This window comes from Zalophus californianus, chromosome 17 (assembly GCF_009762305.2).
Source record: "Zalophus californianus isolate mZalCal1 chromosome 17, mZalCal1.pri.v2, whole genome shotgun sequence".
NCBI classification, from domain to species: domain Eukaryota; kingdom Metazoa; phylum Chordata; class Mammalia; order Carnivora; family Otariidae; genus Zalophus; species Zalophus californianus.
In genome coordinates this window covers 9,937,790-10,009,878 of record NC_045611.1, presented here as the reverse complement: position 1 = coordinate 10,009,878, position 72,089 = coordinate 9,937,790, and the positions used below count along the sequence as shown (strand labels likewise).

The 72,089-nt window shown below is 44.8% G+C and overlaps 1 long non-coding RNA gene across 1 annotated transcript; it reads right to left on the bottom strand.

Annotated features, from left to right (window-relative positions):
• Window positions 1–15,379: 15,379 nt before the first annotated feature.
• Window positions 15,380–67,037, bottom strand: LOC113936136. Its single transcript, XR_003524205.1, has 4 exons — window positions 66,976–67,037; window positions 66,258–66,365; window positions 65,311–65,398; window positions 15,380–15,606 (listed from the first exon to the last, which is right to left on the bottom strand). It is a non-coding gene; the product is annotated as an uncharacterized LOC113936136 (long non-coding RNA).
• Between the last annotated feature and the right edge of the window lie 5,052 nt (window positions 67,038–72,089).

Sequence of the window (72,089 nt, the reverse complement as noted above, 5' to 3'; positions counted from 1 at the left end):
TCAGCCATCAGACCTTCCTCAGCTTTTCTCAACTGTATTTATTTTAAGGAATGTCTAGTCAACAGTCTCCTCCACTGGGGTTTTAGTGTTCCTTCAAATTGATTTCCACATGAAATGTAGGACATTGGGCTCTCACTATGCAACATATCCTTTCAACCTCTAATTTGCATGAAAATTGCTAGATCAAATAATGTTGTCCTGCATAAAAGCAGGGTTTACTTGCTTGTGAAATCAAGTAAATCCTGCAAAAGTGGCCAAACCAGAGGATTTGCCAAATGCCACCACTACCAATTAGAAGCCCTGGTGATTTGGGGCAGCATCTTTCAGAAAGAATAAGTCTTTCTTCCAAAGAGCCCCACAAAGAGTCCCCTTTTACGGAGAGAGCGCAGGGTAGGTAACAATGGTTCCCATTACTCTTCCCCAACATCTGACACAATGGGGTGCTGAGTGCTCACAGGGCAGGGAAGTGCTACCTTCTATGGCTTTGTGATCTTCTTCAAGGCCTCTATATTCCTTGACTCTTCTCCAACATAATGTAGGAAACTCCCTCTTTCACTTCCTTACCAAGTCTAAAATTCAGAGCCATCAAGTTCATCACGGCAAGGAGACTTCTTGGTCGAGACAGCTAGCTAGACTGTCCAGCTCTGACGCTGTCTCTACAATTTACATTTCTTATAGGATTCCTGGTGCCACCACCCCACTGGCCTTGCATAGTGGTGGAGCGGTAGAAATCACTCTCGCTTCAGCCTCAACGACCCTTCTCTTTATACCCCATAACTTAACTGAGACAATGTTAGAATGGTCATGTCCATCTCTGCTAATGTATTCCCATTTCCCTAATGGGAAATGAACACCAGAGTGAAGAGTGTTATGAATGGAGATAATCTAGTTAACCGGGAATGACCTACTCATTGTCAGCTTGCCCTACACGCTGCTAAAGGCAATTCCAAATTTTTCATCTGCCTTTAGCTCTCAACAGCTGGGGTTCTCTCCTGATCTCAGATCTTATGCGCCCTACGACTCTGAATCCAGCAGAGAGAGACCCACAGCCCCTTTGTGGCTTACGTAGACTCATTTCTTCCTTGGTACTAATAGTGGGAATAAAATTCACACCAAACCTCACCTCCTCTTCCTCCATAAGCCGAGGCTGTGTTTTAATGGCCCCAACCACCCACTGTCTCTCAAGACAAATGGAGAAATGCAAGATCCACACATAAACAGCAGAGGGTCATTTCCTTACAAATATCTCATTCTCCAAACTCCAGCTTTCTCAAAACCTAAAAAAAAGTTCATGCCACAGAAGATGACATTTATAAGTCTAACATCCACTAACCATGTTGTGTTACATTCCTTAAAACACAAGTATTGTTCCCATACAATTATAACTACGTTATCTCGTAATTATGTAATAACCGTCAAGCTGACACATCTCTCTCTGTCCTAACTTCCAAATACCTGTATTTACTGAATTATACAAGAATAGCCGTAAGGTAAGGCAGAGAGTGCTGTGACCCATCTCCTCTAATGGACTAGATGCTCTGAGAGGGCCAGCCTGTGTCCCAATCAACTCTCAATCAGCTGGTGATTTTGTACATGCTGGTTACTCGGCCTTGAATTGCGTGTAGGAGACACCTTTCAACTTCCATGATTTCCCAACATCAACATGTTCTCTATTTGGTGAATTCCATCTACATTCCACTACAGAAGCTGAAAATCATGTCAGATACTTGTTTTCCCAGACTCCCTTGCAGCTAGGGCATGAGTGAACACATGACCTCAGCTCTGCCAATCAGAGGCACCCACGATGGTCTTTGAAACTAGACCCAGTGGTGTCCAAATGTGGGACTGCCTGTGGCAGCAAAGGAGGGTGCAGCAAGCTAGAGCTCCCAAGGCACAACTATAGGGCTCTAAGTTCTAAAACAATCAGGGCTTGTTTTTTTGAGATTTTTTTTTTTTTTACCAAAGCAGTTCTAGGGTATGATTTTGATCTTCATCTCTGGCTTTGTAAATCTGAGCCTGATTTTCAGCCCCTAATAATACCCTTTTAATAAAATTCCTTTTCTGTTTAAGTCAGCTAGAATCAGTACCCAAAACTTCCAGCAAGGATTTCTCACTACACTTTTCCTACATGGAGAACCAGCTCAAAGTTCCTACCAACTGCCTGATGAGTGAAAATAGGAGGTAATCACTTAGTTATTGTTGATGGAATTCCTGCAGATAAACAGAAAAAATGGATTTTTTTAAAGATAGCCCAATCTCCTGTTTTGGAGCCTATGGATGCAGAATGTTCTTCTCCTTTCTCTGGGAGTAAAGATCATCTTCCCAAATAACTGCCCATCCATCTGATAACAATAGTGTATATTTGTAGTGACCCACAAAAAATTATTATCAGGGATGGTAAAGGTGAAAATGTTTTTTTAAAATGCTTTCCACTTTTTATATACATACAATGGAATATTATGCAGCCATTAAAAAATGAAATCTTGCCATTTGCAATGACGTGGATGGAACTAGAGGGTGTTATGCTGAGTGAAATAAGTCAATCAGAGAAAGACAAGTATCATATGATCTCACTGATATGAGGAATTTGAGAAACAAGACAGGATCATAGGGGAAGGGAGGCAAAAATGAAACAAGATGAAACCAGAGAGGGAGACAAACCATAAGAGACTCTTAATCTCAGGAAACAAACTGCGGGTTGCTGGAGGGGAGGGGGTGGGAGGGATGGGGTGGCTGGGTGATGGACATTGGGGAGGGTATGTGCTATGGTGAGCGCTGTGAATTGTGTAAGACTGATGAATCATAGACCTGTACCCCTGAAACAAATAATACATAATATATCAATCTAAAAAGTTAAAAAAAAGAAATGCTTTCCACTTTTAAAAGTTGGAAATCTTCACAGTTTTATTTTTTTCAGGTGAATAGTTTGGACCATAGGTTTCTGCACACTTGTACTGAAAACTTTTTAAAGTAAATGACACTCCATGGTTTCAGAGCAGAAATAGACATTTCCAAATACATCTGCATAATCCAATCCTTCATTTTGCCATGGACTCAGGACCAAGTGAGTCGTGTTTAATGATGGCAGAAGTCCCCTCTCAAGTACTGAGGAGGAATAACTTTCCTGAACAGGGAATAAGACCCTGTCACCTTCCGGGGTTGCTCTCCCCTTACAACCCCCATTCTTGACCACAGAGCTTCTGTCTGAGGAACCCTGTCTTCAGCATGCTGAGGATGGAAACACATGAGGTATCCTCCGGGTAAACCTGGGAACACACCTCATCATATTGTCACCAAGACTGTAGGACAGAGCAGTGAGCAATGATGTGCAAACAGATTCACAAGTGGGCCATTGTTTCAGGCTGTGGTTACTCATATGTCAGGGTGCTTTCAAGTGCTTGCTTCTTACCAGCAGGGTCAACAACAGACCCTTAAATTACATAGTTGCGGGTGTAGACAGAGCTTTCCCAACCTTGGCTCTCAATCACAACAAAATTTGTGCTGAGACATAAAGAAAGCTCTGTGCTGCTGGGAATGTTCATCCAGAGAAATCTAAAAATAGTGAGCTGCTTTACTGTGAATGCCCAATGGGACCTTAAGATAATACTTTGCTATAAGTGAATTTCAGGCAAAGTTTATTTGCTGAACTACCAATAGAGAAATCCTACCTAGAACCTAATAGGATAAATTGGATTCAAACCTGCTTGTCAATTTTAAACGGTAGGTAACTGGGTCCTGATCACTGGCTTAGTGGGAAAGAGTACAAGATTGATTAGCTATGTCTGCCCTGGGATTGGCAGTGGGTAGTAGCAGCATGAGTTTCATAAATTTAAAAACTCTGTCATCTGACATCATAGCATCAACTAAGCATTGCCTGATTTCCTCAACTCAGTGTTGAATTCTCCATCTTTGGAAACTCCAAAACTGTCTCCTTCTGCTTTTCTTGTAACACTTACTATATTCTATTCCATTATTTACACGTTTCTGTTTCCCGCTACCAAATCTTTAATGCTCCAAGTCAAGAAATTTTATTTTCTTTACTAGTGGATTCCCCTGGGATCCCAGTGACCTATTCCTTAATTCAGCAACAGGTATTCAATGTTGGAACTGGCTAGGATCTGGGATAGAAGCATAAATAAGACCCATACCTTCAATAAGCTCATGGCCTCGTGACTACGGAATTAATGAGGCAAAAATTGTATTCTCATTCCCCCACTAGTGTGATCTGTGCTAATGATCATCTCTTAGAGGGGTTTGGTATTTTATGACTTATGAAGTAGATTTCCATATCCACTGTGCTCTGGCATCATCCCAGTGCCATGGACAAAAGAGCGAACTGAAGTCCTATCAGAAAAGTTTAAAGACTTGCCCACAGTTTCAACACAATGCGTTTTGACAAATAAACCAAGAAGTGTTTTTGAAAGTAACCAGGAAGCAAATGGGGAAACCCTCTTCCGTAGTGTGTGACCTGAGCTCTGACGATCACCCCAGCTTCAAACACAGTGCATGAGCCTCAGTGCCTGGGGTTGGCTGAAGAACGGCCCCACTATGATGTCCACACGCCAATGCCTGGAACCTGAGCAATATGAAAGGCTTCATGGCCAAAGGGATTGCACGTGAAATTTAGGTTGCCAGTCAGCTAGCCTTAAGATAGGGAGATTGTCTTGGATCTTCTAGGTCGGCCCAATATAATCACAAGAGTCCTTAAATGGGAATGAGGGACAGAAGAGAACAGAGAGATGACAGCATGAGAGGACTCAGCTGGACATGGCTGGCTTTGACGAGACAGGACATGGCCACAGCCGAAGAATGCACGCAGCTCCTGTAGGGGCTGGAAGAGGCAAGGAGAGAGGTTCTCCTAGAGCGCCCAGAAGGAATACCCCTCCCAATACCTCGATGTTAGCCTATATAACTGAATTTGGACTTCTGACCTTCAGAACTATAAAGTAGTAAATGTGTGCTGTTTTAAGCCATTAAGTTTGTAGTAATTTGTTACAGCAGTAACGGGAATCTAACTCAGAGTCCTTGTGAGTAAATCAGTTCCAAAATATCTTTCTTTACAAGAGTATGTGAATGTGTGTGCGTATGTGTGTGTGTGTTAAATAAGAGAATAGTACACAAGGTTTTCTGCATGAATGCTAACTCCCTTCTGCCCTTCTTTGGAAATACCATAACCTGGAGTCTTTCTTTTTTTCTTTTTTTTTTTTTTTTAATCACAACTGAAACAATTTCTGGCCTAGAAACACTAAGGAAAAAACAAACAAAACTCTTTTGCAAGGAAAATAGGTCTCCATTCTCACTACCCATGGGAATATCTGGGGAGCTTTTTAAAAATACAGATGCCTGGGTGGTATCTTAGAACCACTGAATCAGTCCCTCTGGGAGGGAGTCTCAAGCATAGGTCTATTTTTTTCTTTAGATTTATTTATTTTAGAAAAAGAGAGAGTGTGAGCGGGAGGAGGGGCAAGGAAAGGGAGAGAATATCAAGCAGACTCCCTGCTGAGTGCGGGGGAGGGTTGGGGGGGCTTGATCCCACGACCCCAAGATCATGACTTGAGCTGAAATCATGAGTCAGACGCCTAAGTGACTGAGCCACCCAGGTGCCCCAAACATCAGCCTATTTTAAAAGCTCTCCAGGTAATTCTGAGATGCGCTGAGAGTTGAGAACACCCGCACCAAAACCACACAGGGGCTCTGCATGGCACAAGTGAGAGCCTCTGGGTGACTGTGACCAGCGTCCAGCCCCCCGTCCCTCTGCCCCTACAGTGGTCTCTACCATGCCCACAGTATACATGATTTTCCTAAATACACTGATTTTCTTAATTTGTTTTTTGTTCCAGAAAGCTATTACCAAAAGAAAACTGACTCCAAACTCCAACAGATAAAAGAGATGAAAACGGTAATATGGGGAACCTAGAACCCTCCGCATTCCAGCCTTCCCCATCTCCTCTGAAGGAGTTGGAATTACTGTTTGCTCAGTTGGCCACAGAGCTGAGCTGGACTACAGCAACCATCTAGCACAGCACATCCCAAACCGGATACCACAGACCACCAGAGCTTCAAGACATTAACAGATATCACCTGAAAAAATAATAATAATGGAGGGGAGGTGTCTGTGATCAAATACCTTAGGAAAACAGCACCCGTGCTCTCCCACTCTTAGGTATTAAAGGCTCTGGGATGCCCTGTAGTTAAACAAAATACATATTGTTTAACCTAATACTTACATTTATTTGCCTAAGGAACTGTTTTTGTAAGGAACATCCGTCATCCAGGGGACCCAATTTGGAAATCCCAATTCCCTCCTGTGAAAGATGAGAAAGTAGGCATTCGGGAGATGATGTCAAGGTCATGAAGTACCTACCATCTGCCAATGCTTCCCCGACTCCCCTTGACACACCTGGGCTCCCTTGACGGGGGCTATTTCCAGCATGCTGACACCTTCTCACCCCCAGGGTGTCATGTTCCCATAACTGTCGAAGAACTTCCTCTGGTCCTCTGGTCCCATGGACGCTTGCTCTGGGTGCAGCCCCGGGTACAGGAGAATGGTAAGACTCAGTGCGTAAATGCCCACGTTTCCCATCCCCCCATGTGGGTGGGTTCCACGAGGATCCTCAGAGGGTCACCCGTGGGACCGAGCCCTGGTTGCCCACCCCAAAGACCTGCTATGGGTGCCCCTCTTACTGGTTTCCTCCCTTCCCTGCCCCTAACCCTACTTCCAGTCACCGGTGCTTCCCAAGATCGCCTTCCTGATGAGTTCTTATCTCAAGGCCTGCTTTCGGCAAATGCAAGCGAAGAGTTACTCACGGAGCAAGGTAGGGATAATGATCTAGATTAAAGTCGAGAGCAAACTAAATAGATGACTTTTTTTAAGACTTCATTTTTTAGGGCGCCTGGGTGGCTCAGTTGGTTAAGCGACTGCCTTCGGCTCAGGTCATGATCCTGGAGTCCCGGGATCGAGTCCTGCATCAGGCTCCCCGCTCAGCGGGGAGTCTGCTTCTCCCTCTGACCCTCCTCCTTCTAGTGCTCTGTATCTCTCATTCTCTCTCTCTCTCAAATAAATAAATAAAATCTTTAAAAAAAATAAAAAATAAAAAAAAGACTTCATTTTTTAGAGCAGTTTTAGGTTCTAGAAAAATTGAGGGGAAGGTACAAAGGTTTCCATATATCCCCTGCCCCGCACATGCACGGCATCCCCCTTTAGGAATATCCCCTCTCCAACAAGGGTTCATTTGTTCAAATCAGTGAACCTCTACTGATATGTCATTATCACCCAAAGTCCATGGTTTATGCTAGGGTTCAATCTTGGTGTGGCTCCTTCTATTGTATTTGGACAAATGTACAGTGACATGTACCCATCGTCATATCACACAGACTATTTTCAACTGCCTTAAAAAGTCCTCTGTGCTAATGATTTGGTTTTGATAAACGAAATCAGATTCAAGCTCAAGATGCCAAATTTTAAGCAGACATAAACATTTCCTCCTGAGACAAGCGGCTAAATTCTACTGTCAAAATCAAAAAAGCTTGAGCTTTTTCTTCCTTCTGATCTTAAAAATAATTTTTTTTTTTGAGAAATAAGGCTGTGTTTGAGATAAAACATTTTGCCTTATCTTCAGAAAGTAAGCAGGGCTTCTCCATCTTGGTACCCTCTGGTGAAAGGTCACAGACAAATAATATGTCACGTTGCTAGAATGTTCTTTGAGAGCTAAGAAGGAAACAGAAATGCCTAAGAAAGTTGAACTCAGGAATTTCTGAACAGGCTGCACATCTGAGGTGGCTCCAGGCTGCCAATTTTTTTTTTTTTTTTTCAAAAACAGTGAATAACTTTGCTCAAGAAATTAGCTGTCGATAGCAGGGGTATGAAAACTGAGCTAGAGTTCTCACTTTGGCCAAGGATCTCAAACTGTTTTGCAGATATTTGGGGCTCAGTAAAATCTAACACATTTTCCTCAGCAACTTCTTTTCCCCTTTAATTTCCAAACCCTGAAATTATAAGGAAATTTTAATATGTGTTTTTTAAATGCAAGTTGATACAAAGCAGGCAGAAATGCATTTTCTGATGATTCTTTTAAAGGCAGGATTTTCAAGAAACTGCACATGATTTTGGTTGATGCAGTTTTCCTTTTATTTGAATTTTGCATACTTCTGCATGTGGGGCGGGGGGCGGAGGGGGAGAACAATGAAGTTTGAAATCTCAAGGGAGAAGCTTCCACTTTCACCGAAGGAGGGAATCTGTGGGAATTTCGGGCAACCTGGCCTTACAAAGCTAGGAAGGGGACAAATACCTACAAAGGTAGAGAAAGTGCTCTTCCCTTTTACCTTAAAGGACACTGAGGATGTTGAAGGCCAGTTGGACATCCGTCAGGAAAGACATCACAAATAGACTAATAAGTTGTTAAGAATCCATCTGCTCAACTCTGAGTGTTTTAAGAACTGGCTGGACCCAGGGTTGCGTGCTGCAAAACACAAATGCATCTGACTGCTCCTTATCAAAAGTCACGTTTGTCCGAAAATCCGTTCCCGGAAGTATTACTCTCGTGCCCTATGAGGGCATGACTGGTCACTCCTCCTTAATTGCCTCCTTAATCCTCAGCCCTTGTCATGCCCATTGCCAGAAACTTCCCACTGTCCTGTGGTCTGACCTCAATCCTAGACAAATGACCACACCATCTGACTCTCCCCTTGCTTAGCTCTGAAACCAGATTCAGCTCTGAAGGGTGAAGAGTCTGTCTGAAGATGTTGTTCTCCATCTTCCTTGACCTTATACTGTGGAATTCCTACTAGTGGAAGACATCAGCTCTTCTGGACATTTCCAGCTCTGATGCCTTCGACCAAGTTCCTTCTCCATAAACCTCCTGCTTTCTCCATACAGTGCTCTCCTATCCCTTCAGAGGCAAAGCACTCCCTGGAGATTACAGAGGAGGTCTCCTACAAAGAATGCTTTAAGAGAGTGATAGAAAGGTCCCCTTTGACCCACCATGACTCCCTCCAAAGCCTGTCACAGGACCAAAAAAAAACCCAAAAATCATTTGACTCTTTCTTCTGCATTAAAACATGGAAAACAACGGTCTAGAGAGATGGGGAACACGGGATGTTGTTATCGACCACATGCACACTGGCTAAAATGAACTTCTCCAATTTGTTCTGGTCACCAACAAGGCTGATAAAAGGGATCATGGACACAAGATACTCGTTTAGAGATCTCATGAAGAAAGATGCCTGGAGCCCAAGGAGTTGAGCAATCAAAATATTGTTCCTTTGTTACAGGAATAATGGGGATGGGGGGAAGCAGACATTAGGAAACAAGACAAGGGTACTATATGCCCAGAAGTAGAACAAAACCCCAAGGAGAAGACTCAGGTAGGAAAAGATGATGAACATGATGGTGAAGACAAGGGTGGAAATTATCACTCGGTGAGAAGACACTGTGTTGAGCGTTTGGCACACACGACCTTATTTGATTTTCCTAGGCCCTATATCAGGTAGATATTTTCATTTCTGCTTTACAGATGAGGATCTTGAGGCTTTTCCCTGACCTTACTCACACAACTAGTAAGTGGCAGACTGTGGCTTTAAGCCCAGAGTCCCCTCCAAAGGTCATAACCATTCCACTTGGTCAATCATCTTCCTAATAATGCATTAGTTGTTTTACAGTTAGGGAACACATGTGTGGTTTTGTAGGCAAAAAGAAAAGAGAGAGAGGAAAAAAAATCCCACTAGATTTCCCAGATTAGAGGTTGACCTGAGCACCAGAAATGTCTGTGAACTAAATCGATGATTGCTCCTTGGCCTCACACACCACCATTCACGTAACATCTGTGGCTCCTGATTGCAGACTCAGAGGTATTGCAAGGGATCTATGTATCCATATGCACATCCAACCTCGTCAGCAGTCACAATACATCGTGCTCATACCAAGATATTTTTGTGATTGATGCTATACCAATTGATTCACAAGTGTTACTGAATTCACAGTAGATATTTATCATTATGTATTTCCCAACCTAGGAATATTAAAAGCATAATTAGAATCATATGAGATAAATATTTTTGTTATTAAAAGGGGATTTTCAGTCCTGCAATCCACAGATTCTGTTCCTAGATATATACTCAACAGAAATGCATCAATGTGTTCATCAATAGACATTATACAAGAACGGTCACAGAAGCATGTTCATAATTTCCCAAAAGCGGAAACAAACCTAAATCCCAACAAGAACGCAGTGGATAAACACATTGTGGTACAGTCACTGAATACCATATAGCAGTAAACGTAAACAGATGCATGCAACAACAGGATGAATTGCACAAATGTGAAACAGAGCAAGGAAGCCAGAAACATAAAAAGCTCCCTCTAAGCAATTCCACTTCTGTAACATTCAAAACCAGCACGACTAACCTATGCTGTGAGAAGTCAAGAGAAAGGTCACCTTGAGGAGAGTGAGTGGAAGTTGAGTGAGAGCGAGGCTTCTGGAGAGGCTTAGAATGTTGGGTTTCTTGATCTAGATGTTGGTTACACGGGTGCATTTAGTTTATGATAATCCCTTGAGCTGTGCATGTGATTTGTACGTGTTTTTAGATTTATGTTATATTTTAATAAAACGTTCAAAAATCATGGGACAGGGGTCCATACCCAGAACACAAATGACCAACTACTCTAAGTAAAGGTTCATCCTAGCCACCAGGCCAGATGCTTATCCTTTGCCAAACAAGAATTTTTCTGCCTCCCCATTCTTACTCAGGCCATCTCCCCAACTTCAAATCACCCACCCCATCCCTGTCTGTAAAAACCTTTTCCATCCTTTGAGACCCAGCCCAATAGCACCACCTCCAAGGAACCTTCTCCACTTCCCTGGCCAGAAGTGAATTCTTACTCACCCAAGCCCCAGAGTGCTCCAATACCATCTCTCTGCTCACAACTCTGAGGTTCTCAGAACTGAGAAGAGCACAGTAATTGCCAATGACGAGTCATCAATAAAGGTTTTCTGTCGTTATAATAATGCCCACATCTCAACCTCATAATGCAGTGATTTATGTTTGTCTTACTCCCTGCCCTCAAGAAGCTCACAGTCTTGGGAGAAAGAATGTCTACTCATCTTTGCATGGCCCACCATGCCCGACCCATGACCAGGTAGACAGCAGCTGCTCAGGTAATGCTTCTGAATGAAAACAAACGTCATCTCTAAAAAGAGCTCGCATTGACAGGGCAACCTTGAAGCTGTCAGCAGGTCTGTGTCACAAAACTATTCCTCCCCAGCTGCCAGTATTTTAATGGGTTTATACTAGACTAAAAGCCCCCTTGGGGGCCCAATGTATCTACATAGGCAAGAGTGTAAGCTTTACAATAAGAAAACTGAAGGCAGCTGAGATGTCTGGATCATAGTGATGAAAAGCTCAGCCTAATTCCAAGTCCCTTGGATCAACCTTGGCACAGGCTCCTACATACCAGGAAAAGGATCCAACAATCAAATCAACATGGCGACATGCAATGAAAAACGACAGAAGTGGCAGCAACAGGTCGGCCTTCAAGCCCACCTCAGCCTCATTCCCCAGGAAGAACGATGGCATTTCTGAATCATCCCTACCATGTCCTCAATCTGTCATTCTGCTTCCTTCCTTCCGTTTTCCTTCCCTGTTCTCAATAACCTGCATGCTGTCCGGGACAAATTCACAGTGAAATGATTTTTTTTTTTTTAATCATTAGTGCAAGATGAACGGTGCTGGAGTGCTGAGATTCCTGAATTAATAATATTGCTGCCATCCATGATTTTAACTTTCTCTTTTCTGTTGGCAGAAGCCAAAACATTAGGAGATATTTTCCAGCATCACAGTCAAACTGTGCATTTTTAGATTTGTGGGCAGGCTGAGTGATCTCCAGCCAGAGTCTGAGCCCTCGGTTCTACATTCCAATGTGATTCTCTTGCCACAGCATCATTTCTGGCCTTCCCCAAGTCATCGCTATGGAGAAAATGAAGCACATATTCAGGATTTAATTTAAGAATAACCCAGACAACCTAAGACCGGCAAGGCAGTTGGTGAAGTCAGCAGAAGGAAGAGCCGAGACTGGCAAGATGAACGCAGTCAACACCTCCCATCAGTAAGACATTTACACCTGCATCAAGAATTCCAGTGAAAATTGGAGTTTACAGGTCCCAGCAGCCTGAAGTGTCCATGTCTTTTCCTGCTTTTATTGCAATTACAAGGAAACAGAGCATTCAGATTACAATCGGCACGCTGGGACTAACCTACTTACCGTTCAGGTAAGTACCTGCATTCCATTTCCCGCAGAGGCCCGGCCCAAGGCTAGTTCGGGTTAGCATTCTTCCTTCAAAGCGCTGGCCATGATTGCAAATTTATCAATCACATGTGCGATCATACGTAGGATGTCTGTCTCTCCACGGAAACCGAAGTCCCACGAGGGAAAGGACTGAACCAATCTGGTTCCCGCCTGCACGCTAGGGTCACAGACCCCACAGGCTGCACTCGATAAACCCCTGTCGTAGCGAACTCTAGCTAGCTGACTACACCAATTGCTAGAACCAAACAACCCAGCAACTCCCACCCACTATGGCAAAGAAAGGCAAGTGTTTTTCCTGAGTCCATAGAGAGGGTGAATCCATGATCAAATTCTCATTCCTTTCTCTTTCTGGGCCCCAAACTCCAGGACCCCAAACTGTCTCCTGTCCCTCATTTATGGCACCACCATCCTCCAGGTTATTCAGTTTCAAAGTCTAAGCAACATCACTGGGTCTGTCCTCTTTGTCAAGTCCCCTACTTCTGATTAATTGATTCTACCTCTAAAAATGTTCTCCCAGCTACCTGCCCCTCTCCTTCCACTGCTGCCCCCCAGCCCAGGATCTTGCTACCCGTCTCCCGGACATCTCACTGGCCTCTGACCTTGCGCTCTTTGTTTTAACCACATCCCTTCCCTTCTAGCTTGGTACTTTCAGATTGCCTCCTACTAGGAAAAGCTGTAGTGAATTCCTCATATTCAGCTATAACCCATAAATGTGACAGATTTCTTCCCACATGTTCTTCAGTGCTCGGCTGAAACCCCGCTTCATACAGGAAGCCTTTCCTAAATCTACTTCCACCTAGCAAAAGCAACCAAAAGCTTCCACCACATTTGGGGGGAGCTTTGTACATGTTCAACTTTATAAATTAGAAAGCATCTGCTTAGCTTGTTCCTATTAGTCTGGAAAGATCTTCCGGACATAATCTAGATCATATTGGTCTTTGTTTACCCAAAAATGCCAAACACTACGCCTGGCACATAGTAGCTTTTTGAAAACATTTCTTGAACTTAATCAGATTCATTCCTTCATTCATTCTTTCAAATGTGCTGTCTCTGTTTACCAACCCCCGCCTCAGCCCGGGGATCATGAAGCAGAACAATTGGGTGAATTTTGGCACAAGACTTTAACCCTTCCTTGACTTCACTTCCTCGCCTCAAGAAAACAAAAAAACAAAAAAAAAACAAAAAAACAAAAAAAAAAAACATGCTGTGTCCCAAAGAAGATAATGCATATAAAGCACTTAGCCCAGCGTCAGGCACTGAGTATATGCTCAGTAAACGTGAACAGCATAGGATTAGTAGTATTGTCTCATTGTACCATTGTTGGGCAGGAATGATTACTAAGCCATTCTTCCCAATTCTGAGTTCAACTCCGTCTCCTAACTCCTACCACTGACCATAGCTTCTCTGCCTGTGGGCAACAGGAATGAGATGACTCTGAAGCAGGCTCAGATACACTTTTAAAAGCCTGGTGCTCAGTCCCAGGCCTGAAATTAAAAAAAAAAAAAAAAAAAAAAAAAAAAGGAAAACGGGTCAACTGGGGAGAGGGAGCTGGATTTCATTAATTCCATGGGTTTCTGAAAAGGGCTAAGGCTCTGTAAGTTGGTGTTCATTTTCTACCTTAGGAGTTTCACTCTGGGGGTCCAATATTCTGCTTAAATTTCACTTATTTCCTTTAGCTGGAGGATTTGGGTAAGCAAGGAAAATTCTGCACAATGACTTCACCACTGGCAGTAATTTGCCCTTGGCCAAACTGACTTGCAATTACTCTGAGAGTATCAGAAGTTTCCAAATTAGCATAGGCCCTGTCTGACGCTGAGTAGGCTCCTTGGGGTGGGTCACGACCATGACTTGAGTCTAGCGCAAGAAGAATCCAGCTGCCGGGCAGAAGCGTGTGCGGGGCTGTCCTCATTTCCACCCCCCACCCCACGCCTGGCCCAATGCCTGCTGGGAACTGTGGCACCAAAGGACTGGAGTTCATTTCTCCACGTTCCCACACCCCCTTCGACTCTACTCTTCTACCTCCGGGTTCATTATTTTTTAATAAATGGCTTCCACCGGCAGAAGGTGCCTTTCTTTCAGACACAGGCTCTCATTTTCCTCAGGGTGCTCTCTAACCACCCCATTGCCCTCTAAGGTTGCAAAGGCCAACCTCTGCGGACAGCCTTCCACAGCCACACGGAGGGATCAGGGCCACCGACACTGTAAGCTTATCTTTAGAATTCTGCAACGGTTTCCAGAAATGCCAATAAGAGACTTTAACTCTCCAGTGGTTGCAGCGACTTATTTTCAACTAGTGAATTTGGAACAATCCAGAATTTTCTTCAAGTCGAGCACCCATGGGGAAATGAATTATGTGGACTTTGTCAAAAATTCATCCCACGCAGTGGGATGGCAGCAGTAGTCTCCTAACTGATCCTGCGTCTCAACTCTTGTCCTCCATCACCTCTTCTCTACCAGATCCCAGAGGGAGGTTTTTTTTTTTTTTAATGTAAGTCATAATGTCTTGCAACCCTGCTTTAAAATGTTCCATAGCTTCAACTGTACTCAGAATGAAATCACGGACTTCAAAGCCTTATCTGCTTCGGCTTCTAATATTTTTCCACTCCCTCACACCATCCTGCTCTTTGCTCACCACACACAAGCAAACAGGACCCCTTCCAGTCCCTCAAATGTGTGGAGTTTGTCCTGGCTAAGGGCTCAAAGGTTTTGTCTTCACTCTTCCTTCCACCTAGACTATTCTTTCCCAAGTTCTAAAGAGATGGCTCAGTCTCATCTTTTTCACTCAGCTTACATTCAGTTTTCTTTGAGAATCCTAAAGAAGAACCCCCTTCCTCTGCAAATCCACTCTTTAAATAATTCAGCTTGTGTTGTTGTTGTTGTTGTTTTTATGTCAGCCTTCCTAGGATTGCCATCATTCATATAGTCGATGGCCCCAATTCTAAATAAACGAAAAGGCTAATGAGAAGAGAGTCTATGCATGTAGACTTGCGCAGCACTGCCCAGTATGGGGCCAGGTGGGAGGTACATCGATCCTATAGTAACTGAACTAGTGTGGATTGTGTATAAAATTACCTTCATAACAGCCATGGAGCCATCGCCAGGGAGAAGTATGAAGAAGAGGAAATACTCCCCTCTCTTTAGCAACATTTTGTTCACCTTATAACAAGGAAATCCTACCCATGATGGAGCTTCTCGCTGCCATTGGAAGAGCCGAGGTTGATGTGATTGCAACAACAGATTGCTTCTCTAATATTCCAGTGTTCTTCTAGGATTGAATTACCAGCCTCCTTCGTACTCCTTAGATGCTGCAAAGCAAAAAAATTAATCAGAAGAGGAATTTCTCCGTGATCACTGTCCACTGTGGTTTCCCTCATAAGACAGACACTTGATACAGGAACTTCTCTCTCAGAGGTAAACGAATAAGCCTGTGGCTCATAAAGTTAGCAAGAGGCACGTCTGAGCGTCGCAAGGCCTAGGACTGGAAATAAAACAAAAATAAAAGTAAAAATAAAGTAACAAACATAGTAGCAATATTAGCGAATCCTAACACTTAGTGAGTGTGTAGTACATCCATTTTCCATTTAAATCCCAGGTCAGTTGTTTGAAGATGTTGATGTTATCTGTCCATTTTACAGGTGAGAAAACTGGGGCACAAAGTGATTAAATAAACTAGCCCAAGGGCATTCGGGCAGGGAGTGGTGCATCAGGATTTGAATTCAGGAAATCTGACTTCTGCATCTTCGTTCTTAACCACTTACGGCCCCTCTGTGGGCCAGAGAGACTTGGGCGTCAGCACCTCACAAACAGCGGTGACAACACCCAAGTACCCAGAATCCCAAAGGGAGAGGGTTTGCAGGAGTGGCTATGTAAGGCCTCGGGCACCTTGAGGAAATCACGAGAGACAGAGCGGTGTGGTCGGTCCCCGGGCACCTGTGCAACACAATCTCACAAAAGTTCCAGAAATGCCTGCTTCATCTCCCCTCTCTTGCACTGGGCAGATGTGTACCTAACGCTTATCTGCGCTGCTTCAGGAGGCTCCCCACCACCGGCTTCTTCTCTTTCATCATGCAGCCAACCCTCACTCCAAATCTGGTCCTCATCACACTGACTCCCCTTCTCCCCATTACCTACTGAACCACCTGGATTTGAGCCCCAGCTTTGCCACTCACCCTGCAGGGGAAACTTGGTCACGTCACTAGCACTCATCTTTGGTCAGGTGCCTTCTTCTTATAAATGGGACTAACATAACTTTCCCATAATGCTCTTCTGACGACCTAGTTCACAGTGACGGCTCCAAATATGGTAGCTATGGGGAAAACTGAAGCCCTCAGCATTTAAGACTTTCCACGTGCATGGCTCCTACCAACATTTCCAAGTTTACCCCATATTGATGCCCTTCAACAAATGAATACCCCTACCTCTGAGGTCATCTTCTCTCCTCTAGATCAGCATCCCCCTAGGGGTGGTCCTGGACCCTCTGTATCAGATTCATCTGACCTGCCCTCCAAATCCAGATTCCCAGGCCCCACCTTTGGCCTTGTTCATCAGAATCTCTCGAGATGGACCTTGACTGGCTTCATTTTTAACAGGCTCCCCAGGCAACACTTGCAAACACTGGGGTTGAGACCCACTGCCCTGCCTATGACAATGTTCCCCCTGCCTGAGACGACTTTCGGCTCGCATGCTTGTCTCCCAAACCTCACCGATAATTTAAAGCCTGACTTAAACGTCTCCTCCTTCATAAAACCACTCCAGGTCCCTCCGTCCAGAAATAATCTGTCCCTGCTTTGAGTTATCATGGCACTTACTTATATACTGGCAACTCGCCCTAACAATTCCAGGCTCCTTGAGGTGAGAGTCAGTACGTAATTCATATTAATATCCACCACATCACAGACATCTGTCACAGGGCTTTGCACAGAATAGGTGCTCAGTGAAAATGAATCTAGCGGGTAGGATGAAGTCCCACCACAATATTTTTAAACTATCTTGATAAACCACCTGTATTAAGGGAATAACCAATTCATTTGAAGAAGAGGAGGAGAAAATTTGACCCGGCCGACTTTGTGCTCCCTCTCTGTGCTCCTCTCTGGTTCCTGCTGCTGTCAGGATCACACCTTTAATCCTTGGCCCACATCTTGTGAGGGGGGTACGTGGAAACCCTTCAGTACTTCCCTTTAGCTCAGGGAGGACTGGCTGACAACGTTAGGTAATTTCTCTATTTAAAAGTAAGCAAAAAAAGGAAATCAATGTAACTATAATAAACCTGGGTGGCTCAGTCGTTAGGCGTCTTGCCTTCGGCTCAGGTCGTCATCCCGGGGTCCTGGGATCGAGCCCCGCATCGGGCTCCCTGCTCGGCGGGCAGCCTGCTTCTCCCTCTCCCACTCCCCCTGCCTGTGTTCCCTCTCTCGCTGTGTCTCTCTCGGTCAAATGAATACATAAAACCTTTCAAAAAAAAACAACTATAATAAACCATGTAAAATCGTCACGTTTCCCGGATACGGGTTCCTGTTTAGCCCAGAGGGCTGGGCTAGTTTCTCCGGTGTCCCAGCCAGCTCCTGGCTCTGTGAGTTCTGCAGGTTGGCGGCCGGTCTCCTTAAGGCTGAGCAGACTCCCTTCCTAAAGCGCTACAGTACCTTTTAATCCTATGCCTTAGCGCAGGCTGCTACCACAGAACCCCGTAGACGGGGGGCTTACACAACAGCCATTTATCTCGCATGGTTCTGAAGGCTAAAGTCTGAGATCAGGGTGCTGGCGTGCTCGAGTTCTGGGTGAGGACACTTTTCCTGGATTATACAGCGCTCAGCAGCTTGCCGTACGTACCTTCCTATGACTGAGAGGGAGAGGAAGAGGGAGAGATCGTCTCTCTCCTGGTTCTCCTTATAAGGGCATTAATTCCATTCATGGGGCTCTACTCCCATGACTTAATTACCCCCCAAAAGGCCTCGCCTCCAAATACTATCATATTGCAGATTTGGGCTTCAATGTATGAATTTGGGGGAGACAATTAATCTGTCACACCCCACCCATCCATGATCTCTGTACAAGTCCCTCCTAGATTTTGTTGAAAGGGCTACGCCTTATCTCCAGGTAGTGGCAAGCAAGATGGCAGCGACTATGCCAATGTAACTCCAGAGCCAACAATGGAAGCTCATTTCAGTAAGGCAAGAGCAGCAATAATCATTTCCACCCACACTCTCCTCACTCGCCGTGTTCCGGCCTTGTCACTCACCCCGCAGTTCTCGAAATGCACCAGGCTCTTTCCCATCTCCACCTTTGCTTGGGCAATTCCCCCTGCCTGTTACGCTCTTCCCCTATTCGTGTGAAGGTATGAACTTGCTTTAAAAATCATCTTTCCTTTAAACTTCAGCTTAAATATTTCCACAGAGGGACCTTCCACACCTGTATTTTTTAATTTTTTTTAAAAGATTTATTTATTTATTTTGAGAGAGTGAGAATGAGAGAGAGAGAGAGAGTACATGAGATGGGGGAGGGTTAGAAGGAGAAGCAGGCTCCTCGCTGAGCAGGGAGCCCGATGCGGGACTCGATCCCGGGACTCCAGAATCATGACCTGAGCCGAAGGCAGTCACTTAACCGACTGAGCCACCCAGGCGCCCTGTATTTTTTAATTAAAGTAACCTCCTTCCCCAGTTCCTTTCTATTCTAGCCCCTTATTTATTTCCTTCCCAACATGTACCACAATCTATAATTCTTCTATTCATTTCTCTCTGTGCTTGTTCACTACTCCTGACACAGAGTAGCAGCTCAGTAAATATTTGTTGAATGATTGGATAAAATAAGTATGCAATATATAATCACAGGAAAAAGAAAGAAAGGCATACAAGTACATCAAAATCTTTCGTTCATATACAATGTCATGATGAGGAAATGATCACTTACGATTTAATTTTGCAACAATATAAGATTTCAACATTAGCTCTGTGATTTAAGTTATTATTTTGCTGCTAAAAGGAATAAGTCCTCCTTATCCTGGTTTATGATTTACCATAATACTAATTCTATAGACTCTGAATAATAAATCTCATTTCTCCTGATGGAACTCAACTCCTACAGACTAAAAGTTGACATCCTTATGAGACATCAACAAAGAAAAGACAATTTGAAGAAGCAGATGTGGCTATTTTAGAAGAAAAAAAGTCTACATTCTGTTTTAACTTTGCAAGTCTCAAAGAATTCTTTCATGACAATACACTGAGAACTACTTCATGAAAATAAATAGCCACAGAGGAATATGGATTTAATTGCCTGAATTGCTGCATTAGCTAAAATAAAACAGCTGTGATCACATTCTGGGGCAAAAACCATTGTTCAACAAAGAGTTCTATTAAAGATCACCCCAGTGATGAGTCTGGCTTTCTAAAATCAGGCATTCCACTTCCTGGACCACCCATTGTTCTTAGGGTAACAGCGATTCCAATTTGGGGGGCATCTGGGTGGGAGAAATGTTGTCTGTGCCATAGGGCACAGAACTGCTTGATAGGTTTTTCTCTTTCCCTCAAATACACAGCTCAAGTTACTCAAAATTACTCAGCAAAACAAATTCCTTTCATATTTCTATATTCCCAAGACACAGGAAAGGTGCTGGGCTGGCGGCTGGGGCTTTTTGAGTTCCAATCCACTAACAGATGAAATGAGAAGCAGCCTATGTCCAAATTCTTCCTAAGGAACCTCTCTGAACAGACCTCAGTCCCTGGGAAAATGAGTCTCCAAGGTGATGGGTTTTGATATTTCTTAGGATCAGAAACCACCTTGAGATCATGAAAAAGCCAGAGAACCCTGCACAGAAATTCACAGGTATGTATTAACACGAAGCTTGCTGCTCAGCCTCCCAGGAAGTAGCTCTGCAAACACCCTAAGTCACCCATGGACCACAAATGCAGACCTCTTATTCTAAAATGCAGCAGCAGGGCTGGAGATGGGAAAGCCAAGCATTCAAATGATAGCTGGTTGTTTACCAACCACCACATGTATCTACTTGAACTCTGCCACACACCAGTCTCACCTCTGACCCTTCCACAGGTCCCGTTTGCAGATCTTGAAACATGTGATCAACGTCAAAGCAAGACATTAAAAGAAGAGAAAGTTTGAGGGGAAAGAAGCAAAAGATCTATTAAGCAGAAGCTCAAATTCTTAAATTGCTAATATTCTCCCCAGTCCTATATCGCCCAGAGTCTGTTCCACTGACCTCACCGGCCAGTTGTTATCATAGGTAAGTGTGCCTAAAAGCCAACCTGGGAAGTTACCTTAAAATGCAGATTTCCAAGTCTCACCAGCTCCCGCTTTAAATGGATTCTGTGATTTTTATTAAACACCCCGGGCGATTCTGAAGCTGGTGGCCATTTCAACCACAATTTTGATGGTTTCGTTTTTTTCCTCAGTGTCTAAGAAATCTCAGTATTTGGGGATCCAAAGTACACACCCCTTCCTCTTATCTCTGGAAACTTCCCGAATACCTTTGATCCCATCAGGAGTACCAGACACGCTGCCATTCCTTCCTGGCCTACACCCCTCCTCAGTGGGGCATTCGGGGAAGAGACGTAGTGAGAGGTTTCCAGATGAGTCGGTTCCTGAGAATTGCCCACCTAGTGATCTCAATTGATTCATAGGCTTAAAAGACTCAAGGGTGGGACACGGGGGGAGAAGGTGGGGGTGGGGAGTGGCAAGACCTTTCCCATGGCGGTGCCTCACCCTCCCTGCTCACCTCTCCTGCCCACCCTCTCTAGGGCATCTCCCTAAGGATTCTCCCCCTAACCCCTGACAAACGATCCTCCCATTTTGAATTCCTATTTCATTTAGTTTAACTGTTTCATGTGAACCACGAAGTAGAAATAATGCTCCTCCTTGTTCTCTCATGGTTTATTCCCTGCCTCCTGGATCTCTAGTTCTCTGAGAGCGAGCACATGCCTAAATGCTCTGTGTCCCACACAACATATAGTCCCACACAACATACAGCACCTGTCACTTTTGCCTGCCCAGCATCTATTCCCCACGCCCTGCTTCCGATTCTTTTCTGGTAACCGCATCTCAGCTCCCCTTTGAAGAACTACCCTCCTCCAGCCTACGTCCATTTGCTTCAGAGAAGAAGCTAACTCCACATCCTGAGTCCCAGGGGGCACCTGTTCAAGGTTGAGCTAATCAGCAAAGCCCATTTCCCGGGAACAACAACTGGTTCATGGTTGTCACATGACCCAAGATGGGCCAATGAGAGTCGGTCCTGGAACTATTGCAAGTAGAACAAGGAAGTGAATGGTCTCCTTTGAGGTTGCTAGGGCTGGTGGGTCCTCACCAGCCATCTTGTCTCCACTAGAGGAAGAGTTGCTCAAGAATGGAGCCACACAGATGCAGGCAGGGCTGAGGGATACCAGGCCCATGACTAAGTCCTAGAGACCTGGTTCATGGATTCATTCAAGTCGGAAGCTAGACCTACCTCCTGAACTTTTTAGTTATCCATAGTATACAGTTAATACTATCACATAATAGTTAAACAAAATGGAGTGTGTTTCTATCACTTCAACCAAAAAGATGCACATTTATTTAACGCTTAATAGATATTGATTGGTTGAGTTAATAGTCATTTTTAGACTTGGGAAATGTTGGATATATTGTATCCTTCAAGTCTACAAAGTATCTTTTTCTGCAGAACAAGGTCAGTTGCTTAAATTCGACCTTTGGCAAAGAAGACTGATATGGTCCTAAAACTATGGCATTTGGTATCAAACCACTGAATTTGGATCCCAGCTCTTCACTTACAAATTACGTGACCTTGGGCAAATTACTTAGAAATCACGAAACAGGAGAAGATTGCAGTAAAAAAAAAAAAAAATGTGCATTGTTATTGGAAGATCATTTTTGTGTAGATGATGGATGAAAGGTGGAGAGTCGAAGACAGGAAAGCAATATCAAGATCAGACAACAGAGGATAAGCGCTTCAAGTCAGGTAGCATCACTCGGGATACAAAGCAGAGGGCAGATTGCAAAAAGTGCAGTAAGACCCAGTAGGAAACTGAATGTGGGCTGTGAGAAAAAAAAAGGGAAGAGTCAAAGTTCCTGAAAACTAGTTCAACTGTTTTTTATTTTGAAACCCTAAAACAGAGAAATGTGGTGCCAGGTGGTGGTGCTGCTCTTAAATTCTAGTTTGTCCATGGAGTTATTTTAAACACCACATTCAGTTTTCAGGGTAGATCTATAGCTTCCTCCCTCTTGAAGAAACTGAGCAACTTCTCACTTCTGGGAGATCCTTCCAGCAGGTGATACTTTCATGGCTTTGACTTAAAGGGGAGTTCGCAAAGTGTTAAAGGAGTCCAACCAGTGTTATATTAGGTGGTTTTAGGTGGATTACAGAATGACTAGCTGCACACAGACAAGACGCTAAATAACTCTGGATCACACTGGGAGAAAGCTGTTCCCTTTCAGCTTTCTTGATTATTTTGTCAAAGAAAAAAAAAAATCCCACACGGGGCCTAAAACATCTTTAACACCTCTTTCTAGCACTTGCTAATCACCTTGTTTAACAGAGAGCATGTCTTGGGCTTAAAACCTTCAAGAGGCCATAATATCCAGCTAGAGTTAAGTAATACTGCTGTGCCTTTGTTGAATTTATTTTTACACATGCTTTCTTTTAATGGCAAGTGGAATTTATTCTCCACTTGTAGTTTATGTCTGGACATCTCTTTTTAAGATAAACTTATTTAAAAAAAAAAGACTATTAAAAGGTAACTAAAGAGATGTGGTACGTAGCTATGGCAGGAATTGGGAAAAGGATCTGGCCCCCTCTGGGGCCAGCGGTCCTAAAACATCATCAACGGTGGCACTATGACAAAAGTCTGCTTAGGAGATGGAGCACTCAGAACATCTTTAAAAGTATATATACCATGTTTATTTTGCTTAACGTAATACCCTCTAGTTCCATCCACGTCGTTAAAAATGGAAAGATTTCGGTTTTTTGATGGCTGTGTAATATTCCATTGTGTGTGTGTGTGTATGTGGGTGTGTATCACATCTTTAACATAATAAAATAAAATTAATTTTTAAAAAAAGTATATATACCATGCAGCTAAAAGCTTACAGTGAGTAAATGTGCCTGCTCTGTGGACAGGTACCACCAGGCCAGAAGCACAGGACGCACCTGCCCTGCAGGGCAAGAATCTCTCAGTACCTGTAGAACCCAGTCCTCTCATTTAACCTATGTGTGTGTGGGTGTGCGCGCGCGCGCGCGTGTGTGTGCAGTATCCTGGAAGCCCCCGGGGAGTCCAGCTCAATCCCCTAAATAACTCCTTTCTAGAAACAACTCAGGAGTTTGGTTCGCTTTTGTTACGAATAAACAGGCTCAGCCCCGCCGCTTGGAAATGCTCCTGTTCCCAGACGCGCTCGGCTCGGCTGCGCTTCCTACCGCCGCATCAGCCTTCCCGGCCCCGCGGCCACGCTCCTGCGGAACACTCATTCACGCGGGCCGCAGGAACATCTCCGCCACTCGCACAGCAAACCATCTGGCATAGGGATGTTTAATTTCGCAAGCCATCTTTTGTTTACTGGGTCGACTTTTCAAGGGGAAAAAAAAACACACCTCTGGCCGCCGGGGAGCCGTCCAACGCTACCAAACGGCTCCCCCTAGTGGTCTTTAGTGGCCTTTCGAAGGGATTTGTAAATCATTCAGAGCCGGAAGCACAAAGAGCATCCAGGCCTGCAGGTTTGGAGGGTCACTGTCAAAAAAGGACACTAAAAAACAGCAGTAAATAGTAAATTGCCAACCGCGTGCAGTTCCTGCCTCCTATATCCCCTTATTTTGCCAGTGAAAATCATTAGAAAATAAATATCATTTGACATCGCTTGAAACTCGTAAAAAGCAACCAAGATGTTCTTCAGGAGGTGAACAGATAAACTCTGGTCCATGCAGACAATGGATGCACTAAATATATTCAGCACTAAAAAGAAATGAGCTGTTAAGCATGGAAAGACACGGTGGAAACTTCAATGCTTATTACTAACTGAAAGAAGTCAATCTGAAGGGGCGCCTGGGCGGCTCAGTTGATTGCGCGACTGCCTTCGGCTCAGGTCATGATCCTGGAGTCCCGGGATCGAGTCCCGCATCGGGCTCCCTGCTCGGCGGGGAGTCTGCTTCTCCCTCTGGCCCTCTTCCCTCTCATGCTCTCTGTCTCTCATTCTCTCTCTCTCAAATAAATAAATAAAATCTTTAAAAAAAAAAAAAGTCAATCTGAAAAGTGATTCCAATTATCCACCATTCTGGAAAAGGCCAAACTATGGAGAAAAAAAGATCAGTGGTTGCCACGGGCTGGTGGAAGGGAGGGGTCAAAAGGTAGAGCACAGAGGATTTTTATGGCAGTGAAACTATTCTCTATGATACTATAATGATGGCTACGCATCATTATCCATTTGTCCAAGCCCACAGAATGTATAATACCAAGAGTGGCCCCCAAGGTAAATTATGGACTTTGGGTGGTCATATGTCAGTGTAGTTTCATGGATTATAATAAATTTATCATTCTGGTGGGCGATGTTGATATGGGCGAGACTATACAAGTAGGGGGCGGGTGTATGTGGGAAATCTCTGTACTTTCAGCTCAATTTTGCTCTGAACCTAAAAGGGCTCTAAAAACTAAAGTCTATTTTTAAAAATAAAAAATACATAAGTGAATAAATAAAATCCAGGGTGAATCCTGTTCTGGACATGTCGATCAGTAACTAATTAGAAAGATGTAGACCCTTCCTCCTCCAAGCGTGGTCTGGGACCACCAGCATCAGCACCACCTGGGAGTTTATTAGAAATTCAGAGTCTCGGGCCCCACCCCAGAACTGCCGAATCAGAATCTGCATTTTAACAAGATCTTGGAGCGATTAATATTTAAAGCCTAAGATGCACTGGTGTAGAATGCATGGTCCCTGCCTTTGAGGTGCTTCCAGCCCTATTAAAACATTTGGAGGGAAAGTGTCTTTGGTATAGTTTGCAATGGAAAGAAAAGCAAAGCAAAGATAACAGTAATGAATTTCACACTTTTGATTTCACTTCTTAGTTCCTTTACCCACAGGTTTTTCCCACCTGAGATGTCTTTACCTCTTCTCCATTATATACACTTCTTGCTGAACATGGTTCAGTAAGAACCACTGGGAACTTACCATGTGTCTGGCAAGTGAGAGATACAAGGCATAGACCCTTTTCTTAAAAAGCATACAGAAGGGGCACCTGGGTGGCTCAGTCAGTTAAGCTCGGGTCAGGATCCTGGGGTCCTGGGATCAAGCCCCGTATCAGGTTCCCTGCTCAGCGGGGAGCCTGCTTCTCCCTCCCCCACGCCCTTGTTTGTGTTCCTGCTCTCACTCTCTCTCTCTCTCTGTCAAATAAATAAATAAAATCTTTATTTAAAAAAAGCATACAGAAAAGTTAACAGGGAATTACAGTTTTGTCTGGCTCCTCTGTTAGATTACATATGATAACAGGATTGAGCACAGGGGCTCCTCCTAAAGGGGGTAAAAGAAAGTAATGAACCACATTTTGGGGGGCATCCATCACATGCCAGGCACTATTAGTTATCTCATTTATTTCTCACAATGATTTCACAAGAGGAGAATTCTTTTCCTCCCTTACCCGATAGAGAAACTGAGTCACTATGTAGTTCAGTAACTTGCCAAAGGTCTCACAGCTGAAAGCAGCCACAAAAAGGTTACCCCACTCCAAGTAAGGGCAGTCCTTGAAAACTAGAACCAAGTATTTCTTTATTTAACCATCTTAGGCTCAGTACCTAACATAATATCTGGCAAATAATAGATGTTGAATAAAGAGTTGTTTGACATTTGAGTAAATGAATGAGTATCCACATTGTCAAGGTGGAGAGAGAATGACCCATTTGCCTATATGCTCTTTTTTTTTCCTTGCCTAGCATCAGGCCTTGAAAACAAGGAAAACTACAACTACCCTTTTCAGTCATTTACTATGGGCAAGACACTTTAAATCTATTTGAAATCTGTTGCTAAAAAAAGAAGTAATGTACGTGAAGTAACCTGCCCAAAGTCACATTGTGAACAGACAGCATTTGCTAAATGCTTGCTTATGAATAACTGAGTGAGTGAATACACAAACTTACAAAGCCCAACAAGAGTCAGACTGAAATCCCTCTAGGCCTCTGTGGCCTTGAACATGAATACATATCCCTCAGTTTTATGACTCGAGATGGTTTGCCCCAGCTTAGAAAGGCTCATAAGAGATTTTTAAATATTAAATCCTGGAATAGAAACAAGACAAAAGCTCTACTGACAAAAAAGTAAATTGCTCAGGTTACAACCATAAGTTAGATTTGAAAACACTGAAGACACACCTGCCCTCAGGCTCCCTGTTCATCTGTAATTTGGCCAAAGATCCTCCAAAAGCACCACAAAACCTGATTAATTTGAAATAGATGAACGTCTATGTTCTTGGGCCATATGACATTTCAGGCCAATTATCCAACCTTCCAAGCTCAAGAAAACACAAGGACACACACTATGTATTTGGCCACATGCTTTGCTCTCAACTTTTAAACCCCTATGTATATTTTAATGGCAATTTAATCCATATGGTTCAGATTATTTGCATTAGATTCATCAGAAGCAATTCTGAAAGAAGCTATACTCTAATAACTTCCTCCGTGTGCTGTGCTAGACTTGAACTCCTCCACGGGTTCCTCCAGCAGAGTCTGCTGGATGGAATTTGTATTAATAAGGGCAACATGCACATTAAGAGCTGGGACCCGAGAGCAAATCCCCAGTCTCGTGGTCATCTCACTTTGTGTGTGTGTGTGTGTGTGTGTGTGTGTGTGTGTGTGTGTGACTTTGGATTTGCTTTCCTTGTCTGAAAATGGGTAATGTAGCTTTTTATTCTGTTACTATTTAGCCTGTTATTACTACTGCGGGGCAAAAAAAGGAAGGACAGATATTGGGAGACAAATAGCTATCTCTGCCACGGAGTCAGAGTGGAAGGTCAAAAATACCACCTGGGGGTGGCTTAGGCCATTTTAAGGAGTTACTCAGTTTCCCTGATTATCTTCAATGTACATGGGAGGTATACACGTTAGGAAACTTCTGTTTGTTTTTCTCCTGTTACAAAAAAAAAAAAAAATACCATCTGGATCTAGGATGCCTACCAAATGGAGATCTTTAAATAATGGAATGCGGTTTGAGAAGACTGCATCTTTAACTGTGCACTCGGCCGCCTCCACATTCTGTTTGCTTCTAAATCCCATAAATATATGCTGCATAAAACACTAAATAAATGTTTATTCTAATTATTGTACAAAAGTGACCGCAAATCTCTTTTCTCCAGTCTCACCAGAATTGTACCCATGGAAGGTTTCAGATGATTGTGGATTCAGAAAGAAAAGGAGAATCTGGTGACTTTGAACACTGCTTCAATGAAAAAGGAAGGCTCCCCAGACACCCAATGACAGGCACTTTCCTGTCCATCATAACTGAAAAAGTGATGGCATGCCCACAAGCTCAGGGTGCTCCTCCCAGAACTGGTGTGAGACAAGACACCTTCCCAGCCTGTCTGAGCCTTTACAAAGAAAAGATGTTGACAACATATACATAGATAATAGGAAACATATTTTTGGCCAGTGAGTTAGCTTTTTGGTCAGGCTTGAAGACTGTAACAGATATTCTGGAAGCTTCCCCAACATCCTACCCTACTCTCTCCTTCTGAAGAGTCGTATTTCCAGCCTTGTGGTTCGGCTGGGGATTGGCTTGAGTCAATCAAAGAATGCAACCCTGTGTCCACAATAATTATTTCAGAGTTGGGCACGTGATGGAATGAAATGTGAAGGAAAATTGCTGGCCATTCTCTTGGGATCACAAAGAATATTTGGTCTTAGGGAATGAAGGTGGCAGATTAACAGCATATACTACATATAGAGCGGCGAGGTGACGAGAAATTGGTCTGTTGATGACACTGCTGAGGCAGTAGACTGAACCTTACAAAAGCCTATGGCCTTTGAAATTCACAAGCCAGTGAATTCTCCTATAGTTTCAGCCTCTTGCATTAATGTTTCTGTTTAGTATTCCAGTTGACACTGAGTCATTAAATGAAAACCTGGAAATATTTAATGAGACAAATTAATCGGGAAGCCATAACCGAACATCTGGCATATCAGTCATACCAGGGTTGAAATGCTGCTCTACCATTTTGCCACATCTGGGAGCACAGTCAGGTCATTTGAAGAAAACAAGAGCCTCGGTTTCTTTATCAGGAAACTGGAGATAACTGTAATGGTCTCTCAGGATTGTTGTGTATATAATGCCATACAACATAAATGAGATGGCCCAGGACCAAACCTGCTTCCTAGACAGAGAAATCAATGAAGACACAATAAGGTCACAGATAAAGGGAAAAGGAAGACTTATGTTTACCGAGAAATAAATTGTGTATGAAGAGGCTCTCTTATGTATACCCAAGGAGGAAGACGGATGGATGGATGGATGGACAGGTGCGGATGCCAGACCTCACAAAACATCACAAAGATGAGAGATCCCAGACATTCCCTGAGCAAACTTTATATCTAGCTTTTAAAAAAAGACCAAAATCCTGTTTGTGGCACAGTTTTGTCAGTTTTGACAAATGCATACAGTTATATAACCACCATCACACACCAGATATGGAATGGTTCCACCATCCCCCAAATTTCCTACAACTCCTTTGAAACCCACTCCCCCCCCAACTCGCACTCCCTGAAAATCAACAAACCACTGATCTGTGCTCTGTCCCTACAGTGTCACTTTTTCCACAATGTCACATAAATGGAATCATGCATGATGAGTCTTTGAGTCTGACATCATGCACTTGGTATAGCGCATTTGTGATTTATCTATGTTAGGGTGTAAATCAGTCCTTTGTTTGTACTGCTATCCCTGAACATTTGATTAAAGCTCACTTTCTCAACCATATACACCACAAAGATGATGATCTTTGGGCACAGAGAGCTTCTGTGCCCCCAGTTTTATATTAAATATATAATAAATTTATATTTAAATATAAATATATAAATTTATGTATCATATATAAATGTATGTTTATATATGATATATATTTATTATTTATATATTATATATTTTTGTATATATACAGATTTGGAACTGCTGAAGAAAGTCATCACCAGAAACCAACCCCACCAGAACTTGATCTGGGACTTCTATCTTCGAGAACTGTGAGAAAACACTTTTCTGTTGTGTAAGCCTCCCAGGCTGTGGTACTCCATGACGGCAGTCCCAGCAGACTAACAGAGTGACTCGGAAGGAAGACCTGGAGTTGGTAAACAGTGAGATGGGTTTGGTCTTAAACATCTGTGTCCTGTTTCTGTGGGAGGGGGGATGAACATAACCTTCCATGAATGCTCATTATGAAGGCTAAACCACTTGGGTAATTTATGTAAATTGTTCAGCACAGTTCTTAGCACCTGGAAGTGCTTAGTATATGGCACTTCTTATTGGCTAGCTTTGTATCCGTCCCTGCACCCAATATGGACCCTAACACATACAGGGATGCTCGGGGAAATATTGGTTTAAAAACACTGAAATGCAATTAGCATGCCAGGGGACCTGTCTGTATTTTAATTTCATTTGTAAAATGAAATAATTGATGCAAAAGGATGTTTCTGACATCTGATACCATCTATTCTCTGTTTACCACAATCTAAACAGGAAAGAATCCTAGAGTAGTCATTTTCATTTTAGTATAAGCCGATTTCAGTCATCATTACCATAATTAGGTGTTAAGCTATTTACCAGTAATCATAAAAAGAAAAACATGTATATCTCCCCGAAGCATAAACTCTCTACAACAAGATGGGGAATATTTGGGGGAGGGGGAGTAGAGGGGGGAACAGTGAGGTGCCTTCTTTTGCACCTGAAATCAAAACTGGTTCTTCTCAAGGCTATATAGGGAGCGGGAAAGTAAAGAGGAATGTAAAGAATGTCGTATCTCTTGAACTTCGAAGCTCGTTTGGGGAAGGAAGGCAGCTATATTGACTCTCCATTGACACCCACAGCCGTGTGCTGAAGCTGGCTCATTCCAGTTCTTGAAAGCAGAGTGTACACTTTGCCCAACTCCCTACTCAGTGATCCCATGTTCATAGCTTGACATTGGCCATGGTGGGATTGTTTACACCACTGAAATTGGCGAATGCTATAAAGCGGGTCTTCCCTCCCTCTCCCCAGAGCGGCTGTTCAACATTTACCAGTACACCACGGGGTCCATGGCCCAGGCTTTCTACTGCTTGCCAGGGGAGGAGCAGGGAGCAACTGAAACCGCCCCTCAGGAATCTCTAAAAAGGGTGGATAATGGGTAGCAGTGGTCAGATGAATGGAGCCCAAGAGAAAGGTTCGGGAAAGTTAAGGAAGCCCAGAATTTGGAGTTTGGATGCAAGACCTTTGTTGACCTTTCACCAATTTTGAAATTGGGTGGAGATTCGTGACTTGGTTCTGAAAATGAAACCAAATATGGTATTGGAGGAGATTTATCCTCCCAGATGCTGATTGCACCTGCTAACCTAGCAACGTCACTGCTCAATTACTCCCCGCAAAAGTGTTAAGAACACGTGCAAAGATTTAGTCACCAGGAAGATGCACAGAGAGTGCAATGTTATGCAGTGTGTTTGGAACTACCCAATGTCCCGCAACAGGGAATTCTCTTTACCCCTGCTATGGTGGGTCCATGTAAGTGCAGCTTTTAAACAGTCCCCTAACCTTGATTTTAGCTGTTACGTGAGAAGTCATGATACAAAGTAAGAACAAGTTACAAAGCAGAGTGATCTTAATGACCAAAGTTGTATAAAATGTAAATGCCTGGAAGGTTATGGAGGGAGTTAACTCTGAGTGGTGGAGTTCATGGTAACTTTTTTCTTTTGATGGTTTTTTATATTTTTTGATTTCTCCATAGGAGAACACATTACTTCTTTTTTTTAAGATTTTATTTATTTATTTGACAGAGAGAGAGATAGCGAGAGAGGGAACACAAGCAGGGGGAGTGGGAGAGGGAGAAGCAGGCTCCCCGCTGAGCAAGGAGCCCGACGTGGGGCTCGATCCCAGGACCCTGGGGCCACGACCTGAGCCAAGGGAGCCACCCAGGCGCCCCGAACGCATTACTTTTTGAAACAAAAAAAGAAATGCTTTTTTTTTTTATTAAGTAAACTCTACCCACCACGTGGGGCTTGAACTTATGACCCTGAGATCAAGAGTCACACTCTCCACTGACTGAGCCAGCCAGGCGCCCCAAGAAATGCTATGTTTTTAAAGCCATTTCTCCAACTAGATAATTTGAGAAGTTAAAAGCTAAAATTGGTTTTTAATTAATTGATTAAGGAAGGAAATGTAATACCCAACGTAATAAGGATTTTGCATCATCGATTGTACCTGAAACAACCATAACTATTTCTTTCTCCTCTCTCTTCTTCTGGCAGTAATAATATTTACTCATATGTACTAAGCATCTTCCATATACCAGCCATGGTACCAGGTAAATGAAATACATAATGTGTTTATTCTTTGGGGGGGGAACCATTAAATGGTTACTATTTATATCTCCATTTAACAGACGCACAAACAGAAGCTTAGAATATAAAGAACTTGCCCAAATCCTCACAGCCGGTAAGTGCCAGACCCAATACCAAACGCTAGTGAAACAAAAGCACACATTTTGTGCGGATCACAAATAATCAAGTTAATCTCTATTTCTCACGTGGTCACACCTTTAAGGAAATGGTAGGCTTAACACTGACAGTGTTAAAGATCAATTCACATTTTTGGTTCCCTCAGATTCTTTAGGCTGTGATAATAAACACAATCTAATCAACAATTGTAACTGTTGACCCACACTGCAGGTACTTAATCTAAAGCATAAAGGAGCTGTTCATAGGCACACTACCAACCCCGCAGTCAACAGGGTTTTTTTATTCGTCAGTCAATAACTAATTATCAAGCATCTTGGGTATACAAGGCATTTTCTGGGGATAGATTCTGGGGATAGAGTATTAAAGAAGGTAAAGGCAGGCTCTGTCCTCATGGAGCTTCCAAGAAAGAGTAAGGAACTCAGTAAGCAATGTGGGTGCTGTGATGGGGAACTACAGGGTTCATGGGGAGGTGGCTACTCTCTCCTTTGACCTAGTAATGGGCACACTCATAGCTGTAATCAGTCATAGCCCAACCTGACCATCTCTTTTATAAAACTGTGTGTAGCAATTTCTTAAAATCCCTTCTTTATTCTTTGCATTCACTCTTCCAGATCTTTGTGAACCAATTTCTAAGTGTCCACAGACTTACAACTAGAAAAGAGCAGGATTCCTGCAAGATGCCTCTTGGCAATATTTCGGGAGTTTGAGACCTAGTAAGGAGTGGGCTGTGGTGGCTGGAGTACAGAGTTTTCCAAAATTACGCTTAAAACACTAACACTCCCCCTGCTCTGCCCTTGCTCCTTTAATAAAAGCGGTATCTTTCCCTCTTGGATTCCCAGGAACCACCTTACAGACACCCCTCAAGGGACCCAAGGATTGCCTTTTCCCCTTAGAGAATCACTGTGTGGTGTCTGGCTGGCTTTAAGGGTGGCCGTCTCAAGCACCTTCCTTTGCGTCAATCTGCGCATCGCCCAGCAGAGGGCAGGAGTGCACAATGCAGCCCATTCCTCTCTGGTTAGGAATAACCACGGGAGACAACACGGCACAGATTTACCAGCATGGAAGCAGATTACGATCATTACTTGTGTGTTGTGTGCCTGACGGCAGGAGAAATATTCTGGACCGAGAGTCAATATGTGTGGGTCCTAGTGTTGGTGGGAAGTCGGTCACTTCACGTATGGGTCTGGTTTGTGCAGGTCTCTGCCTACTCACAGCCAGTGTTGTGGCTGGACCAGCACTCCGGGCTCTTAGAATGATTGCAGGACACCCTCAGCAATAACCAACAGGAAACTTAAAAAAAAAAAAAAAAAAAAGATTACTTACAAGTCCTGGAAATTACACGGCACACCTGGGGCCACACAGCAAGGTCACAGGTAGAGAGAGGTAAGAGAGAGTGAGCAGGCCTGGGGTTCTGCTTTTATTGGGGTGGGGGGTGGGGGGCCTGGGGTTTCTTGGGCTCACTCTTCATTGGTGAATTTAAAATATAAGAGCTGGAGTTTAACTTGCAAGAGGAAAAACAGGTGGCCCCCATGGTCAGTTACAGATCACTGAAATCAACCAAGATCTCTAAAACAAAGGAACCGGGGACTGGGGGATGGGGTGGCCTGGTTTTTATCTAGTCCTGTGGCTGGTAATAATTATTTGAGATAGCCTTATTTGAAGTGGGTGCCTAGGCAATCACAGCTTAAATCAGACACTTGCATGACAAAGAGAAAAACCAATTGTCTGTGTTTCCTCTCCAGGCTTTCAGTGTCCCCCATGATAAAGGTATTATCCTAGGATGGCCCCCAGATTTTATTTCTCCCTGAAATTTCTGTGATACTATACTCCCACCTATCCTGAAGTAAATCTCCCTTTAAGTCCTAATCTTGCTAAAATGTAAATCAGAGTATATCTCTCCAGTTTATAATATGGGAGTGGGAGTTAGAATGTGAGACCATATTCCCGCCCCACCCCCCACCCGGAGGCTCCAAGTCTGTCCTCCCAGTAGAGGGCAGGATCTTCTTCCCACGCTTGAGAGTCAGAGGTCGGGTGGTTGTAGCCGTAGTAATAATAATAGGATAATATTTATGGATGTGCCAGGCAAGGAGCAAAGGGCTTTACATGAGTTAATCCATGAACTCCTCCCACCAAACCCATTATCCAGATGAGGCCACAAAGCCACAGAAAAATGAAATAAATTGCCCAACAATGTGCTGATGGCAATGGTGGGGCTGGGATGTATGCAGAGAGCTAGCACACAGCTATTCTCTGTTACTGCGCTCAAGGACCTTGGGGATGGGAGAGGAACGGACCAAAGACAGCTCTGGCTCTTTGTTGGGACCCAGATTGGTTCATTCATTCACTCACTCACATCCTCTCTCAGTAATGATACGCCAAGTGTCTACTATGTCCTGGGAGCTTCCTTCAGCCCTGGAAGCCATACAGTTGTAATGAGGACATCCTATCCATCACGCGTTTTTCTACCACAAAGCTCAGCAGTCCAAGGATTAAGACAGATTGAACACTGACCTGGAGTTGCGGTAGGCACAGTGACAACTGGGGTTTGGGGAGGTGGCGAAAAATTCTAGGGAGACAATGGTTCAGACAATCAACCATGAGGTTCAGAGTTTTTGCCCCCTGAGCTGTAGACGGTCAAGATTTTATGAACCTGCCCCCCTGACCCCAGCTCTTTTCCAGAATGGTCTTCAATCTATGGTGCTAAATGGGCCAGCTGCACAGAGGAATGATCAGGGCTACAAGATTCCATCAGAGCTTTGCCACCTACCATCTGTGCAACCCGGGAAAACCACCTACTCTGCCTGAGCTTGTTTCCCTCATCTACAAAATGAGGCACCATTCAGCTCAATTACTAGAGAAATATTTTTGAACCAAGGAGAATGTGGCTGGCACTGTGTTTGACACGGAGGACACAAGAGTTTCCCTCCTCCAAGGGTTCACATTCTAACGCATTCTAGATATTTTAAATCTATAATTATAAAACTGGTCCTACCTCCAATAGAAGGTTCTACAGGATATATGTTTTAGGACACCTATTTTGGACTAAACCCTATATATGAATTATTTTTGTAATCCTTCACCATAGCCCTCTGGAGCAGATACAATTATTATTTCCATTTTACCGATGGAAAAACTGAGGATTAAAATGACTCCGTCACACTGCTAGTACGAGGTAGTGGAACCAGAACTCAGACACAAGCCTGTTAGTTCTTAATCGCTATGGAAACAGAGACTAGGGACCCAGCTCTCCCAGGGGGTGAAAGTTCAAGCCAACAATTTCCGGTGATGCCTGCCTGCCTCCGTTCCTGAGAATGACTTGTGCTAATCTTATCAATTCCTCTCCCAGAATTAAATTTCTCTACTGACTCTTCAGTGCTTATCTAAGAAAAGCTGGCTTAATACACAGAACTGGAATTTAAGGAGACTACATTTCTTCAAATGTTTCCCATAAATTTTAATCCGGAGCTCATCAAAAGAGATGTGAAAAGATGTGAAATGTTAATTTGATGCATTCCCCTCAAAATAACACCGTCTTGTCTTGGTTAATTCATAGCTGTTGGTTGAGCAAAGCCATTTATTTCCAGGGCCTGCCTTGGATGCAGCACCATTATGGAAAGGGGCTGTCAGCACTAATTGCTCCATCATATGCCCGAAAAGTCCTGCAGAATCTGAGATGCTGAAAAGAAGCTCAGATTTAGTGGAAAACATCTGTAAATCACAGATCTTTTAATATTAACTAACATGGAGAACATTTCGGCTTCAATGACTTACTAACTCCCTGAGCCATCTTTTAAAGTCTGTGTTGTTTTCTTTCCCAAGCGAGCCCAGCATGGGGAAGATAGTTAACGATATGGGGACGGGTGGTAGCTACGCTTGTGGGGAGCACAGCGTATTGTGTAACTTGTCCAGTCACTGTTATACACTGGAAACTGATGTAGCATTGCGTTACAGTATATTCTATACCACCACACCAATAAGTAAATAAATAAATGAGTGTACAGCCAAAATGGCTGTTACATCATGTTTAAAATGACACTTTAGGGCGCCTGGGTGGCTCAGTTGGTTAAGCAACTGCCTTCGGCTCCGGTCATGATCCTGGAGTCCCGGGATCGAGTCCCACATCGGGCTCCCTGCTCAGCGGGGAGTCTGCTTCTCCCTCTGACCCTCTCCCCTCTCGTGCTCTCTATCTCTCATTCTCTCTCTCTCAAATAAATAAAATCTTTAAAAAAAAATTTTTTAAAAATGACACTTCAGACACTCCAGCTAATCTAAACAGAAAATTTAGTAGGTTACCAGTCATTCTTGAAAAAAGTCTTTTAAAGGGGGATGCCTGGGTGGCTCAGTCGGTTAAGCGTCTGCCTTCAGCTCAGGTCATGATCTCAGGGTCCTGGGATCGAGCCCCACATCGGGCTCCCTGCTCGGCAGGAGGCCTGCTTCTCCGCTTGCCATTCCCCCTGCTTCTGTGTGCTCTCTCTCTCTCTCTCTCTCCGACAAATAAGTTTAAATAAAATCTTTTTTAAAAAGTTTATACTTTTTTTATACACTATGGCATATATTAATTTATACACCATAAAATTCATTTAAGTGTACAATTCAGTGATTTTTTTTTTTTAGGAAACTTTCAGAATTGTGCATTCATCACCCCAATTCAGTTGTCCAATATCCCATAGCCCCAAAGGGCTGGCTCCCCCGTGTGCCAACCTGCACTTCTTCCTCATTCCCACCCCCAGACCCAGAAAATCCCTAGTCTCCTTTCTGTCTCAACAGGTCTGCCTCCCCGGGACATTTCATCTACATGAGATCATAAAAAATGTGTTTTTGTCTGGCTTCTTCCACTTGGCTTATGACGTTGAGGGTCATCCATAATGTAGCAAGGAACAGAACCTTGCTCCTTCGTATCAGCCAGTAGCATTCCACCGTATAGAGGTCACCCGGTTGTGTATTGATTCACCAGTTTTCGGGCATGTGGGTTGTTTTCACTTTCTGACAGCTGCGAATCAGGCTACTGTGAGCATTCGTGGACAGGTCTTTGCACGAACACAGGTTCTCCCTTCTCTTGGAGGATGTGAGGGAATGGAATTGCCAGGCAGTGCACTAAATGGTTGTTTCACTTCTTTTTTTCACTTTGTTTCATTTCCCTTGCACTTGTAGCTCTTTCAGGAACTGTCAAGAGTTTTCCAGAGAGGCTGTACCATGTTACATTCCCATGCTGGTGACTTTTAATAAGACACATTAACAGGAGCATGAGTTTTCCAGTTGTTGCATGAACTCTACAATGTTGGGAATTTCAGTGATCTTTAATCCATTGGAGGCTTTCTGGCTTCAAGCTGCTGCAAATTTTGCTTTTGCTCAGGGGTGTCAAAAGGTCAAAAAGGGACCAGTACACCTCTTAGCAAAGAATCCAGTAATTATAGATTTAAATTGTCACCACCCCCCTCCTTTGCACAATTTTCTTACCGGCTCCATGCTACCGTGGTGAACTCCAGTCCCACCCCTAAACCCGAGTCAAGCCCCCTTTTTCATGCCGACAGAAAGACAGTGTGTGCCTTTTGCTACTGTATAATTTCCCAGCTTCTCTCAAGAAACTGTATTTTGCTAACCTTGGTCTCCTCGGTACTCAGCATGGACTCTGCTTCATTGTACGTACTCGATAATAGTCTATGGATCAATGAATGAATCTATGAACACAGAACACGCCTGTCTGTTGAGTCTATCATCATGGTTTTAACCTCAAATAACTGAAGCCTGTTATCAGTGCAGATCATGAAGGACTCAGATCTCTGTCTAGGTCATTTTTTATTTTCTTCAAAAATAACTAGGAACTGAACCTAGCATCGACTTAACCCTGAGGGTCCAAAGGAGGTCGCAAGCTCTAAAACAAGGGTCCTTGTTCTATCTCTCATCAGGTTGTGGCCTCAGTCTAGTTACTTAATTTCACCAAGTGTCGGTTTCTTTATCTAAACGCAGTGCTGTGAGGATTAAATGAAATAATCCACATAAATCCCTAAGTTATTATTTTATGTTACCATTATAACATTTATTGTATGTTTACTAAAGTCCTTATGAATATGAGCATGGAGGTTGATGTGTCTTGCTTACAAATGCAATATCCCCTGCTATGGGCCCTCCCAAAAAGTGCTGATGCATGGCACACCCCCAGGGAGTTGGGGCTCACATTTATATAACAATCTCAGGTCATCAAACCAGCATCCAAATTATAGCCATTTATTGGGAGACCATAAAATAAAAGATCATGAAAGCCAAAGATAATAAATGGCAATGAATATATCTATTATGCATGCCCACACGCACGCGTGCACACACACACACACACACACACACACACACACACACACACACACACACACACACACATACCCCTCCACTTTCTTCAAATCTTGGTGGATCCCTATAATTTCTTCCCTGGCATCCAGGGAGACTCTTGTCTAAGGGAGGCTGGTTTCAGCACAACACCCATTATCAAGAGCTCCAGCTCACCTGCTGTGGTCTCACTGAATACTACCCACCTCTTCCGTCTCTCTCAGGAGAATGAACAAAAGCCACCCGGTTGGAAGCCACTTTGGAATCCTTAGAGGGAGAGCAAAGCATGGCTGTGGAAGGAGCATTTCACCACACAGGATCCAATCTGAAAATGAAGCTGTTTGCTAGACTGCGGTACATCCCTGGGGCTGCGTTGACCGGCATCGTCCATCACGGGGCCATGCGAGACCGCAGACCACAGAGGGGCACTGAAACACCTGCACATTTATGGAAAACCACCATCTTTCAAGGTCAAGTTTGATTAGGATCCTCATCAACCACTTGCTACTCTTGGTCAAATCATTTATCACTTCTTTTTTTTTTAAGATTTTATTTATTTATTTGACAGAGAGAGAGAGCACAAGTAGGCAGAGTGGCAGGCAGAGGGAGAGGGAGAAGCAGGCTCTCTGCTGAGCAGGGAGCCTGATAAAGGGCTCGATCCCAGGACTCTGGAATCATGACCTGAGCTGAAGGCAGTAATTTAACCGAGTGAGCCACCTAGGCACCCCTCACTTAGCATTTCTGAAACTCAGTTTCCCCATATGGAAAAAGGGATCAAATACGTTGCCGACTCATTAGGATAATTACATACAATAAAGGTAAGACCTTCCAGCAAAGTTTATGGCAAATCATAGTCACTGAAGAAGCTAATGGGTGTGGCTATCCTACAAAAGATATATGAATATACTTACACACACACAAATATTATTCAGTAATATGTTTATGAATATGCAGCCTACAGCATAAACCTCCCAGAGAGATGGGAAAATAAAGGTAAGTGCTTTTGCAAGGCTCTCTTCTCCACGACTTTGCATACATTCTTTTACATCGGTCCTCCTGTCTACAGTGGTGGCCACTGGGCTGATTTGGTTTTTTTCACTTGTATATTCTGATTACCTATAATGGATGGTGAGGTCACTGAGTCAGCCAAATAAATAAGCCTGTTGAGAACGGGAGGACCCTGGCCCATGGGTGCCTGGCCGCCCGATAGGAAGAACGAGCAATGGGGAGAAAGATGACCCAGTAGAGGCAACCAACCAATACCTTTTGGTTGGTATTGGCTCACCAACCAATACCTTTTCCTCCTTTCCTCAAGGTTCACTTTGCCTTCTTCTTAAAGGGCTTATCACTCCCCAGTCCTCCAGAATACCTGCCCAGCCTCAAGCTCCTGAGACAAGGTCATGGCCCCAGACTCTAGGAGAACTTGCAGTGAACACACACCCTCAGAAAACTGGTAGCTCCTCAACCCCACCTGCCTCCTCCGAAGACCACTAATCTCCAGAACACACTTCTCAAAAGACAAGGAAAGTTGCACAAAGTGGTTCCGAGGGCCTTTTCATTTCAACAAAGAATAAACACCGGTTCATCAGTGAGAGAATGTAGTCTGGCATCATGGCTAGTAAAACCTGCCGTAATTTATTACACTGCATTTTCCTAATTGCTTACAAAATTTATTCTACAATACTGGGTAAATAATGTCAGGACTCGCCATTGTGAAGTTTACTCAACAGACATCAGTTGTCTTCCACTTAAGCAACTTAGGAACAACGAAAAACGAATTAGAATTATTGAAAGCTGATGTGGTAAGCTGAGATATTAAATTTTTAATGCCCTGAACATAATGATGTAGTTGATTTTGGTGTTCTTGTTAGTTGCCGCTTTATCATTGTGCATCAGTGATCCTGTGAATGCGTTCATTTTTCTGCAAGGCTCATTGGGTGTTGCTATGGCGACAAGAGCGGCTCTGACATACTCCTCTAGGCCCTGTTTGCTGGCTTTTTCTGTAAACACTTAATTATGCGTTGCATTCTGCAATCAGTGTGGTCGGAAGAGAGTTTGCTTAGCTGATTTCAGGATAAAGCTGAGTCCCCCTCATAAGCAGATGCTTTCCTAAGTCTGTTGAGTATGATTTTAATCAATGGAGCAAAATCAAGAAACCTCTAAGAGAAAATCAAACAAATAAGAAAGCAAAGATTCAGTCTAATTATTTCCAATAACCTACCTGTATAAAAGCTTACCAAAGTCTTATCAACAACCTAAATTCCATACTAAAAACTCTGATAGTTTGGGGAGGGGTGTGGATTCTTCTAAACCATACAACCTAAGCAGGCGAATCAAACAACAGAAAATATTTTTGAGGACTGTTCTGTTTAGGAAGGTCTTATCAAAATATAAGATCCTTCTTTATGTTAGAGATTCTCAACTCAGGAATGGGCTTCTGGGGTCTGACCTCACCCACTTTCCAAAAGTATAAGCAGAATATTGTTTCTGTGGGTCTATGTGTATGTTTTTGGAAACAGGGCCCATAACTTTTATCAGAGACTCAGAAAATCCTCAGACAAAACAAGATAAAGGTCCACTGGTGATTGTAGTCTAGTGAAAAATACCCTGTCTTCTTCTGAGAAAGCCTGTTAACTCTCCCCCATCGTGTGTGAATGCCAAATGTGGGAAGGGCTCTTTTGCCATAGGGCCCCCTCCCCTACGTAGGTTCTCCATCCAGCTCTGATTTTGATGCAGACGTGCCTGGATGCAGTGAATTTCTTCCTCATGTAAAGGAGCAAGCACTGGATTAGATGTCCCAGATAAAGAAATTAATTGACCCACATGTTCTAAATTACAACAAATGCTGTGCCCCAGTGAATGACTCAGTTTTATTAAAATGATGTAATTCAAAGAGGCCACTTACTTGACAGATTCTGGGAGGAATCAGATCTCCATTCGATTCGTTTTTTTTACTAGTTATTGACTATATACCAGGAACTTCCTTATATATACTCTATTTATGTCCTTGTGATTTCAGTGTAGTTGTCTACACCGAAGCTAGAAATGAAGGCAAGGGTTTAGAGTCAGACAAGGCTCAGACAGGGCCACAGAAGCAAATGTGGAAATGAAAGAGGCAGAGAGGAGGATCTCCTGTAAGTCAGAGACTGTGGATCTCACCTTCACTAAATGTCAACAACATATGTTGAGTATGCAGCTCCTTAGGGGTGTAACATGCCACCCCAAGACTTAGGGGCTTAAAATCACATCTCCTCCTTATCATCTCTCATGGTTCTATGGGGTCAAGTGGGGGCAGCTTGTCTCTACTCCACAATGTCTGGGGCTTCCCCTGGTTTGACCCAGTGGCTGAGGACTGGACCACTGGGACCACCTGCCATCTTTCTCTGTGCAGCTCAGGTCTCTCTGTGAGCTCGCTCATGTGGTCTCTCCTGCATGACATTCTCAGGGTGGTCAAACTTCTTACATGGTGGCTCAGTTCTCTAGATCAAGTTCTCCAAAGGGCCAGGGCAGAAGCTGCAAGGCTCCTTGGGACCTGGCCTCATCAGTCCCAGAGCATCAAGAGCATCACTCCTTTTGTCAAGAAGACACTAGAGGGCGCCTGGGTGGCTCAGTCAGTTAAGCGACTGCCTTCGGCTCAGATCATGATCCTGGAGTCCCGGGATCGAGTCCCACATCGGGCTCCCTGCTCGGCAGGGAGTCTGCTTCTCCCTCTGACCCTCCCCCTTCTCATGTGCTCTCTCTCTCTCTCTCATTCTTTCTCTCAAATAAATAAATAAATAAATAAAATCTTAAAAAAAAGAAGAAGAAGAAGAAGACACTAGAGCCTGTCCTGTGAAGAAGGGGGGGACTTGGCTCTACCTCTCAATGAAAGGAGTAGCAAAGAATGTTTAGCTGTGTTCAGTAGCTCAAAAGGCAGGATGGACATATCAGGTAACACTGTTAAGTAACTGACCTAACTTCTATACATACACAAGATCTCAACTGCTTCTGTAAAGCAGTCCTGTCATCCCATGGTACAGATGGGAAAATTGAGGCTCAGAGAGATTATATGACTTATCGAGATGGTGGCAGAGCAGGAATTCAACCCAGGACTGTCTGCAAATTCTGTGCCATTCACTACTACCCTTCCTGGTTCTACCACGCTTTGACTCAAATTACAATCACTATAGCCCATGATTTCTTCTCCCTTTCTCCTAATACACTTCCTATTTGGATCTTACAATATAGTATAACTATTCATCTTTTTTTGGGGGGTGTGCATACAGGTATCTCCCCAAAGAGATCACAGAATCACACAGTGGGAGAGCTTTGGGTTCTGAGATGGGAAACGGAAGGGTAGGTTTGGCCAGCATCTTGCCTAAGATCACACAGATGACTGGGGGAGAGACCTGTGCTGGGGTGGGGCAGCTTCTGTTCCTACCTCTGGCACTGTCTTCTTGTCCGTGGTTTTGGGCATGTATGAGCCCCTGAAAAATATGTGCGGTGAAACCAGTGGTTACCGGTGAAAGTCCCTTCTCTCTGCACTGTCTAGAGCTGAACCTTGTCTGAGGGAAGATCATTTACTCTCTAATGAGAGTGCTTGAAGTGTATTTCTTAACTTCCCTTGAGATTTCTGTCAATTTTTTCATCTCGTCCTAATCGAATTGAGCCTAAAGCCATTTTCAGCTAATTACAGGAAATGCTTCTAATGGGTAAATTAAGTCTGCTGCTAGCCTGGGAGGCTCACCAACCAATACCTTTTCCTCCTTTTCTCAAGGTTCATGTTGCCTTCTTCTTAAAGGGCTTTCACTCCCCAATCCCCCAGAATACCCAGCCATGTTAGAAGCGTCCAGAGGTTAGTCTGCCCCGAGAGAGAGTGGGAATCCACCAATTATATGTCCAAGAGCCCTGAATTCACTGACCACAAGCTGCTAACCATTGTAGGGCAATAAATTGCTCATTCTGTCTTTATGAAAACAAAAGATGGTTTGCCACTTACTTGGAGGCTACAATGTCTGCCAAAAGCAAAGTGGTGGGAGTTGGAAATATCGAAAAAAAAAAAAAGCTTTGAAAAATGTGAAAATGCCTGTTTCACCACAGTGCTACTTTGCTTCTTTTCAGAAAGGAGCCAAAGGAAACTCTGGGTCACACAGCCCTTGGTGCTTGTGTTAATGAAGGGACTGGAGAAGGCCAGAGTGACAGAGAAAAAAACACTTGGCTGAGATTGGGCCTAGCAGCAAGCCCAGCTGCTTGAAAGAGCAGTGCCTCGGATGCCAGCTACTGGCTGTTAAGCAGGATTATCCATCACGTGGCCCATGAGATTAAAAAGAAAAGAAAACCCAGAGAAGTGTAGATCCTCATGTATTTCTCAAGCATCCAACTGTTAACCTCAAGATCAAATATGTTAATCATCCATTCCCATTAATCCTTAAGCATAGTTAATGATATGTCTGCAAGATAAAGAAAACCGAGCAGAGGCTATGTGTCTCCCTTGGATATAGGCTACACCTCACTGAGTTGACCTACCCCTAACGCCTCACAATTTCAGCTGCCCCACATGCCCCTCCTCCCTGCTTTCTGAAGTCTTCCCCTCTGGTTAATGGTGCCCCCGCTCCTTAAGATCAAAACAGAATCTTATTTTGCCTTCTTGTTAGTCTCTAGGACTAATCAAATATTTGTGGTAGATATTCAAATAACCAACCTAACAATACTTGCTAGAGAAAATCGATGCCTGGGGGAATTCAGTGGTCCATCTAAGGTTTAGCCACCATTTAATGGCAGGATTCGAACCCAGGTTATGCTCTTTGCTATCTCCAGCTGTGAAATGTTGCAGCCCACCCCATCAAGGCCCCCAACTATGATTCCTTTCTGCCAGTCCCCTGAACTAGCCTTATTATTTCTTACAGTATTCTAGTCATCTCCTCCTGAGGCTTTATCATTTCAACCTTGTCCCCTTGCCTATCCATCCCTTAAATAGCTCATAGGATGGTCTTCTCAAGCATGGACCAATTGAGAATGTGATGATCTTGGAGGTTTGATGGCATTAAGATGGAACTGGGACAAGGGAGCTGGCAGTGCCTGAGCCTCACATTTGCCAACCATCCATTAGCCCTCTGAGGAGCTGGTGACGTGGATGCTGTGGGAACTCTGGCACCTAAAGAATGAGGCTCCACTGTGCAGACAGTGCTCATCGCCATTCAAGCAGGGCTCCAGAAAAACAGGCTGGGGTGATTGTTCACCTTCCCTTCACCTGAGATCCAATTCTATCACCAACCAGCTCCAAAGTCTGAAGTCTTGAGACCCATGTGAGAGACAGAGGAGAAGGGACAGGAGAAAGGCAAGGGAGGGAAGGGGGAAGAGAGAGAGAAAGAAACAGAGACACAGAGATAAAGAGAAGGACAGTGGGTTGGGGAGGGTTTTTGTGAGTAACAGACTTCTGGGTTGGGTTCTAAGTGGGGAATAGTACTGTGCACAAGTTTGTCCCTCTACTTGAAGCAGGCCTCCAAGGCTACCAGATGTAGGAAACAAACAGTGAGTTCAGGAGTAAAAGGAGACAGTCAAAAATGTAAGTCATGGGGCGCCTGGGTGGCTCAGTCAGTTAAGTGTCTGATTCTTGATTTTGGCTCAGGTCATGGTCTCAGGGTCATGAGATCGAGCTCCATGTTGGGCTCCCTGCTGGGCATGGAGCCTGCTGGGATTCTCTCTCTCCCTCTCTTCTGCCCATTCCCCTCCTTCCCCTCCCCCCGCCCCCCGGCCAAATATAAGTTGTCTTTGAAACAACCAACAGCATTCACAGGAATAGTTCTCTCAGTGTTTGGATTTAGAGGATTAAGACAGCAGCTTGGCACCTATGGGTTAAGGGACATGGAGGTAACTGGGAGGACATACAACCTTTTATCCTATAGGCTTGCTAATTAAAAACCTGACAACAAAATGCCTTGGATTCCAATCTTGGCTCTGTAACTAACTGGGAAATCTCAGGTATTTGTGCCTCAGTATCGTCATTAGTAAAACAGGGAGAACACTACCTACATCTTAGGGGTGGGAGAGTAAAATGAGACTGTGCATATGAAGTGTCTAGCACAATTCCTGGTGCATACTCATCAATAATTGTTAGTTACAGTTACATTCTATTCACCTGGAAGGGCCAGGGACCCACTCAAAGTCGGCTGCAGCCGCCATACTGCTGGGTGAGGTCATTCCAATGTGGCCGTCTAACATGCACACACTGCCTTGTGCCTAAGAGGAATATCAGCTGGAGAAATATGAACTGGAGAAAGTGTGTGGGGGGAGGAAAGCCTGGAGAGCATCTTGGCCACAGTGCTGGAATTCTCAGCAGCCTGTGGAATGTTACAATTGAACTGAGCCCTCTCGCCCCAGCAGGTTCTGCATTGTAGGCACAGAAAGCTGGAATGAATGAAGCAGCTGCCGAGTAGGAGTACATTACAGCTGGGTATCACAGGGCTGCCTGAGAAGTACTCACTTCAGCATCTTAAGAACCTAATTCTCCCCATAAGAGGCTCCAAACTCAGCAGCCTTTACCCCACTGAGGGGAGTGCCCCAAAAGTCCAAAGCTCTCTTCCACCCAACCTTCCATTAGACTTTTAACACAGCCCCTCAAAACAGAACTCCCACTCCCCACAAAAGAAAACCAAACCTGGTGCCTAAAAGACCCCTCCAAGTCAATATTCTGAATTGCACACCAGTTCAGTTGCTTGAGTTGCCTAGAGAAACACATGGGAGAGTGTTCTGAGAGTTTGAGCTTAGTGGTTAAACACACAACAAAAAAAGTTTTTTTTTTCATTTGACAGTGAGAGAGGGAACACAAGCAGGGGGAGTGGGAGAGGGAAGAAGCAGCCTTCCCGAGGTGCAGGGAGCCCAATGTGGGGCTCGATCCCAGGACCGCAGGATCATGACCTGAGCCGAAGGCAGACGCTTAACGACTGAGCCACCCAGGCACCCCCACACAACAAATATTTAAAGTAATAAATATTAGACGCCAGTAACTGACTTGGAGTGTTCAAATAGGCAGGTTTGGCTTGAGGAGCTTTTCAAACAGTATTCAAAATCCATAATTTGCCTCTTTCCTGAAGTGCATTGCTTCTGCAGACAAGATTTTGCTAGATTTTAAAAACAGGCTATTACATTTAGAACATCAAAGAGTAGAGCCCAGGGGATTCTACACAGACGGAGTATGTGAACAAAAAAGGTAGATGGTAAATTCAGGAGATATTGATCAGCCATTCTGGAAAGCAGCAGACCACTCCTGAGGTGTGTGTCATGCTGCAGGATACAGGGAGAGGCTTGAATTCCAGGATAAGACATTTGTTTTTTGTTTGTTTGTTTGTTTGTTTTTGAAGACTTTATTTATTTATTTGACAGAGAGAGACAGCGAGAGAGGGAACACAAGCAGGGGGAGTGGGAGAGGGAGAAGGAGACTTCCCACCGAGCAGGGAGCCCAGTGCAGGGCTCGGTCCCAGGACCCTGGGGCCATGACCTGAGTGGAAGGCAGACGCTTAACGACTGAGTCACCCAGGTGCCCCTGTTTGGTTTTTTAATAAGGATTTTCTGTTGAACACCGACATTCCCTGTCCAAGAGTACAGTGGGCTAATTTGTGAGGTAGTGAGCCCTCTGGCTCTGGAGGTGATCAAGCAGAGGCCAATATTCTGTGTCAGAAATGCTGCAAAAATCAGATGGTAAGGTAAACTAGTTCGGGGGTTATAATGTATGTCCCACAGAGTTTGCTTTTTTTAAGGAGTACAGGGACTGGGGGAGGAAGACCGGCAACAACAACAAAAAATTTGTGAGGTAACACCAAAAGGATCCAGATTTTCTTGAAAATAGAGATCTTAAAGATACTAGGCCCATTCCCTTTGGCCACATATAAGTGGCAGTTACTGCTGAGTCACTGTTTATTTCTTTAAATGGGTCAGGTCCTCCTACAGGCTCTACATCATTAATTTCAAGTACCTGCTGGGCCCCTGGAGGCATCTGCATATTTGACCCTGGGGCTTGATGCTATGTAGGGTTCTTTTTCCTATATTCAATAGTGAGCAATCATGCCTTGACTATTCTGTACTTCCATTATCTGGCTGAAAAGGGATTCTCAAGGTCTTGATTCAAAACAGGCCATGTAGGCTGTTAAAAAGAATTCAGGAGAGCAAATCTGAAGATCTAATCGGCTTTATTAAGCCACTCATGAATCAGGCGGCTTCCCATCCATCAAGGAGGATACTCCTAGGAGGAGTACAAAATGGAAAGTTTTTATAGGAATAGGAAGGAGGGTGGGGCAGGAAGAGATTAGCAAAAAAAAAAAAAAGAAAGAAAGAAAGAAAAGAAAAAAGGGGATTGTTTCAAGCAAGATCAGCCTGCCTCCAAGGAAAGGGCAAGGGGTCTTATTAGGCAGATGATCTCATCTTCCCCTGGGGTATAGCGAGGGCCTTTGTGAGGGATTACCTCACTGATCCTGATCAGAAAACGCCTGACTGACCAGTTAAAACTACATTATGAGGGAGGTTGAAACTGCAACTAGGAGGGCGCCTGGGTGGCTCAGTCGGTTGAGCATCGACCAATGAGCATCAGTGGTTTCAGCTCAGGTCATGATCTCAGGGTCGTGAGATCAGGGGCACTTGGCATGGAGTCTGCTTAGGACTCTCACTCTCCAGATCCCTCTTCCCCTCCCCGACTCGAGTGACGCTCTCTCTCTCTCTAATAAATCTAAAAAAAAAAAAAGAAAGAAAGAAAAGAAAGAAACTGCAATTAGGTTAAGTGTTAAGTTCAGATTTGGTGACTTGCCTTAAGAGATGCCATTTGGGGCCTGTGGTTTTCTTTTTAACAATAACATTCCCCTCCAATGAAAAGATGTCACATCTGCCATAAGCCTCCTAAATCTTGAATTCATCCCAAACACCTGTGAGATGAAGCAGAATTAAAGACTCTCCGGTTTAGAGGGGAGGGAGGGACTGGTGATGTCTCCACCATGAAATCAGAGGCTTCTAATACTCTGATTTCCCCCGCAGTGCTACTACATTTCCACAGACACAGGAGAGGTAACTCATTTGTATAATTATTTGAACTCGGCACATCATGAATGGGAAGCATTTTGAAATCAAATTCCCTTTCCACTCTACTGTCCCCTCTTCAGTGATGCTCCTAAACCACAGATGTGATTGTGATAAGGAAAATCTGTGTCCTAAGATGGCCAACCGAGCCAGCCAGAGAGTCCCAGTCCTTGCCCCGGGGCTCTTCCAGGTTCTTCTCCCTGCTCTGCTTGCCCTGCGCACTACTCTAGGTTCTTCTCCCTGCCCTGCTTTGCACACACGCCAAGAGTGCCAAATATGCGGAGGTAGAAGTGTATAAATTGCCCCCTTTGTTTGTGCTTGGGGCTCAGACCTTTGGGGACCACTGTCTTCTGAGCCCCCTGGTGTTAAATAAACCTCCTATCCTCCAAGATCTCCGGGTGCCGCTTGGTTCTTCCATCGGGTGATCCAATCCAGGTCCCATAACATTTGGTTCCCTGACCGGGAAACCCAACCGCGCTGGCCCACTGTTGCCACCGGTTTGGGGCAATGGCGGGGCCATGACGGAATGAGGGATGGTAAGGGAGAAGGCACGCCCTGCCTAATTTTTGGCAGTCTCCTGCCCGGGGCGCCTCGGGCCGGCCCCGCTCCGCTGTTCCTGCCGGACTCAAGGAGGCTTGGCAGGTGAGGACCTGGTCCCGACGTTGGATTCCGGTAAGGCCTGGGGCCCCAGGACCCAGACAGGCCCACCCCCACTGGGGTGGAAGGGGAGCCTGATCACCTCCCAGAGACCTCATAGAGGTCTCACAGGTAGGGATTCCCAGGGAGGGAATGTAATAACTTCTAGAGTGTGAATGTGTGAGTGAATGTGCAGTCCGACCTGGCTTGCTCAAGCGGACTGATTCTGTGACTGCACGGGCGGGCAACCTTAAGGTCCCCAGAAGCCTATGGAGTCTGAGTGGGCCCTTCTGTGATTCCGTGGTGAACGGCATACAGTCTATGGCGGCATCGGAAAAGTTTCTGATCGTAAGTCACAACGCTGAGACCACTATGGCTAAGCCTCACCTAAGCTCCTTTGGGACACGGCCAGATGGGCATCTGATTGGTCTTCTCACCTCAGGAGACACACACACACACACACACACACCCCGCCGCTTTGTCTGTCTCTGTGCCACCACACACGGGGACATCACCATGGGGTCAGGGCAGAGTAAACCTACAGTTCTAGAGACCATGATGAAAAATTTCAAGAAGGGGTTTTCAGGAGACTATGGAATCAGGATGAACCCCGGCAAGTTGAGAACCCTATGTGAATTGGAATGGCCCACCTTTGATGTCAGGTGGCCTTCAGAAGGGACATTGGATGTCCCAAAGATTCGTTGAGTATGGCAAGTCCTAACAGGAGAACCAGGACACCCTGACCAGTTTCCACACATTGACTCCTGGCTAAGAATTGCTCAGACCCTTCCCCCCTGGGTGCAATTCGCTTGCAATAGGCAGGGACAGACCACAGTCTTAATCACCTCACCCAAGCAACCTAAAGAAAATCAGCATAAGCCCGAGTCTCCACAAATCCTAGCCAGAGATCCTGAGGATGAACTGACCCTGCCCCCACCGTATGTACCCCCGAGACTGCCTACACCTGGCCCTTCAGCTCCAGACTCTCCGCCGCCATCAGTTTCACTGGCACCCCCAGGCCCAGAGGATCCACCAGCGCCCCCAGGCCCAGAGGATCCACTTTCTCCAGGACCAGCAGCCAGGCTGCGCCCCACGCCAGGTGCAAGCGCCCTCCAAATTCTGGTACAAGAGATGTGGGAACCCGAGAGGCGTGATAAAAATGGGATGGTCCAGTCCAGCCGTTCCATGATGTATTATCAGCTCTTCACCACCACCGACCTCCTCAACTGGAAACATAACACCCCATCTTACTCTGAGAAACCACAGGCCATGGTAGATGTCATAAAATCCCTCTTCCAGACTCACTGGCCAACCTGGGAAGGCTGCCAACAGTTACTCCGCACCCTGTTTAACACAGAGGAAAGAAGGAAAATAATGAAAGGTGCACAGCAGTACCTGGAAGAGCACGCACCAGTGGGAGTCATCGACCCTGCCGCCTGGGCTAATATGGCCACACCCAAAGAGTGCCCAGCATGGGACTTCACCACAACCGAGGGACAGGCCCACATCTGCCGATACAAGGAGGCCCTCCTCCAGGGAATCCAGGCAGGAGCTAAGAAACCCATGAACATGACTAAGGTATCCTCAGTCACTCAACAACCAGGGGAGTCCCCCGGGGACCACTACAAAAGACTATGTGAAGCCTACAGGATATACGCTCCTTTTGATCCCAAGGCACAGAAAAGCCAACAGATGGTAAACACCTCCTTCATGGCTCAGGCCACCCCAGACATCAGAAAAAAAAATTCAGAAACTAGAGGGTTTTGCCAGAACAAACATCACCCAACTAACAAGAGAGTGCCAATAAGGTCTACATGAACAAGGAAGTCACAGCCAAATGGGAAGCCAACAAAAAGATGAAAAAAAAGGTCAGCCTCCTTGCCGCCACCCTGAAAGAACAGGACAACACAAAGATGGGGAGACCCCAACCACTGAAAGGGGGGAAGCCCAGAACCCCCTTGGCAAGGGATCAGTGTGCCTACTGTAAAGAGAAAGGGGATCGAAAAAATGAATGTCCCAATCGGGGAAAGGCTCAAAAACCCAGCCGCTACAAGGAAGAACCCCGTGAGGAGGACCTCATGGGCCTTGCGGGAATGAACTCAGACTGAGGGGACCGGCCTCTTTCCTCCTTGGCCCCCATGAGCTCATGGTCAAAATGAAGGTGGGGGGCCAACCAGTGACTTTTATGGTTGATACTGGGGCCGAGCACTCTGTTGTCACCTCCCCAGTGGCACCTTTCAGCAGAAGGACTGTGACCACCCTCGGGGCCACCAGGACACGGGCAGTACAACAGGCTCGCCAGTGCGAACTCGGGGGCCACAAGGTCCGACACGAATTGCTTATCTGCCCAATTGCCCCATCCCTCTCCTGGGCTGAGACATACTCTCCAAGCTTAGGGCTCAGATAACCTTTAAGCCCACAGGACACACTAGCCTCCAATTAAACCCAAGGCAAGAGGAGACAGGGTCTCTAATACTAGGAATTACCATGCCAAGGGAAGAAAATGGAGGCTATTCTGTGCCCAGGCCCAACCCAGCAGCCCGCCGGAGTTCAGACTTGCCTTCCCTTCAGTATGGGCTAAAAACAACCCACCTGGTCTAGCCCGGAATTGGGCCCCTATCATTGTTGAACTGATCCCAGGAGCCCAACCTCAGAGGCAAAGGCAATACCCTCTTCCACAAGAAGCTAAAATCGGCATCCAAGAACATCTGACCAAACTCAAAGAAGCAGGTATTCTAGTCGAGTGCCAGTTGGCCTGGAATACCCCACTCCTGCCAGTCAAGAAGCCAGGAGGGGGATACTGACCAGTTCAAGACCTGTGGGCCATCAACAAGGTGACCATCTCTCTGCAGCCAGTGGTCCCGAATCCATGTACCCTCCTCGGCCAAATTCCAGAATCCAGAGCTCACACTATTCAGCGATGGCAGCAGTTACTGACAAGAGGGTGTCTGGAAAGTGGGTTATGCAGTAACCCACAACAACTGAAGTCCTAGAAACTAAGGCATTACCAGATGGATATCAGCTCAACAGGCTGAATCATATGCCTTAGTCCGAGCCCTCACCCTCGGTGAAGGCAAGCGAGTCAACATCTATACTGACTCTTGGTACGCCTTTGCTACTGTAAATACACACGGAGCCATCTGCAAGGAAAGGGGCCTCCTAACCGCAACAGGAAAAGCTATCAAGAACAAAGAGGACGTACTGAGATTCCTCGAAGCCGTCTGGCTTCCAAAGGAAGTAGCAATCCTGCAGTGTAAGAGACACCAGAAAGGAGATGACCCCATAGCATGGGGAAATTGTCTGGCAGATGAGGCAGCCAAGACCACAGCCAATGAGGACATGGACAGAGCCCCTTCCCTCACCATGGCCCTAATATCCCCGGAAGAAGTCCCTCTGCCCAGTTACACTAAAAAGGAAAAGGAATGGGCCATGGCTGAGGTAGCCACCCTGACTGAAAAGGGATGGTGGATGATGCCAGATGGGCGCATCTCTGTTCCAACAGCAACTGGAGGGCATCTAGTCAAGGAACACCACCGACTCACTCATCTGGGAAAAACTGCCTTAGAGGCCCTTCTCAAGAAGCACTACATCAGTCAGCTGCCAGCACTGTGCCGAGCCCGAGCAACAAGTGAATAATGCATAACATGTGCTAAAAATAATGCTCAGTCTGCACCACCGTATCCACCAGGTGTCCAGAGGATGGGAGCAACCCCCTTCGAAGACCTAGAGGTAGACTTCACAGATGTGCAGCTGAGCCGGGGGTTCAGATATCTCCTAGTACTAGTACGCATATACTCTGGGTGGGTCGAAGCCATCCCGCTAGGACAGAGCAAAGCCAGGAAGTAGCTAACGTCCTCTTGCGGGAGATCGTGCCCCGGTTCAGCCTGCCATTAACAATCCATAGTGACAACGGACCCGCATTTGTGGCAGACATTGTACAGGTCTTGACCCAATCTCTCACCATCACCTGGAGACTCCACACCGCTCACCAGCCCCAAAGTTCAGGGAAAGTAGAGCAAATGAATCGTACCCTCAAGGGAACCTTAGCAAAGTTTTGTCAGGAGACTAACCTCCCATGGACAGATCGGCTATCCTAGCTCTCCTGCGTGCTCGCTGCATGCCTGGGACATCGGGTTTCTCCCCATTCGAATTAATATATGGACAGCCTCCCCCATGCTTGGGAAGCCTTCCAGGAAACGTGCACCAGGTTGGAGATAAAGGGATAAAGGAGCAGCTTCAGGCCATGGGGGCCACCCTAAATAAATTATAAAAGTACACCATCGAGAGGGCCCCAATCTCCTTAGGGTCTCAGGTACACTCCTCCCAGACAGGGAACTCAGTTTGGGTCAAAGATTGAAAGAAAGACCCCCTCAAACCGCAGTGGACAGGGCCCCACACTGTTGTTCTAACCGCCCCTACTGCCCTCAAGGTCTCAGGTGTCACCCAGTGGGTCCACCACTCCGGAGTGAAGAAAGCTCATCATTCGGACAAGGAACTGCACCAGTGGAGATTCCAGCCAGACTTCACAAACCCGCTCCAGCTTCACCTTCGATGAGACCCCACTGACTGATGGACACCTGCTCACTGTGGTCCCTGGCTGTCATCGGCGTGATTTCCCTCATCTTGGAAGTCAGACTCTACACTGTTGCCCCTCCTGACTGGACTTTCCCCCAGAGGCTTACTATTGTCATGCTTATTTGGCGTCCCTAGGTTATATTACTATACTTGTCCACAGGTTTCATCTGCTGACGGGTTAGCCACGATGGTCCCCTCTACCTAAGGTCATAGATTCCACTTTTACTGGCCCTCTGTTGTCTACTCCTGAGTGCATTTCACCATGGTTTTCCTGGCCCCAGTCAGTCCTGGTCTTCTGCTACCTGGTGTGCTGTTCCTCCTCACTGCCTCTAGCTTGCCCGGCCAGGCGAGGGGGGCAAACTTTCATATCACCATTACTGGCAAATGAACTTTCCAGCTTATCCCCCTCAATCCCGCACCAGCATCCCCACTGACTTCTTCCACCTGAAATGGGCACACACCAAAGTTTAACCTCCATTTTGATGGATGCCAGCTTCTTGATACCTCCTGGGAACCTCAGATGGTGTTCCTACCTACCATGGCCCTCACTCAGGTTACCACCTGGTAGATATCTACATCTGTGGGGGCCCTACGCCTCAACAGCCAAACACCTGCCCTCAGTTCTGCTCACAAGCCTGGAGATGTGAGTCATCGGTGGCGACTTGGCCAGGAATGAAACGATGGTCCACCAGGTGGTGGCACCTCAAACAGCATAGTGACATCTGGATTTCCTTGTCACGCAACGCCACCCCATCCTCTTGCTCTAACAATCACTGTATACCGCTCACCCTCTCAGTCTTAGAACCCAATGCCACATCATGGGCTACAGGAATCATTCTCCTGTTGGGCCAATGTCACCCTATGGGAACCGACTCCATGGCCAAATTTATGATTAAGTCCATGTTCACTCCAAGCCTTATAGTCAACCCCCAGAGTCAGACAGAAAATAACTCGCCCTGGCGCATCCCCAGGTCCCCCATCCACATGCAGCAAGCATCTATAGCACAACTGTTAGGTATGAGTAACGCCTCCCACCAAGCGCTTAACCACTCGAATCCACCCTAGCATCTGACTGCTGGATCTGTATAAAGCCCGGTCCCATCCAATACCTAGGTGTCATCCTCAACCAATCTACCGTGTCACCTCCCACCTCAGTACTAGGGACCTCAGATTATCCCTTTCTGGCTCCGGTACCGCAATATGGCAACTCTTCCTCTCCCATCACAGGCCACAGTTGGGTCTGTTCGCCTAACAACACTTTTCTGGCTTGTGATCAAGGTGTATGCATCTGCATCACTCCGCAGAATCATGCATGCTTGTCAGTCTCTTACCCGATCTTTCAGTCCTCCCTGGGAGTGATGCCCCACTCATATGGAGATCTCTTAGATCTCCCTTGATGCTCCCCCACGGCCGTCCCTCTTATCGTGAGCCTGCTGGCCGCATCAGGTGTTGCCCTCGGCGCCACTGGTGTCGGGATATCTCAGGTTCAGTAACAGAGGTTAACTCAACAACTTGCAGTGGACTTTTCCGCCCTCACTCAATCGGCCCTGGCCCTGCAGCGCCAACTCAATTCACTGGCCTCGGTGGTCCTCCAAAATAGGCATGGGCTTGACTTACTCATGGCGGCGCAGGGAGGGCTCTGCCTCTTCTTACAGGAGGAACGTTGTTTCTCTGCTGAGTCGGGGGTGGTCCAAGAAACTGACCCAATTACAGGAACAAGTACATTGTCAGTGGAAATCACTCCAGCAGACAACTTGGTGGAATACCCTCGCACAATGGTTCCCTTGGTTCGCCCCCCTTGTTGGCCCCCTCCTAATGCTCCTCCTCATAGTAGCATTTGGTCCTTGTATTCTTAATGCCCTTACTAGGTTTATCACTACTCAAATTACTAAAATCAGACTCCAGTTACTCCTTACTCACTATTGCCCCATAGAAAATGAAAATGATGCCCTCTAAACCAGGTGTTTAAAGGGGCATCAAAGGGGGGAATGATAAGGAAAACCTGTGTCCTAAGATGGCCGACTGAGCCAGTGAGAGAGTCCCAGTCCTTGCCCCAGGGCTCTTCCAGGTTCTTCTCCCTGCTCTGCTTGCTGCGCACACCAATCCGGGTCCTTCTCCCTGCCCCGCTTTGCGCACGCGCCAAAAGTGCCAAATATGCAGAAGTAGAAGTGTATAAATTGCCCCCTTTGTTGGTGCTCAGGGCTCAGACCTTTGGAGACCACTGTCCTCTGAGCCCCCCGGTGTTAAATAAACCTTCTATCCTCCAAGATCTCCAGGTACCGCTTGGTTCTTCCATCGGGTGATCCAGTCCAGGTTCCATAACAATTTTAGTGGAGCAAAATTTCCACCAAAAACATGCCTCTTTGGCAGGTGGATTGTTTTAGGCTGATTATTTTTTTTTAAGGTTTTTTATTTATTTATTTGACAGAGAAAGAGAGAGTGCACAAGTAGGCAGAGAGGCAGGCAGAGGGAGAGGGAGAGGGAGAAGCAGCCTCTCCACTGAGCAGGGAACCTGACATGGGGCTCGATCCCAGGACTCCAGGATCATGACCTGAGCCGAAGGCAGCCACTTAACCGACTGAGCCACCCAGGCACCCCTAGGCTGATTATTTTTAAGAAACAGAAGACCCAAGACATTTGTCTTTTTGCTTCCCCTCAACTGCCTAAAAGAAATTAGATGAAGGACCTACTCTATGAAGTGAGTTATCACCATAGATATCTATGGTATAATAGGAACTAGGTGTGGTAGACAGGGAGGAGTCCAGAAAGGCCTGTTTGATCAAGGTCCTCTCTATGTCCTGTTGTACAGCCCAGCAAACCGCCCTCCTTCGCTTTGAAGCCGCAGACCCCTACCCCCTCTCCTTAGTCCAGGATGACACATAACCTCATTTTGCCTATCTTTGGGATCTCTTATGTCTGTGTGGATTCCTAGTATGTACTTCATTAAATTTTATTTTCTCCTGTTAATCTGTGCCATTTCAATTTAATCCTTAGACCAGCCAAAAGAATCTTGAAGAACAGAGAAAAATGTTTCCTCCCCAACATGATACTATCATGTACTTGCTTATAATCCTCCACCCCTCTCTTCATCTGCAGCCTCATTAACAAAGTGAGATGTTGCAATGTGAGGTGATGTAGGCAGTGTACTGGTGAGCCTCTTATGTTTCAACAGTCATGTATATAATTTAATATGTAGTATGTAAAAACATAACTTAGCACATCAAACTCATAACTTCATTTGGAGTGTAAAGTTTCTTTAAAATATTATGTTTACGGCACCTGGGTGGCTCAGTCATTAAGCGTCTGCCTTCGGCTCAGGTCATGATCCCAGGGTTTCATGGGATCGAGCCCCACATCGGGCTCCCTGCTCTGCGGGAAGCCTGCTTCTCCCTCTCCCACTCTCCCTGCTTGTGTTCCCTCTCTCGCTGTGTCTCTCTCTGTCAAATAAATAAAATCTTTAAAAAATTTAAAAATAAATAAATAAAATATTATGTTTAAAATTTTCCTTCCTAAATATGTTTAAGTGAACAAGATAAATTAATTTAAAGAAAAAACAACTTTAAGTAAATAGTATTGATACTGTATGTGGGGGAAGAAGAATAATTTTCACTCTATCCTTCTAGATTTTTTATGTAGACCCTCCTATAATAAAAAAACAGATCAACAGGAGAAAAACAAAGAAGCATTTCATAATATGTATACCTCATGTACACATAGAAGATATGCAGAAAAACCAAGTAACTCCTCCATATGGCCTAAGCCACCACCTTAAATACCATTTCCAGCTAAAGACAAAGGAAGATGTTGGGGGCAGAAGAACCAGTTATAGGGGGTTATCAGGAAAAGAAAAGCACAGCGAAAAAGGGTAAGGCTGTGGTACTGATTTAAGTCCATTCCTTGTCCACTGAGAAGAATTTCTAGAGATTTTAGAGTCATCCTTCTGCTCCTGGTACAGAGAGGGAAACACTCTTACAAACGGAGGTTTCCCTTATAAATGTAAATGTCTTCTACTCAGTTTTCAGAGCTTTTCCTATGTCTGCTGTTTCTTAAAAATAATCAGCCTAAACTGATCCTTATGCCAAAGAGACACATTTTAGGGTTGTATATTCTGCTCCTCTTCAGATGTATATAGAGAAATATGAACAATAGTACTTGAATGGTTGAAATTAGGTTTTAGAAACACTGACCTGCAGGAGAATGTCCACTACTTGGAATGTCTTATTTTTTTTAAAAGATTATTTATTTATTTATTTATTTATTTATTTATTTATTTATTTAGAGCATGAGTGGGGGCAGTGGGGGAGGAACAGAGGGAGAGGGAGAGAGAAAATCCCAAGCAGACTCCGCACTGAGTGCAGATCCCAACACGGGGCTCGATCTCACAACCCTGAAATCATGACCTGAGATGAAATCAAGAGTTGGACACTTAACCCAGTGAGCCACCCAGGCACCCCTTGGGATGTCTTTTATGCCCATCACAGCCTGGCCTCCCATAAGCTTCCCAGTCTCATCTAATTGCTGCTAATCACCATATGTTTTGGAAGATGGCTTGGCTTTCTGGGAACCTGCATGCTTCTTTAGGCCTCAGGGCCTTTGCACATACAATTTCTTTATGGCTGACCTCCCTTCTGCTCCCCTTTCCACCTGGTGAGCCACCACCCAAGTTTATCAACCCAGCTAACATCTCACCTATGTTGGAAAGTCTCCACAGTCTCGCTAGATTTAACTCCCTACTTTGTCCCCTATAATTTTTTTTGTATGTCCCTTATTCAAATATGCAATCGTCTGACTCTATTTGTTTATGTGTCTGACTTTACAACTAGGCTGAGACCCAGGAGGTAGAAAAAATGCCTTACCCATCCTTGTACACAGAGGCACTTAATAAATGCTTACCTTAAAAAAAAAATGGAGAGTTTTTTCAGTGAGCTTCAAGCCAAAGCAGTTTTTCATTTTACTCCCTCCCTCCTACCCTTGCCCTGGTTCTAATTTACTCTTCAAAAGAGGCTATGGAAGCAATGTGATACTCACTTAAAATATGAAAGCTGAGGATGATATTTCAACAAGCCTCCATCTCTCACAGACAAATGACAAGACAGGAATACACACTAGTGACTTACTTGTTTCTCAGAGCACTATGCTGAGGGTTGAGAAAGTCTCCTATTCCCCAAAGACTCATTCAGGAAAAGAGATAAGATGGCATCATGAGTCATTAAAATTTTTTAAATGCTAATGGCAAGTGGAGTCACACAGAGATGGGGGAGAAGAAAATGTTTCTTAAACTTGCCCACCAGCCTTCTCTCCCCAGCCATGATCTCAGTCGGGGCACCCGCCCCTCTTCCCTGAACAGGTGTGATTGCTCACAGCTGTCCCACCCACCTCAACTCTGCCCTCTCCCTTTGCACCCAGGACAACTTCAAAGGCCACCTGCGGTCTCCTCGTGGTGCCCTCCAGCCCCTCACGGGACTCCACAGCTTCTCCTGCACGGGCCTGTCCCACCTGCAACTTTCCCCTCCTTGGCTCTGCTCCAGGCTTCTTGTTCAGATCTTGGCTTAAAAGTTGTGTCCCCAGAGCGTCCTTTCTGGATCTCTCCGTAGAAAGCAAGTACCTCTTCATTTCCTGATCAACACATTCTGGTTATTTTCTCTGCTATTTTCATAAGCATCTGTGTGTGTGTGTGTGTGTGTATGTGAGATGTCTTTGAGGCATTTCTCATTTTTTTTATTATATTTTAATTCCAGTATAGTTAACAGTGTTAAATTAGTTCCAGGTGTCCAATATAGTGATCCAACAATTCTATATATTACTCAGTGCTTATCATTTGCTTTCACTTTTAAAAAAGTAAGGAATTTTGGGTTAGAATATCCCCTTTCCCTTGTTCTCATCTGTATTCTACCACCTGGCTTAGTGCCCGCAGCACACCCAGGACATGTGTATTTCAAGGAGGAAGAGAGGAGAGCTAGGGAAGGAGAAAAGAAGAGGAAGGGAGGAAGGCATCCATAAGTTTCAGGAATCCTGTTCTTCCATGCATTGCATCCATTCATTTTCCTCCAGCAGAATTACACTTCAAAAGTTGAGAATTAGTGGAAAACGTTGTTAGGTCAACTGGGGTGGAGGAGGAGGGAGAAGCACGCAGAAAACCGTTCTTTGTCTGGAGTATCAGGACCAAAGATGTCAAACTGTTTCCCTTTGCATCACACTCACTGCTCTTCCCTCACTGGCTCCTTCTACTTCCCTTTTACCTTAAATGTGGGAGTTTCCCAAGGCTTCTAGATCCTACACACTTCTCAATAAGAATAACACCAGGAATATAACAACAGCAAACACTTCCTACGAGCAACTCTTCTATGAGATTTTCTCAAGCTTTCTCATTTACCTCACCAAAGCTAATAAGGTACCACCCCCTACGATTGTCTCTATTCCAGAGCAGAGAACTGAGATACGGAGAGGTTCAGTAAGTTACCCACCCTGGGTAGTATGGCTGGTCATGGACAGAGCCAGGCAATCAAGCACCACAACCTCAGTTCGTAACCATAATTCTCTACCCATGGTTCTCAACCAGAAGCAATTCTGCCCCCCTGGAAATAGCTGAAAATATCCGGAGACATACTGGTTATCACAACTGGGGATGGGGGTACTACTGGCATCAGGGATCAGAAGTCAGGAATGATAATAAACACCCTACAGTGTACAGGGCAGGTGCCCCAACAAAGAATTATCCAGCCCACGATGTTAACGTTGCAAGGTTGAGAAACCCTACTCTACACCTCTTTTGTAACCTTTTACAAGGTAAGCTTATTTGTGCCCCAAAGTCCAACCTGTAGGCTAAATATACTAGAATTGTTATTCTTAGCTTTGAGCTCTTCTTTGAGTTTTCCTACTTTCCCTGCATTTGGATATACATCTTGACATCTCTGTTAGATATCACAGATTTGTTGTATCCCAAACTGAACTCATGGGCCTTCCCTCAGGACAAATCCTCCTCCAGGTCTCCCCATCTCCACAAATGGCACCACCGCCCAATCATCTGCACAAGCCAGAAACCTGGGAGATCCCTTGGCACCTCCTTCTCTCTCATCTCCAATTCTATTCGACAGAAATACCATAGATTCTACCTCCCAAGTATCTCTGGAGTCCACCCATTCCTCTCTATCACCCACCAACATCACCCTCTTGGTCTCAGGCATTTCTAGCTTGGGCAATTACAGTCCCCTCCTGAGCTCAGCTTTACCACTTCACATCAACCAGGGAACCTCTCATATATTATGATCCCCCAGAAGACATCACTTAAGAATTGTTATCCTGATTAAAAAAAAAAAAAAGTTTGAAAGCTATTAAATAGCTATTTTACCCAGCTCTAAAGCATCCTTCTCTGAGCAGATTTCCCAGTTTGGCTATTGTTTATCCATGGATATCCGAACAGATGGCTCATTTACAACAGGATAGTTAGGACCAAGACAGCAGGGTAGGAGCTGCAGGTTCTGTCCCTCAACAAAGAACAATAATGAGACAGACGTCCATGAAGGAAAATAGCTCTGGGAGAGCTCAGGAGTCCACTGAAGAAGCTGCCTCAACACAGTGGAGCAAAACCCCTGAGATTTGTGGGAATATGTACATGTGTCTTTTTTCTCAATCTTAACACTGTGCCTGACACAGAGAAAACACTTAATAGATTAAAAACGAAAAAGACCCTGGATATATACTGAGCACTCTGTAAGCACCAGGTTCTACGCTGAATGATGGGATCACAGTGGTAGAAAAGATTGGCCTGGTTCCAAAGAACTTACAGCGAAGGCCTTTGCTGATCATGAACCACACATCTTCACAGTTAAACTATTCCAATAGGGAAGCTGTTCCCTTTGTTCCTGGTAGCCAGAGTCCCATGGCCCTATCCTCCAGAGAACAGTGGCTTTGGGTCCTTTTCCATTTATCTTAATCCTTTAAAAAAAAAAAAAAGATTTTATTTATTTGAGAGAGAGAGAGAGAGAGCGAGAGCACACAAGCACAGGGAGGGGCAGAGGGAGAAGTAGACTTCCTGCTGAGCAGGGAGCCCAGTGACAATGCAGGGCTCAAGCCCAGGAACCTGAGATCATGACATGAGCCAAAGGCAGACGCTTAACCCACTGAGCCACCCAGGCTTGCCCCTTCCTTAATTCTTCCATGAATTTCTCTCACCCACTCTGATGTTTGAAAGGCATATTTTTTTTTACAATCTTCATTTTTTGTGTTTATCCCCTCTAGGACTAAATGCCTGGCCAGAGTCATCATGCAGAATATGAAAAATCAATGCATTGCTGCTCTGAGCGTCCTCAAAGGAGGTTATGTTCCCTCTATTGATTCACTGGAATACATTAAAGCCCAGAATCGAAATACTGACAAATCTTTGCCTATTTTCATGGATTTTACCAGGCTAAAAAGATACCTTGTAAATCTTCTGCCATCATACAATTTCTGCAGCCTGCAAGAGCTTCTGTTTCAGACCACCAAGACTATTTTATTCAAATCCAGTATAAAATGCTCTGGAGAGTAATTGATTTGTGGCTTAATGACTTTCCAAACCTAGTATGTTCTAGGACAAATTATCTGCAGGAAAGAGCATGTTATGGTTGAGTGTAGAGAAAAGCCATGTTAAGGATTCTTTGTGCCGGTTCTTGTCGCCAGAAATCATGTGATTGCTCTGCTCTTCCACATCCCCTAAGAGATCCTTGAACCTCTGGCACTTGATTGAAGAATGTCTTAAATTTAGGGATGTTGCTTGCCCTCAATGCAGAGTAAGAAATGGTCAGAGAATGAAATTGATGCGACAGCATGGTAGGACAGGAGTAGAAATAAATTAAAAGCCCGGAGGCCTGGTTTCAATTCCCTAATGCTGTCACTCACTACGTATACACGGGTGTCAGGTTTCTCCTTAGCATCCTGACCTGCGGCATGAAAAAGCTGGACTGGATCAGAAATCACAAACCTCAAGCCAACTGGCAGGATTTGGCTTGCAACGTGTTTTCTTTGGGTCTTACAGTATAAAACAGACAGAAAACCAAACAAGCAAACAAACATCAAAGCCCAACAGAGCCAAGATTTTTCAACTGAAGAGATTTCCACTCAAATTTCACATTTCCAGGTTCTCCTGAAAGATCAGAAGCTTGGGCCACCTCCATCTGCATTCCTCGCGGACACGGCTGTTAGAAGGGTGTAGCTACTAGCCACTTTCCCTGGGGCCCCGGCAGTCCAGTTGGTCATCATGTCCACACTCCTCATACTGAGCCCTAGTATTGAGGCAGAAGTTAGTTTTTGATTATATTCACGTTACTCTGTTGTTCTCCTATTGTAGAGAACGATTTCATTTTCCAACTAGCGAAAGGGGGGAAGAAGTATGTACAGGGGCAGACAGACAATGAAAGCTGCCTGCTTCGATAAAAGTGGCAAACAGAAGACAGTTTTGTGGAACTGAAGACTATTTCTAAGTGTGTCCTGTGCAAACAGGGTGTGTCCTCGTCTAACTGATGGCAACACGCTGATTCCACTCATTGATGCTGCCTATCTGGAAGGCAGGTGTTAGTGTTTATATCTCCCGGATGAGATGATCTCAGGGGCCCCCTTTAGTTCTAGAAACTTTGTCTAAAAAATGTGTGTTCTGCTGTTTGAAACGCCATTTGTAGGCACCTGGGTGGCTCAGATGGTGAAGCGTCCAACTCTTGGTTTCAGCTCAGGTCATGATCTCCAGGTCGTGAGATGGAGCCCCCACATGGGGCTCAGCACTGGGAGTCTCCTTAAGATTCTCCCTCTCCCTCTCCCCCTGCCCCCCAACCCGCTCGTGCACATACGTGAGAATGCTCTCCCTCTCTCTCTCTAAAAAAAATAAATAAAAAATAAGGGCGCCTGGGTGGCTCAGATGGTTAAGCGTCTGCCTTCGGCTCAGGTCATGATCCCAGGGTCCTGGGATCGAGTCCCGCATCGGGCTCCCTGCTCCTTGGGAGCCTGCTTCTCCCTCTGCTTCTCTTTCTCTCTCTCTCCCTCTCTCTCTCTCCTCCTCTGTCTCTCATGAATAAATAAATAAATAAAATCTTAAAAAAAAATAAGAAAACACATAAATATAAAAAGAAAAAAAGAAAAGCAATTTAGTCACCTTTTAGGACTCTCTTTCCTTTCAAGTGTAACTCACATACCAAGAAAATGGATGTCTCTGGAGAAAAGGACCTTAACCATATTAAATGGGAAGTATGAGTCGACGAAATGAAACACTGCTTGTGTTCACAACATATTATGTGGGATGAGGCCATCTGCATAATATTCTGTCTCCATGAGTAAAAGTCACCTATGCTCTTCAGTAGGGGCAGAAATGAACTTGCCAGCATGATGGGTGGCATATTGAAAAGTTGCATATAGGAAGACAGCTCATTTCTCTATGTGTACATCAGCATCCATCACCTACAGCTGGAGTTCTGAATTTGGAACGCATGGATCCGAGTAGGTCCTGCAATGCAATGGGCTTGAGAGTCTCTGAAATACCCTAGAAAAGTGCAAATTTTTGCACACCTATGCACACATGCATTATTCTGAGAGGAGGATCCATAGCTTCCACAAAATTCCTGAAAGCCCCATGACTCCTCACCCCCAAAAGTTAAGAATCCTTGAGATACACAGGGTATCAGTTAAGCTAACCAACTGCATATGTGTTCTTGCTGGGACACAATTACCATGACTGTCTTTTCAAGACCAAAAGCTGCGGTGCAGATTTGGACACCAAGACAGGATATTGAAATGATGAAGTTTCCAGGAAACTCAAGACATTTGGTCACTTTAGAAATAAGGCCGTCAGGATGTGATGGGAGCTAGGGAAACATGGTACCAGGGGGTCATGCTAAACAAGTTAGAACAAGCAGTTGCCCTGAAGACCACAGGGTTACTGGCAAAATCAGTACGAGACTCGGATCCTTTATCATCCTTTTGCAGTGGCCCTTTTCACAATGCTATCCCCTAGCATTTATTCCAGATCCGACCCTCTCCCCAAACCCTCCCCCCCCCAACATACACGTCTTGTTCTATTCCCACTGGGAGAAAGCCGAGCAAAACACCTCCTCTTGTTGTGTCCTGCTGTCTCTGGCTTTTCTTCTAGTCCAGGACACGTGTCAGGTAATTTACATATCCTATATGTTTTTTTCCTTTCTTTTTTTCTCCTCCTTCTCTTCCTCCTCCCCCTCCTCCTTCTGTTTCTCCTCCCCCCCTTTAGCAGCTGTGATTTCAAAGACTCAAATTTTGATCAACCAGAGAGTCTGTATCCGAGGAACAAACAGGAAAAATGCAAAGGAACCGAAAACCTCTCAGACACTAAGTTCTCGTTTGTCAGTCGACCCACAAGAGTTCCTTCTGCCCCCTCACAGCGGCATCAGTATCACCTGGGAACTGGCTAGAAATGCAGCGTCACAGGCTCTTCCTCAGGCTTAGAGAATGAGCATCTGCCTTTAGCCGGAAAGAGCAGGGGGGATTTGGATGCACAACCCAGTTAGAAACACTGCATGAGAGGCACGCGCCCAGCTGATGGTTAGAGCGCCCCATCTGGCCAAGGGCTGTTATTACAGCCATCTTTGAGAAACCAGGAAAGAACCAAAGGTGCATGTAAACTAGCTACCTACTAGCTACAAAAAGGTGTTCCTTTTTCCTTCATAAAGAGTCAAAAATGGTCCCTCTCCAGGACTCGAATGCAGCATGATGGAAGGGCAGAAGGACCGCTGTTCTAAATGTCCAAATCTGTCTTCTAACTGCAGCCCGGCCACTTACCTTCGGGTCATTGGAATTCCTTAAGGCCCTGTTTCATCCGATTCAAAATCGAGTGAGTATTACCTTTCCTGTCCATGGGGCAGCGTTTCTGTGAATGTCAAATGGAAGGGAGTGCAGGGTCATGGTTGAGAATGAATCAGAGCCCTGGATTTAGACAGCCCCAAATACAAAGTATTTGTCTACCACTCCTTAGCTGAGTAGCCTTAGGTAAGTAGCTTGCCCTCTCCGTTATAATAGTACCTCTCTCATAAGGTTGTTGTGAGGATTAAACATTGTAACATTTTAAAAACCAAAGGCACTCGGTAGGCACATAGTAAGCAATGGGTCGGAGTTACCACCTGTGTGAAAGCCGTTTGGTAAACTCGACACATGGGCTGTATTCTCAGCAGCGGGCAGGTGTGCAAGGCGATCACCCCTAGATGAGAATTAAGATGTCATCCATGGTTCACCAAGGAATTTCCCAGACCTCTGTCCCAGGGGCCCTAAAGTACACATAGAGGCACGAGGACCTTATTTTGAGAATAACTCGGGGCTTCTCCATCATGTGTAGGTAGCAAAGCCATGCAATCACAAGGCTCTTTGTAAAAACCTATGAAACAGTGTTGAATTACGAGTGTTTGCTCATAAATGCTCACAAATGTTATTTTATTTTTAGTTTCATAGAAAATTATCTTGTGATAGATTCTAATAAACCTAAGAGACAGACAAGCACCACAGGGTGAATCAATAGGATTTCCTCAGTTTTCCAAACATGACTTTATGAAACTCGTTTTGTGCAAATTAAAACAGACCCCTGTCTTGTGACACTGTGTTTTAAGGGCTTTACGGGTAGCATCCCATTTGATCCTCACAAAAACCTTATGGGTTAGAGCAGAGTAACATCCCCATTTCACACATGGTGAGACTGAGACCCAAGGAGAGAAAGAGATTTGCCAAGGGCCACACACCTGGGAGCAGCTGAAGTGGACCCCAGTCTGTGAGAGCCAGAGCCGTTGCTTTTTCGTTGCATGAGCCTGTCTCACTCTATTGTTTGGCTCCAGCCAAGGTCCAGTTCACTGAATATCCGGGAGAAAAGAGTGTGAGAACCACCAGGAAGATGGGACTGTTGCATAGCAACCCTGTGCTTGAGCCTGGTGAGGGGAGAAAGGCTCCTCAAGTTTTTAAAGCACCATCACTAAAAATAGCCCGAGAAATGACAGCTAAACACGAGGTCTCCTCTGAGAAGAAAAAGCTATCTTGCAACTGAATGTCTTTGCTGTATTGTCCTTGAGAAAAGCATGTGAAATTATGGGAGGCTGAGCATCAGCAGCTTTTCTCAGCAAACCCACTACTTCATTCCACTCATTCGCCTCGCAGGTGAGGGTGCTGCCATTTGTGTGGTACTCACGCAGCATCTACCTCCATATTTCTTTCCGCTCCAAAGCTGGAATTCTATCCAGGTCTAGGCAAGTGCAGCCTACTTGATTGCAAAACATGGCCGTCAGCTTCCCTGTATTAATCTCCCAGAAATTAATCACTTTGGTGGGAATCACCTTTGGTGCAAACGTTTTTAATGCCTACATTTGTCACTCCAGGAGAAACCGTGTCATTTACTGTATAACTCTCATGGCTTCTAAAGAATATCAGATATTTAATTAGATCTTGAAAACCCACTTCACCTAGTACCTTCAGGGTCTCTGGGTCCTTTTCTGAGGCTGATAATTAAAGAAAGAACTCTTTCCGGAGTCTGTTGTCTTCCTCTGGCAATCAGAAAATGCCCATTAGAATAACTACTAAGCCTGAATATCTGCCTGACCTGCTAGGCACAAGAAGCAACAAAAGAAATTTAAATGCAGCCATTTGCCCACAAAGAACTTCCAAGCAAGTTGGCCATTTATTTATTATTCAAGTGTTCCATAAATGGTCCCCAAGATATCCACCTCCTAATCCCTGGAACCTGTGAAAATGTTAAATTACATAGCGAAGGGGAAGTAAGGTTACAGATGGACTGAAAAGTGCTAATCTGTTGACGTTAAAATAGTGAGATTAGCCTGTATAAAATAAAATAGTGAGATTAGCTTGGATTATCCAGGTAGGCCCAAGGGAATCACCAGGGTCCCTAAAAGTGGAAGAAGGAAGCAGAAGAAGAGAGTCAGATGACTATCTGTAAAGGAAAGATGCAGAGAGATGCAATAGTGTTGGCTTTGAGAATGGAGAAGGGGGTTGTTAGCCAAGGAATGAGGGCAGCCTCTACATGGGGAAGAGCAAGGAGACTGTTCTTCTCTAGAGTATACAGAGCCCCTGGAACCTGCCAACACCTTGACTCTGGCCCAGTGAGACCCCTTTCATACTTCTGACCCCCAGAACTACAAGTTGAAAAATTTGCACTGTTTTAAGCCACTGGTTTGTGGCAATTTGTTGCAGTAGCCATAGGACACTAATATAAGCTTCATTAACAGCTCAGAGCTCAGTACTAGGAACACAAGAGGGAGGAAGATGCCACTGCCATTGGCCTCTTGCAATTTAGACTCTAGTGGTGTAGACAAAAGGGAAAAACAAAGAACCACAGGCTGCAAGACAGGCAATAAAGAAAAACCAAAGAGGCATTGACAGAGACTAGCAGAATGGGAATAGGGGGAATTTAGATGGGAATGATGGGAGGTATCTCTGTAGACGTGACACCTCAGCCTAAAGGAAGAGAGGGAGTTGAGGGGGAAAGAATTGCAGGTTGAGAAGACAGCACATGCAAAGTCCCTGGGGTGGAAAAGAGCCTGGCACCCTCCAGGCACTGGTGGAAAGCCAACGTGTTTGGAGCGCAGTAGGCCAGAGAAAAGGAAGTGTGACATGACAGTGACCGGCAAAGAAAGGGCCGGTCATGCCGGGCCTCACAGCCCTCAGTGCCATCTGCTAAGAGTTCTGGGTTTGAAGGACTTTAAGTAGAAGACTGGCATGATGCCAATCGAATTTAAGAAGATCCCTTCTGTTGCTGTGCAGAGGAATGGACTGAAATGGGAGGACACAGAGACACCAGGTCTTGGCCATTGTCCACATGGGAAAAGAAGGTGGCTTACCCATGGGTATAACTATGGAGATGGAATGTCAGGTCCAAGATGTATTTTGAAAATATCACTGACGGGCTGCCTGTGAGAAGTAAAGGTGAGGAAGTATAGCACCCATCTTTGTGTTCGCTTTTGTTACCACTGCTGCTATTTTCTTAAGCAAGAGGGAGACAAGAGGTAGGGTGCCATCTTTATCTTAAACACTAGTCGGTTCTTGCTTGTTCAGCTCTTCATTCAGCAAGTATTTATTGAGTACCGACTACGAACCAGGTGCTATTTTAGTTACTGGGAATAATGCAGTAAACTCAATATGGGCCCTCTCCCAGGGTGCTTAAATTCTAGTGGGTTAGGCAGCTAATGAACAAATCAATGTAAGCATGCATCATGAAGTCTTGGGGAGTCATAGGCTATGAAGAAAATAATACAGTGGGGCATTCCTACTTTAGGTGGGATGGAAATCCTGCTTAACTCGTGGAAATTACGAGTTCATTACTTCGCCTCACCAGGAAGTGGGAAATAGGACATTAATGGTGTGGTTACGATAATTAGTAAAAACTGCAAACGGGAGTTGTCATGAGCCCCAAGGAAGCTACCTCTTTTTCTGTCAAAACAATATTCTGCGGTGAATCCTGGATTGGGCCGTGGAGAATGCTTTTATTTCTGACAGAAGGAAGACAGTAGATAGGTAGAAGTGAAGGGGATGAATGACAAGGCGGAGTGACAGAGAGGGGAAGGCGTGGGAACGGGACTGCCAGCCCTCAGTGAGCACCAGGCTGGTCCCACCCAATCATAGACCACTGGACCATAGCACGCTTACTTGAGGACACACGGGCACCCGTTTTCCTTGGTTTCCACAAGACTTATGTGAGCAGGAAGTCCAATCGGGCTAATGGATTTACTGTCACAGACGTGCCCAAGCTCTACAATTAGTGTAGAATGCTGAAATTCAGAACTGGCCCACAAAATAAAATTGCCTTTGTATTCAGATAGTACTGGAATCAGTGAGACGAGAAAGGCACAGCTCCCCAAACCAGAGGTGTACCAGCCACAAACAGTAACGGTAGCCAGGTAAGTAAACTCTTTGGAAATTTCTCTGTGCTGAAGATAGAAGGCTAACAAAATGCTGAGCGCATCAGAAACACAAAACATAACCTTAGACTTTGGACTTCTCGGCGGCAGTGGCTGACTTGACAGCATTCGGTGAAGGCCAAGTACATAACAGGTGCACATGATGATGTCATAAGATTAGTGGGTGTATTTGAGCAATAGATTAGTAAAATAATAAAGTATTACTGTATAACATGCAAAAGTCTGTTCTGTTTCTTGATGCAATGTCCCCAGACATTGTCTATGGGACATAGACATACACTATGTCCCACATAGTCATAGTGTAAAAATGTTTGTCATCTATCATTAGATCAGGGAAAAGACTTAAGAAATAATCAACAAGCATTTATAAAGCAACTTCACTAAGTATGGACACTATACTAGATGAGATAAGGCGAGACATACGCCACAGAAGTACTCTTGCTTTTGGAGAGGTTTCCACCCTGCACAGAAAAAAGAGAAAGATAAAACATGAAAATGATTTTGGTGGTTGATGTTAAGAAGGAGGAGGAGGAGAATGTCCAGCATTTATTGAAGGCTTCGTATTTGTTTAGAATTCATTCAAAATGTTTTGTATTTATCATCCCAGTTAATCCACGCAAGAGCCCTATGAGGAAATCACCGGTTTTATCCACATTTTACAGATGAGAAAGCTAAGGAACAGAGAGCATAACTAACTTGCCTAAAGTCACACAGCCTACAAATAGCAGAGCTGGGGTTCAAACCCCTGTAGCCCATGCTCAAAAGTCTTGTTCCACACTGCCTCCCTGTTAGAAGGGTAATGAGGGAGCACTTGATCTACAGAGAAAATAACAGTGAGTATAAACTGCAGCCTGATATTCCATATTACACACCTTAAGGCTTCCTCCCATTTCTCCAGAAATCCAGTGTGAAAGAGAAGAGGGGGTCTCAGCAGAGAGGGGAAACACGAGTTACCATTTCTCAAATCACTTGTGCCACAGGTGGAGGGGAACTCAGTACCAACCCCATGGCCAGGGGGGTCAGGCAGATTCCCCCCTTTGACCTCATGAAGCAGGATGGGTTATATCTGCACGATTCATGCACACTGCCTAGTAAACACTTAGAGAGTAAATTCCATGTTTTGAGAAATACGGGAAAGAGGATTTGTGGAAGTGAAAATGGTTCCTGCTTTTTCCAAAAGTTTGAAATATAGGTAAAGAAAGGTATCTCATTCTCCTCCTTCTTCCACCTGTTTTGACGTCTGCTTTTGGTAAATGGCAAGGGCTGTCCCACTTCTCTGTCTGGGGACAAGACAGGGAATATACAGACTTTGGTGAACAACCACCCCCTATCTCTAGCAAATTGCTGTTATGTGCTTTTTTTTTTTTTTGAGATTTACTTATTTATTTATTTGAGAGAGAGGGAGAGGGAGAAGCAGACTCCCGCTGAGCAGGGAGCCCGACGCGGGGCTCAATCCCAGGACCCTGGGATCATGACCTGAGCCGAAGGCAGACGCTTAACCAACTGAGCCACCCAGGCATCTTTTTTTTTTTTTAAAGGCAAACGAATTTTTTTTAAAGATTTTTTTATTTTTGAGAGAGAGCAAGAGAGCGAGCAAGAGCAGGGGGGAGGGTCAGAGGGAGAGGGAGAAGCAGACTCCCTGCTGAGCAGGGACCCCCCCCCCCATGGGATCATGACCTGAGCCGAAGGCAGACACTTAACCGACTGAGCCACCCGGGTGCCCCAAGTGTTCTGATCTCAAAACGTAGTATACAACAGAATTCCCTGAGAGTCTTTATAAAAATAAGATTCCTGAACAAGAAAGCAAAGGTTCCAGTCAGGGGGTCCAGGGCAGGGTTCTGAAATCTGCATTTAAAAATCACCTTATATTAAAGAGGGCATGTTCTGCGTGGAGCCCTGGGTGTTATGCACAAACAATGAATCATGGAACACTACATCAAAAACTAATGATGTAATGTATGGTGATTAACATAACAATAAAAAATTTAAAGATTGACAAAAAAAGAAAAAAAAATCACCTTATGTCAGTACTAACCAATAAAAACATAATTGCACAATTGCAATCCCCATATGTAACTTTATATTTTCTAGTAGCTACATTTTTAAAAGGTAAAAAGAAACAGAAGAAATTCATTTTAAAAATGTACTTCCTTTTGGGGCACCTGGGTGGCTCAGTCAGTTAGGTGTCAGACTCTTGGTTTTAGCTCTGGTCATGGTCTCAGGGTCATGAGATCAAGCCCCGCGTCGGGCTCTGCACTGATCGGGGAGTCTGCCTGAGATTCTCTCTCTCCCTCTCCTCTGCCGTTCCCCTCCCCACCCCACCCACTGCCACCGCCTCTCTCTCTCTAAAATAAGTAAATAAATCTTTAAAAAAAACTACTTCATTTCACTTCATATCTATCATTTCAACAGGTAGTGCTTATTAACAAAATTTTTCATTTTTTTTTCCCAAGTCTTCAAGATTTGGTGTGCAGTTTACACTCCCAGCACACCTCAGTTCCTAGTAGCCACATCTCAAGTGCTCATCTGTCATTATCGCAAGAGATCTATCGTTCTCGTTCAGCTTTGCAAAAATCGTACTTGCATCAATTCTCATTATATAAATAAAAGCTGCCTGGCTTAGTCTGTTCAAGTTGCTATAACAAAATACCA